This window comes from Dermacentor andersoni, chromosome 2 (assembly GCF_023375885.2).
Source record: "Dermacentor andersoni chromosome 2, qqDerAnde1_hic_scaffold, whole genome shotgun sequence".
Classification (NCBI taxonomy): Eukaryota; Metazoa; Arthropoda; class Arachnida; order Ixodida; family Ixodidae; genus Dermacentor; species Dermacentor andersoni.
Window position 1 is genome coordinate 116,863,988 of NC_092815.1, and position 60,402 is coordinate 116,924,389.

The following is a 60,402-nucleotide window of genomic DNA, read 5'->3' on the forward strand; positions in this document are numbered from 1 at the left end:
ATAGCCCGCTCTCTTGGCAGCTGAAAAGTCTAAATAAATTTTACATTTCGCAAGCTGAAGAAACACAATCAGTGCTCTCGTATCATCAAGAGATCGATTTAGCAACCAAAGACCGCCTTTTGTAACATTTTTTTTCACTTTCTATTCAATTGGCTATTCGACATTAGTTTGCATACAGCCGTGTAACCTCTATCGCCGAAATTAGACACCCGGCACAAACAGCGACGAGAAATGAGCTCAAAGCAAACGAATCCTCGCAAAATATGGTCCTAGCACATGTGAAGCAATTGCCAGACAGCATACTACGCATAAGTCACGTAATAAGCTGTTCCAGCATATATACTACTCCACGAATAACTATTATTGCTAAACACTAACGAAACATTAGCCACGTGCAACAAAATCTTTACTACAAAATAATTACATATACAACGCAAGTGAATCACGTATTACACTCCAATGGAAGCTGCAGAAAGAATAATCAGGCGCAGTCTTATCAAGGAGATATGTGAACAGTCACGTTAAAGTAAACATTTTAGAAACTCGAAATGTCGATTTTTATCCTCCGCAAATCGGATAAATATGTCGTTGTTCTACTTTGGTCATATTTCAGCGTAACATTGTGGTATTTGCACCTGGACTGGAATAATATTCCTACAGGACAGAACTGGACGCAGGCAGCCCAAAGCGCATCGATTGGCGATTCATAGATGCTCCCGAAATAAACCAATCGACAGCGCAGGTTCCACTCACCAGCGTTAGGGCAAAGCTGCCGTAACAGCAGGTTTTGCACTACATTTGGGTTTATTATGGAGACAGGAATTAATTAGTGCCAATAGCGAGTAGTCGGTACTTAATGTAATCTGGAATTGTGTCATTAGTAGTATATATTTTTGCACGCGCTTTTCGGATGCGCAAAAAAAAAAAAAGATTAGCGGACTTCAGTAATTTATTGATATATTCATAGGCTTTGACATCCCAAAGCATACTTGCAATCTTGAAGCTGCGCATAAGTGGTGAGAGACCGCACGCAGAAAGACATTTCAACATTTCCCGTCATTTTCAGCTGTTTTGAAATCCTTCAGTTCGAACAAGGTACCACTTTAATCCCGAAAGCAACACTGTGGCTCTGAGAGACTTCGTAGTAAAGGGATCCCAGAATAATTCTGACCACGTGAGTTTCATTGGCGTGAACCTAAATCTATTTGATAGATTGATTGAAAACATCTTTATTTGCAGAATGTTCGCAGAACTCGTGGGTGGGCCGCCTAATCCGGTAGTCCAGTGGTGATTGCTGCGGCGCTGGCCCTCCCCACCAGCCAGTGCTGACGGTCAGGATGATCGCTGAACAGAATAGCCTCCCACTGCTCTTCTGAGGGATTTGGAATAGGGGCAACTATGACATTAAATTGGCATGCCCACACCATGTCGTAGAGGTTAGTTACCTCTCCACAGTGTGCGCATTGCGGGGAGTATAATGTAGGGTACCACTGGTGTAACTTAGCTGGCGTTGGGTATGTATTGATTTGTAGTCTCCTAAGGGTGTTCTCTTCTAACTTATTGAGGGATTTAGGTGGTGTTGGATACTCCTTCCTGGCTGTTCTGTATGGTGTGAGATTGTCAGCATACACTGCTAAAGCAGTTAGGTCGCAGCACCCTTCAAGGTCATCAGGGGAGACGCCCGGTATAGAAGAGCTCGGGCATGCCTGTGAGTGGCTTCGTTTCCTCCTGGTAGTTCCAGGGGACCGGGAAACCAGATGACTGAGGCTTGCCTGGGTGGATGCTTAATCAGCAATGACAACCCTGACCTGTGAATTAATTCATTATTGAAGTTGCGACAGGCGTTCTGAGAATCAGTGAGCACATCGAGGTTGTGGTTAGATGCTATAGCTAATGCAATAGCTGCTTCCTCTGCGTGAGTGGGGTTGGATGTTTTCATCGAAGCGCAGTTCACCATTGATCCTGAAAGCGTTGAGACCACAATAGTTATCACTCCATTCACCATCGATCCTGAAGGCGCTGAGACCACAATAGTCATCACTCCATTCTTTGGTCCTGCGGTGTCCACGTAAAGGGTGTTAGGTTGCTCGTCCCATTCCTTCTGCAGGGCTTCCCCTCTTGCTTTTCTCCTTTCGATGTTATATGCGGGATGCATGTTCCGCGGAATGGGGTACACGTTGATGCGTCTTCTCACATCACGTGGTACCTGTTCCCTTTGGTCTATCGTATAGGGCAGATTAATATGGATCCTTTCCAGCAGATCTCTACCTGGCTTTGTGAGTGCGAGCCTATTGAGTTGTGAGAGGCATTGTGCTTCCCACATCTCTTTGAGGGTATTATGTACTCCTAGAGCCATGAGCTTTGCCGGGACAGCATTCTTTAACCTCTCCAGGTCGGAAATTGAAAAGTTGGAGACATTGATCAGGAAAGCCTACAAGACGGCACTGGGGCTACCAAACTCCACGCCAACCTAAATCTAAGTCAACGAGCGCTCTTGCATTTCACGCCCTCCGAAGTGTGGCCACAGAAGCCGGGAATCATGGTGGCGACATCGTGCACAAATGATTCTAACAGTCAGGCACGTGATAATCCAGAGACGTTCTCATATATCCTCTGCGACAGCCCTGATTGCTGCGCAGAACGTCAGAGACTCGACGCCAATTGTCCAGCTTGTACGACATACTTTTTAGGGTGTGACCACCCGTTCTGGGGTCACCGAAGAACACTCAAACTGCACTGCGAGGAAGAAGAGTGCTCGTGACATTTTTAACGCAGAATGGCTTCACCTCCAAGCTCTAGAACTACTCGACGGGCGCTTTAACATTCTGACGAGCTGTGCACAGAACATGTACGCACATGGAACGCGTACGTAGTTCGCTGCACACTGTCTTCACTGGACATTGCCCACTATATACATGTCTTCCAACACGAAGTAGCCAGTGACAAAGCTACTCCGGCGGATTTAAAAATGTTTCTCTCTCTGTATCTCTCTCTCTCATAGTCAACAACATAGTGCTTGAGGCACCGCAATGGGTCAGACTTCAGCTATTATTACAGCTGTCAACTTTTTTAATGCAAAAGCAGTAAGTTCTCCCAGCGCACATCGCCATCTTTTCTCAATATCATCTTCTTTGTAATAGGCACAACGTCGTCCTCATCCACTATAGTATTGCATTTTGAGGCCTCCGAAGGGTATGCATAGGTCCCACGAAATCCGGCGCAAATTACCACGATAGAATGTTGCATAGTAGCTCAGTTGCTAGTGTAGCGTACGCTCAACTGCTTGTAGACATGGGGATTTTATACGCACTGACGGGCGAAGTTTTTATGTTATTTGCCCCATGATGATGGTGGCCTGACGAAGACGGTATGATCGAAAACACGGGCGGACGGACACAGCAAACCAAGTTTGGCCCTTTGACTGCGGTTACAGTAGGATGTTTAGCAGACGATCACCCATTGTGTCAGGAGAAAAGAATATATGGACGCGGTAGTGTTCGTTGCCATGGAAGAGGCGTACGGGTTACTTCGTGCAGTTCGGTTATTAGCCATTGCACGAAAAATGGCTGCGAAAAGCGATGGCATTCCCGCTGCTACTTCACCATGAAAGAGCAGTTTGATTCCACGGGATGGAGGATAAAAAACTAATGGCCTTATGATTATTGCGATAGCACTTGCGTCCCCACCATCGTGCTGTCAGGGCGCCCGTGCGAGGAGGATTCGAAGGTATGATGGGAAGCTATCCAGATACTTGAGATAGGCGCAATGCGTTTGGTTCCAAATATTGCAAAGACAAGATAACGCACCTCCTTCTTGCTCCGCTACAAGTCAATTCTGCTACGTGAGTTCTGCAGCAGGGCCCGTTATTCTAGCCACCCCTGCAACAGTTCTGCCTTCCGCTGCTGGCATGAGTGTTGTTCCTTAGCGTTCCTGCTGAGCAGCTGTGGGCCTACCCCACCATGACCGCGCCGAAGCGCTAGAGATAGCCTTTGAGCGAGGCCGTCACATGGCTTTGACCTAACCGTGGTTCCTACAATAGTCCTAGCGGTACGGACAGTCGATTTCAAGCTACAAACGCCTTAGTGGAACATTTTCTTGGGCTAGCTGGTTGATAATTGAGAAGGAAAACAGGAGCGCGAAAGAAACACGGACGAGACGAGCATAAGCGCGAGTCCTGTGTGCACTCGTCTCATCCTTGTTTCTTTAGGGCTTCTATTATCCTTCTCAAACGCCAGCGATTTTCTTTCGGTTTCACCTCGTTCATTATCGAGGTATGGTGCAAAGCCTAAGCAAAGTGCGATGTCTGCAACACTGACGGCGACATTCCTCATCACGCTAGTGTTGTGAGAAGCCTTAACTACTGGTGCGCTGTTTCTACTGCGTAACTGCGGCTCCCTCTCTTGTTCCATCGCACCAACACGTTAGACCAGCGTTTTCTTAAAACTGGCCGCGCTAGCCAGTTACACTGTGTCCACAACAGTGTTAGAGGAGCCCGGGAACAATGGTAAACATTGCTATCGTTTTAAATGATTCTCCATTTGGGCAGAAACTGCCCAATTTTTTCCAACCGCACACCATTCGCTGCACCAGCTTTAGCGACGAGGATCTAGGGAAAAGGTATAATCCTTGGGTTCTTTTAGTTGTAAAGCAACAAAGGTCCTAGCACTAGGCGCACATGGCAGAAGTTTTTTATGGAGGGGTAACATGCATGAGGTAGCATGAGGTACGAGGGCTTCAGCTGTCAGACTCGGCACTGAAGATAGGAGAAAAGATATCTGCTGATATAAAAGCGCGTTTTCAAGAAAAGGAAAACGTGTAAGTGGGCGGCAAAAGTGACTATGGGAATTATAGTCAGCGTACTCACGAATAAGTATATCGACCTATGCTCCTATGTGAGCTATAACGCACTGCGAGCATAAGTTGCTCCATGTGCCCTCTACAGGGCAACGATTCTCGTTTCGTCTTGAGCGAGCGACATCATCTACTTCAGCGGAGCTATATGGCATTAAGTAGGCCCTTGTGTATGTACTTCGACAGCAGCCGCCAAAGACATGGGTGATTTTCACAGATTCAAAAGCAGCCCTACAAAGTATGTGGAACAGGCACAAGCATTGCAATAATCAACCTGCAGCATTTGACATTGCTTATCTGACATGCATTGCAGCATGTTTACAGGAGGTATTCAGAGACCTGGATTGGGAAGAATTGGGGATAAGAGTAAATGGAGAATACCTTAGTAACTTGCGCTTCGCTGATGATATTGCCTTGCTTAGTAACTCAGGGGACCAACTGCAATGCATGCTCACTGACCTGGAGAGGCAGAGCAGAAGGGTGGGGCTAAAAATTAATCTGCAAAAAACTAAAGTAATGTTTAACAGTCTCGGAAGGGAACAGCAGTTTACGATAGGTAGCGAGGCACTGGAAGTGGTAAGGGAATACATCTACTTAGGACAGGTAGTGACTGCTGGTCTGGATCATGAGAGTGAAATAATCAGAAGAATAAGAATGGGCTGGGGTGCGTTTGGCAGGCATTCTGAGATCATGAACAGCAGGTTGCCATTATCCCTCAAGAGAAAAGTTTATAACAGCTGTGTCTTACCAGTACTCACGTACGGGGCAGAAACCTGGAGGCTTACGAAAAGGGTTCTACTTAAATTGAGGACGACGCAACGAGCTATGGAAAGAAGAATGATAGGTGTAACATTAAGGGATAAGAAAAGAGCAGATTGGGTGAGGGAACAAACGCGCGTTAATGACATCTTAGTTGAAATCAAGAAAAAGAAATGGGCATGGGCAGGACATGTATTGAGGAGGGAAGATAACCGATGGTCATTAAGGGTTACGGATTGGATTCCGAGGGAAGGGAAGCGTAGCAGGGGGCGACAGAAAGTTAGGTGGGCAGATGAGATTAGGAAGTTTGGAGGGTCAACATGGCCACAATTAGTACATGACCGGAGCAGTTGGAGAAGTATGGGAGAGGCCTTTGCCCTGCAGTGGGCGTAACCAGGCTGATGATGATGGTGATGATGATCTTCACCACAGGGCTAAGATTGCTGGGCATTGCATAAGGTTTCAGTGGATACCTGGCCATGCCAGCATTTCGGGAAGTGAAAGAGCGGATGAAGCTGCCAAAAATGGACTCCAATACCACAAGTTCAAAAGAACATTTTTTACAAAAGCCGACGCTGCAAACATGGAAAAAAAATATGCCTGTCAAGAAAAAGACTGCATCAGGAATATGCCGCTTCACAAAGATAACTTCCTGCGTTACATTGACCCAGAAATGAGACCGAAAATTCCACGATCACTTCCTCGACACTTAGAGACGTTGTACCATCGTCTTCGATTGAACGTGGCATACACGAACAATTATCTGTACCGCATAGTGCTTACCACTAACCCATACTGTGATAACTGTCGCAACTTAGAGACAATTGAGCACATATTTCTAGAATGCCCCGCGTACCGCGACGAGAGACAATTTTTTGAGCAACAAATGGACATGATTTGCCACGAACCGTTAAGGTTACCGAGCATCTTAGGTCCAATGCCAGGCCCTTCAAAACAGCGACGGCTTTTGGATTTATTCTTCAAATACCTGTCCGAAATTGGTCTAATAGGAAAGGTTTAAAAATTGCACCCTTCATATACAAAAGCCTAAATTTTCCCGCCATGTCACCTGTAAATATTAGTATCGGGTCCACTCGGACATTTCATATTTTTTACCCTCTTTTTCTTCCACTCTCTTCTGGAATCTTTTAATCCCATTCCCCACCCCTATACAGACTAGCATGCCAGCGGTTATATACGCGCCGGCAAAATTCTCTGTTTTTCTAATAAAGAGCCCTCTCTCTCTCTCTCTGTCTCTCTCTCTCTCTCTCTCCCTCTCCATCAGCCACGAATTACTCTACCTGCCGCCGCGGTTCTCATCGCTTTCTTCCCTCCCGCTTCCTAAACTAATGTACGAGAAAGAGATAGATTTGATAAGAAAGGGCATTATTTCAGCCTCCCACGAGCGAGCACGTCTCCGCCTCAATCCTTGTCGATCCGTTTGAGTCGAGGAGGAGGCTAAAATGCACACGTTGCTGCCATCTGCCGCAAGAGACAGAAGGCTGCACGTTCATCAACGCGTGCATTTTCTTCGAGGTGGCGCTCGCTGTCGTCGTTCTTTCAAGCTTCCGTGCACAAATTCGCAAGGCCTTTAGTTCGTAAGTTCCTTTTTCCACTGACCAATCGGTTCCGCTAGCATGCCCCGTATCTGGACTGGCTGGAATTCTCACTTAGGAACAATTCCAACGTAAAAGCATCTTGTAAATACAGGACCATTATTCCCCGTTTCTTCACAAGAGTCATTGGCATCATTTTATACATTATGAGTTTACTAGCTTACATCTGACAGGACGGAAAAAGAAAAAAGAATGGCAATGTTCTGTCACTGATATATTGATATAGCTCGTATCTTCGCTTAAATATTACTTTATATGGGTAGGGACGGAAGTACTCCCTTTGAAGATCTTGAGTGCTGATCGTTAATCAATCCATGCGTTCTAATAAAACTTCCTTCCTTTCGCTGAGCCTACTTGAGCGCGTAATTTGTGTCCGACGCGAAGTTCAAAAGAGAGGAAAGCCGTTTTCTTTTGTTTTTTCGCACGGAAATCAGCTCATAGTATGAGCAATTTACAAAATCCTACAATGTGTAACTCTATAGAAGACATGTCAGATTGCACACTTATCCTAGAAGCGGCTGTATTTTTTTCTTTGTGCAACATTTTGCCATAGCAACGTATACCTTTAAACTGGATGAACATAAAATCGTCTGCTATTTTTTTTTTACTTTGAATATCACAGCCAGTAAAAACTATTCGCACTGTTAGCATTCTGTCATACTTGCTGGGGTAAATTAATTTTTTTTAATGTTGAAGGAAACCACGCTTGTCAGTGAAATATAAAATAATATGTCACAAGATGAGCGGCATGAAGTCGCCAAAACGATTTGACTCAACGCAGAATAAGTTCTAAATTCTACTCTAAATAGAAACCAAGCGCTTGTGATCAATTTAAAATTCCTTTCTGAATAGATAATCAACAAAAATGTTAGTTTTCTTTGAATTTTGGGCATATAGTAATTCATGTCCTTCTTTGCGAAAACCGTGATACAGGCGCCCGATGAAGGGGAGTAGGAGAGGTGGTATTATTTAACAACGAAGCTTGAGTAAACATGATCATTGATCATTGCAATTTGTCAAATTTATATCCTCATAACAGGGTTACCTCTTGCAGTGAGCCCGATTTCACTATGAGCCACAGGTGACTATGAAGTAAAGAAAGTTCTAAATAAAAGAACAACGTGCAATTACAAATGCTGTGAAGTTAGCTTGAACACATTTTTTGTGGCGTGACCATTTTGACAGCCGAATCAAGGTGGTGGGAAAGCTCATGATCTGGTCATCTTTATCTGAAACCTTACTTTGTAACAGTCCTTTTCATTTTGCAGTATTTGTTTCTAATCATCCATTGCATTGAATGGCTAATTTTGGTATGAACACATAAGCGCGGGGCATCGCAGCAAAAGACAGAGAGCCCGTAGGATCCAAAATTTTATTGATCCATATAAAATGCACCCCTCTTTATTCCCGAGCTGAAATATCCCATTATAATTTAACCTGACCTCCCGCACCCTCCCCTCCCGCACCCACCCTCCCCTCCACACAAACACACACTTTAGCTGGGTCACCACCTTATATGTATATTCTCACCTTGCATTATCACCACATTAGTCCTTTGTGGAAGCGGCTGCTTCGCACGGGAGCCACCTGATGTTTCTGTTTATATCTTGAAATCCAGCTCGTAAGCTAGATTACAAAATAGAGGCGCCTTTTTAAAACGAATAAATGTCACGAAACTGCCAGTATATCAACAACGTTTACCGATAGTTTCCCTCTTTGCACAAACAGTTTAGAATGGCTTTTGCAAAATTAAGCGGCGAGACTGATCTATGGGAAGTGTTTGGGTCCGTTAATGATCCAAGGCAAGTGAGACAATTCCCGTGAAAAGTCGAAATGATTAACTGTCTTGGTAGCGTTCTCGCAGTTCATTCGTAAACTGCATAGAAGAGAGCGCGCGATTACAACATTTCTCTTAGGGGTAATAGCCCTTCTTCAGTGGTCAGCGTTCAGGAAACCATCATTTGTAATACAGAAGTTTTTGTAGACCTAGGTTACATACGTATGTAGATTTCTCAAATTTAATTCTTAAGCCGAAATAAATTTTTCCCAAAGTAATTATTTCAGAATACGACATTTACCTCCACTCATTCGTTCAACCATTATTTTTAGGCGCCAAAGAGAGCCAAGCCTCAGGTTCTTATTGAAATGGAAATCAAAGAAACAGCTGAAGTCATCCATTAATGATAACAGCCAGTCTATACCAGTCAGTTTACACGTACTGCTAAAGCATGTTAATATCTCCAAGTGTACCACGTATTACTGCAAGCAAAAGCTTCTGTCACAAAAGCGCGCACAACCTGCATGGCGGCGACATTAGTCTCAGAATTGTGGCAACCAATTAAAAAAAAAAGAAAACAAGCAGGATAATGCGTTACGCACACTCCGACAGGTACACAAAATATGAACATCACGCACTACCATTGTCATTAAATGACAAGCATTTAAAGGAAAACAAAGTAATATTAGCAAGTTAGGTTTGTTGTATTTTTTATAACGAGTGCGTTTCCGTTGCGCAAAAAATCAATTGCTGATTACACATAGTGCGCCTTGTATTCATTCGGCGAACACGACCGTATTCAATAAGGTCACCGCAAAGGCACATAACGAGTAACTAGGGGTGCTCTCGTTTGCCTACTGAAAAGCACCTCCGCCCCCCTCCTCCTCCCATTAATGCTCAGTAAAAGAAATATTTCCCTTTTCAGGAGCGGTGTTCATCTTCTTGAGGCTTGCTATGTTTCATAATAGATGCAATTTAAATATTAACTTCCCCCCTTGTATTCCGTTCAATTCGTGGCCCCGAAGGCGATGTACCATTTCACTCCATCAAGAAGAGACGTTGTTCATTTGGCACAACATGAAGTGAGGTTTATTGAAACAACATCGCTGCCTCATTTGAGCAAACTTTTCACGCCGATTGTTACCGATGAGACCAATCACAACACAATGGCACACAGACTCAGACAAGCTTTGTTGTACCAGCACAAAGCGTGCCATAAAAAAATATCCCACGCATGCAAAGTATAACGATCGAGAAACAACCCGCAGACAAGACCACGCACCAGGGCATGAATATTTACAAGCGACGTCGCCGGCGACCACGCTCGACAGACACTCAGTCGCGGAGCTTGCCCTGCCGGTTCCAGTCGAGGTACTTCTTGTACCTAGCCGCCACGCCGGTCGGGGCGATGTCATACGACTGTGGTCGCTCGAAGGGGCGGTGCACGTCCTGCGGGTTAACGTACGTGACGCCCACAGGAATCCCATACTTCTCGGTGATTTGGTCCGACTCGTCGGTCCTCTTCTCCGAAGACGAGGTCAGCGTAGGAAACCGGCGAACGGACTTGTAAACAGGGACAGCGTTAGGGATAGCCTGCTTTGAATATGAGGACTGCGGATCGTACACGTAGCCCTGCGTTCCATCTGCGCCGGCGTAATGTTGAACCCCCTGCGGCTCTGGGTAGTACTCGAAGTCGGCAACGCCTACCTCCGGAACCCTCTGATAATCCTGAACGGGAAGCCCACTATGGGTGCCGTAGTCCGTGGGAACATAACCAGCTCCAGACAACCTTTTCGAGTCGTAGGTAGGATAGGCGCCAGTGGCTATGTCGATGGCTGGTATCGGAGCCACGGGCCTGGAAAGTTCGTACCCGCCAGCCGATACGTGGAAAGCTGGTGCGGCAGATACGGCAGGTGCAGGCACTACACCCGCCGTGTGGACTGGGTGGACGGGAACCGTTTCCGGGTGAGTAAACGCAGGGACGGCTGAGACCGCTGGTCGAGCAGAGATCACGTCTGCGGGATCTACGTCGACTTTCGGTTTGGCCGGAGGGGTGGCGGCTTGGTCGACGACCTTCGGAGGTGGCTTCTCGGCAGTAATCCGGACGTCAGCGGGTGACTGGTTGCTGGTGCCGGGTTCGTTGGTCTTGATCCACGCCCTGAAGCCTTTCCTGTCGGCCACGTATGTCACGTGCCGGTAGACACCATTCGCGTCCCTGTAGCCGTAGGAGCCCCGGCGGTTGTTCCTTACGTCGCTCTGCTCGCTATGATGTTGCGTGTTGCCCTTCGCGTCCCTGATCTGGTACGAGAAATGGTACGACTGCTGCCGCGTGAGTGGTGTTTTTTCCTGCGGGAGAAGTTTGAAAATTATTGGGAGCAGCTCGTTTATTGCTTGTTTTTTTCACTGCATTATAAACATAACTGTACTCCCTATGGCCTTCAACGGGGAACCAAGAGAAGCTTTCGACAGGCGGACTTTTCGTCATCATGTCGAAGACACAGTCCCTTGTCGAAATGTTGGTTCCATTCTGTGGCTACCCTTGTTTCACCAGTGTAAATCACTTCAAGTATCCATCTTTTTGTGACCACTTTGCCTTGTTTGGCTCTCTATAGTCTAGCAACAACTAGGTAATAACATCACGACATGTTTACTGTGTCTTTATGACAGCTGCAATCGCAAAAACCTATCAAAGTACAAATGACACAACAAGGATAACAATTGTAACAGAAGATACGTCTACAGAATGACTCGAGGCCGTGTCTTGCATTGGTTTCAAGTACATGCTTGCGTCTCTAACCAAGCGAGTATATTGTTTAAAACAGCGGAGCCTCTTTTCTAAATAAGCTCAAATTTTGACTAAGTAACTCTGCGAATCGCAGTAAGGCATTGCTGGCGTCATGAGATAATCTAGTTAAAGATATCTACTAGAAGTATCTAATGTGGCTTTCTTGTGTAAGGAACGAGAAGAAGAGGAACCGACGCGCCAGATTTTTGTTAGTCACAATTATACGCAGTCAAAAGAGAATATAAACAAAGAAAGCTTTTTTTTTTAAATTGGAATGTAGAAATGCTAAAGTATAGGGAAATAAAACGGAACGAAAAAATCAACTTGCCACGGGTCGATCCGAACCCAAGTAAGAAAATCGCACGCGTAATGCTATTGCGTAATGCAAGAAGAATGCGTAATGCGTAATGCGTAATGCAAGAAGTGAGTTAGGTTTTTGTCACTTGGGGCCTGTTGCCGCTTGCTAACATTAACGAGGAGCTGTCCCATAAGCATTTTAGCGACACGCATTACTTGTCTTGAGATGAGCGACTCTTGCTTCTTTCGTGATTTTCATTTCCCAGCAATTATAATCCCATTTCTTTCGTCTCATGGCATTATTTTGGAGATGGCGCACTGTATGTACACTGTTGGCCGACAGACGGTGCGATTCGTAACTGAAATATCTAATTGGCTCTGAAGCCTTTCCACACGTAGCGCAACGCTTCTGAGGAGGCTAAAGTATATTAAAAATGAAGAAAAACGCAAGAATCTTTAGGAGATTTTTGCGAGGGCCTGTTTCAAAATTACTTAGAATATATAGATGGCTTGTGTGTCAAAGAACACAATTACACGTCACTCCTTTGCTCGGTTATGTTACATTCAGCCGCAAATTTCATTTTATAAAATTTCGGCTGCAACGTTACTGGGAACATTCACTAAAGCATATACAGATAAGATGACAATATGAAGCGCACTGCAGTCGCTGAGCGCCATTTCTAATATGAATATTTCAGTCTCGTCTTGCACACGTTAGCGTTAAGTTATCGCCTTTGTGTCACGCAAAAAAAAAAGAAGCATTTCTTCTGCTCTTCCATTGTCTGAAGATTGAGTGCCGCTGAATGCTAGGTGCCAGCGATTCTTCAGTTTGAACATCCCAAAGGGAATTCCAGTTTCCTTTTGCTTGCACAAAATGTCCACACCCGTACAAAGTACGACCTACACTGTACAGATATTTTCACGCCAGTACAAATGTCCTGGGGACGGCCATATTTCTTTGCATCAATGAAACGACGTAGCGCAGAACGCGGGACTCGCAAGGGAACTACAATTTAAACGGCGATCAATCTCGCTGGCGCGAAGTCGCCCTTGACGCCACGGTTCAAGGCACCCTGTCAAAAAGTGTGATGGGTGCGCGGCGTACAAAGATCCTCGTCTCCGGCTTTTCACGCTGTCTTTCACGGGTACCGCGAGTAAGGCAGTATGCCTTCACTTTTTTTGCGTCTGGGAGCAAGGTCTTGAATACTTGACCCACATAGCCTCACTGAAACCTTTTGCTGACCCGAATTTACATTAGACATCCCAAGCACTTTCTCCGGGGCTAGTACAAAGTGTAGAGTGAACAATAAGAAGCCTATTAAATGATTTTTGTTTATGGGTATATTTGTATGTCTTCACTCTCTATATTTACGCGAGTCGCACGCGTTGCGCCAGGTCTTCATCACCTGCGGCAAGGCAGCATGTCAGATTGCGGCATGATGGTCACAGCGTTAGACAATTTGCAGCACGGAGGCTAGCTCACTAGTACATATGATTCTTAAAGCGCACGCTGTATTACACGGAACGAAATAGTGACGTGCCAGCTGTCTTGAATTGTATCAGCAAGGGGGTGACGCTTAACTGAACAACTTAATCTCGTGGCCTGAACAATAATATATATATATTTTAATTGCTGTAGTCTTATATGCAGCAACCAATGAAAAGAAAATGCTCTCAATAGCGTGAGTGACACGAGAAGGTAAGCAGCAACAACTAACTGGCATGTGCGGATAAGCAAAGTTAGTTAGGACTTGTTTGAAGAGATGTACTCCGAAAGCTGTGTTCGCATTCAGGCGTGAGCGTCTCTCAACTTTCAAAAGAGACCATTTCACGCTGCGAAGAAATGACATATTGGTGCAGAACTTCTCCTTACTGCATCAGAGCACCTAAAAAGAAAGTCCCTGTCAGGTACAGTTTTAGCAGAGGCAACATATACATCCATTTACTGAAGGCATCGACGCGATGAACTTTGAGTATGGCCGGCGTTTCTTTTATCTATGCTGCGAGTGGCAACATATAGTCATCACTGCATGCTTAGTATTGTTGCCTTTCCGTGCAACCGATGAAGCTCGAAAATTTAAGCCATTATAAAAACTACGCAGCTGATGTCTGCGAACGGAGCTGTCACCTGGAAGCTCGTCGGGGATGCTGCGCTGTTTCTCGAGCTCAAAAGATTCGTGCAACATGCAGAAGTTGGGAACAGCGCACGAAGGTATATCTGTGCGGTTTTCCTGCCGGTATAGATGTAGCACGTATGTATTCAAGTGATCGCTGACTGTTTAAAGGCTTCAAACTCGAATAAAGGAAACAGAAAGAAAATGGCGTGACGATATTGCGATACTCATATGCGACGAGCTCTATAACAATTTTGTGACGTGCACATTATTCCGTATGTGAAATCTGCGTCGATCGTAAGTTTTTTCTGCTTTGCTCCGGTTACTGTGCAGTCCACATGAGATGGCATGGCAATGGGCAGCATCAACGAGCCACAAAGGTTGCTCATTAAGCATGCCGGTGCTTCGCTCAGCTCGAAATGATGCCGCTTAGGCTACAGGCACCGAGGATCGCATCGCTACAAAAAGAGTCTCCGCGATGGTGTGCGGCTAACAACGCCTTGTGGGGTTTACGCCAAAGCCACAAAAATGTACCGCAGACGCCGTACATTTTCCATCACGTCGTCTTCCTGCGTGGGCACATCGTCCTGCGGTGTATCGCCGTCACCGAAGGCCGGAGCGGCGTGTACTGCTGGGATGCCCGAATTAGAGTCCTCGTCAAGCGGCTCGTATGGCCTCAGTGCCCGTGTCCCATGGGCGCACAGCAACAAGGTGACCAGCAACATCTGTAAGCAGCAAGGAAACACCAGGCAAAAACATGGGCAAATAAAGCTTTTTAAGAGGCGCTACACATGCGGCATTTCTTGGCCAAGTTATGGAAGCAAGAAATAGTTGCTTCCTGCTGGAGTAAAGCAGGTTTGACGAGCACAAAACGATTCTATTAAGCACAATTTTTGTCTACAAGTATATCGTTATATTAAAACAAAGAATTACGCATTTCCAAAAGCATGATGCAAACACTATATAAACCTTATCAGCAACATTTTAAAAACGTAGCAAAACAGAAATGTCGGTGAATAAAACGTATTTCTCTTACTCAATTATCTGTAATCATTGTGCTGTTAAGGCCTACTAAAACAATGCCATAGGTATCAAAACAGGCCTCCATGGCATATGTATTTTTTTTAATTGTAAATGCTTTCCTGATTTCAATTAATAGTGACAACGCATTTACACTGTCCACTTGTGGAGCGCGAACGTTTCAGTTTTCGTTATAACTCATCAAATACGATAATTCGCACTTCTGCAAAATGTTTTTGCCAGAGGTAAAAATTTCTGAAGCAGCAGTGACAAAGTTATGTTGCCTTACAACATTTCCCAATATGTGTCACATTTGTGCAGATTGATGCACCGTGACAAATTACTTGCACCGAAGAAATCAAAACACGCGTTACACTACGACACGTACGTGGCCACATTTACCATTGAATTTCTCTGCTTAGTTAGAGGTGAAGTTCGGGACTACACGCGAGACTATTGAGAGATAACTGTAATACGATATTATTCTATCTACGTATCCCTTCATCTTTTGCTCATCATCAACCTTGCCACTATTTTTGACCCATTTCCTCTGTTTCCTGAGCCGTACAGCAGGCCAGACCATACTAGATCTGGTAGACTTCTATGCCTTTACTATAATTTTTTTTTTTCTATCTCAGGGTGGGCTGCTGCTTATCCCAGATTTTCTCGCCTTCATTTCTGTTCAAGTCGCCGTAATGACTAGCAAAGAAGCACCCTATAGGAGACGCTTTCGGCACGTATAAGTAAAGTTAGGGGTATTTTGCGTTTGTAGCCATGACTTTTCCCCTTACATATGTTGTTCCTTGACATTAAACAATATACCCGCGTAGAACAAAGCCATTTCTTTAGTTTAGGGCACATCTACAACAGACACTCAAGCAATATCGTCTCAATTAACTGGCGTGTGAAATACGGGTTGGATTATATAGGAGAAGACGTACATAAGAATAATCCTAGATGGCAATAATCTGCCGATGTATAAGCACAGCATGCCGGTGATTTCGGAAAGATTGTAATCAAACGCACTCTCTTCAGCGAACCGCGCTCCGTTTCTTCACCTTCTTTTTTGAACACAGCACGTGCATGGAAACAGAAAGCACGTGTTACGGAAAACTAAAAATGTCGCGTCTCCTTCCTCATGCTCTTTCTCGGTGAAACATAGCGACTTCCAGTGGCCAGCTCAAGAACACCCACAAAGTATTTTCGGTATGACGTCATCATGTACGTTTCAAGTCACCCGATACACGTGCCGTAATTAGCGGCTAAAACGTGTCACATTATTTCCACTTTCAGTTGCAATCGTAAGGAACGTCATTTGGCAATGATCACGGCTTAGACGAGACGCGTGGAATAGAAAAAGTGACGCTGCGCCCCCCCCCCCCCCCCCCCGAGAGCCCGAAAGAACTAACTTCCTGGTCACTGATAATTTAGAAAATCTAAATTATCAAGGGCCGAGTTCGGACATTTATCTAAATTAAACAAGGTTCCAAATTTGTGAGCACACCTGTTGTGTCATACACTAAGGCTTGCTATCCGACATACTTCATGGGCCACCAACTAACATATCCAGCGAAAGGCCAGAGAAATCCACAATTACAAAGCCTGAAGATTCCTGAGAGAAAAGAGAGGGAGAGTGTGCGCTTGCGTGTGCGTGGGACTTGTTGATACTAACAAATTGTACAAAGCGTCTTGCGCATACGCATCCTGGTGCTGTATATATATATATATATCTATATATATATATATATATATATATATATATATATATATATATATATATATATATATATATATATATATATATTGTGTGTGTGTGTGTGTGTCCATGGAGCCTCAGCGGATGTACTAAAAATAACTAGAGAAAAAGAGCGCGACAGTACGGTCATTTCTGCTGGTATTGCTCAAGTGGAAAGAGGACAGCTTGAAAACAGTCATACAGGAATGATTAGGCAGTTGTACGTGACTGCTGCGGAAAGACTGGCCGTCGCGGTGGGCAAATCACCTTACGTCCGGGCCACGCGCCGTCGTCAAACGTGCTCTAGGAATTGCATCAGGCACTTGTCGAAGCGGAGTACGCATATCAGTAGCGTTCTTCATAGTGCCTGTCGATGTCTACACGCTCCGGCAACGTAGAGATGATATGAACGGGAACCGAGGTTTAGCGAGAACACAGGTAGAATGTCAAATATTTAACCGTTTATAAAAGTAACTCTTTTGGGTTGGAGGTGTCTTGTCTTCAGAGTTTTGTAAACATGCCGCGTCAAACTTATGTAGATTGTGCCATCAGGCGTCTTGTCAGGTGTGATCACACGCCTCGCCGCACGTGTGTCGAACTGCATAACAATTCCTTACTATTTAGCCGCCTTAGAGGGTCTGCGTTATTTCTGTGATTAGAACACTCGATTCACTACCGAGAAGCCGTGAATTCGAACGAGACCAATGAAAATTATTTTATTTTTTATGAACCATTTTTTCCTACAACTGCTGACAAGCCTACTTGACCTGCCGTGAGAGAGAGAGAGAGTAATATAGGAAGGCAGGGATGTTAACCAGTCAATAGTCTGGATGGCTACCCTACGCTGGGGGAAGGGAGAAGGGGAAGCGAGAGGAGGGAGAGAGAAGGTGTAGATACGTGTACCGACAGCACTTGAGTTAAAGCCGCTCGCTCAAACCAGAGTTATTCATATAACCACTATCTTCAGTAAAACCCGCATGTTCGCTTTTACAATAAAACAACTCTTCAAGCTTGATGCCTACAGCCTCCTATGCGCTTTATTACAGTCATCCTTTGATGAATGCGAACAATGTATGCCCGTGTTCCCAGGCAGGGCACCTTTGTTCTCTCACCATCGCTACCCGTTTTTCACATGCTCGCCTAAAAGAGCACAAGTATTGGTCATTCAGCTCTAATGAATCCTTAGATTGAGCCACCGTTGTGGCTAAGGCTAGGGCATTCTGATCATAGAGAGGAAGTTGACGGTTTGATTCCCACATGCAATGGCCACATTCGTATGGCAGTGGAATGCGAAAAGGCTCGTGTGGCACGCTTTGGGTGCACGTCAAAAGAATTCTAGGTGTGCCAACTAATGGGAAGACCTCCTCAATACGTCGTTCCTCATGACCCGCTGTGCAGTTTCTATACGTTAATGGTCATAATATTAATGTTTGTCTTTTCAAAGAGCTTTGCGTTAGTAGGTTCTTTATTAAGTCGGTAAACAGCGGAAATATGGAGCCGAATTCAAATTTTGCCGATAGGCATTGTAAAGCGTAAACGACAGACTTCAGAGTAGGAGAGACAAATTTAAGCAAGGAAAGGCAGAAGTTAACCACTCTAAAAATCTCATTTGCTACCTTAGACGGGCTCTGCAAAAATGGAGGAAGGAGAAAGCTGGTCACCTTATTGTTCTGAGCCCTTCTGTAAGCGCTCATTGAGGGACAGACAAATGATTGTTAAACTCGAGCACAGCAGGAAGCCCAATTTTTCTTTTCACGAGGTATCAGCGTAGCCAGAAAATTGAATGTGTTTCCTTGATGGAGAGAGAAGGAAGAAAAGGGGAGGGGTTAACTAGACCTTGTCCAGTTTGCCACACACGTTTATAGAGAGGGGCTGGCAGAAAAAGATGGCAATGTGACAGCAGCAAAAGTTCCGGCACTGGAACTTGAGAACGATATGGCTGATTCTCTTTGCAGCGTGCGCGGCCCAAAAAAAATGCCATCGGCTGCACATCTGCACTCAGGATAAGTGTTCTACTAGACAATATGGCCATGTGCGGAGGACAAGTTCGGTAATCCTGTGACCAGACTTGATGGTGAGATCACGTCGGACCATTTGCGCGGGTCTTTGAACATTATAAAGGATACGCCCATCTTACTGAAGTAATACCAAAATGTGAATACCTCAAGCGCTTTGGCCTGACTTCCCCAGATGTTGGCCGATGACGAAATTTGCCCTACACACATTGTGACGCAACGGTCAACAATCGGTGCCCATTTGTTCCGGTCGCAGCGGCGCCTCGCACGAACCTGTCAGTCAAAGTGACGCCAACATTGATTATTCTCTTCAGTTCGCCCCGCTGCAGTTCAAGGGCGCAAACTGATATATTCAAATTGAAAATTAAGCTGCCTGAATGCAGAGCGAGGCAGGAGCGTTCCGTCACGCCCGAGACCAGACCACCCGCACTTTCTATATTCCCCGAATAAACGTTTCAATCTTCGCCAGTTCGGTAGGGTTGCACAAAACAAGCTTCGAACATTTGTAGTTTAAGCGACATTTCTGGACTGGCGTTAGATATCCCAATGACCTTGCGAGGGAGGAGGGAAAGAGATAAGTAGAAGGCAGGGAGGTTAACCAGAATAACGTCCGGTTGGCTACCCTACACCGGGGGAATAGGAAAGGGGGAAAACAAAGATAACAGGGAGAGAGAGGAGGGAAGGAAAGAAGAAAATTGCGGTGAGTTCGCTGACGTGTGTGGCCTTACAGAAATTGCATTAACAGTCACAGATGGTCGCACAAGCCCGTCGTCCTTAAGAAGCACAATAGTGCCTTCACCGCTTTACGGGCCGACGGGCGATGGGGGCGATGTTCCAGAAGCACCTGCACAGAAAGCGGCCGATTGTCGAGTTTTTGAAATGCTTTGGCAAGTTCTTGTCTCTCAGGGGTGTATCGTGGACAATGGCTTTGGGACATGTTTAAACTAGTGTACTATCTCACATGTCCGAGCTTCTCTCTGGTAAATATGTCTGTGTCATCCTAATAGCATATACCATTTGGCGCTACCCTTCTGAAAACCTTACACATGTCTTCGCCACACGTCGCTCCTGATTTGATACTAGTCACTCAAAAAAATCCCAACAGCTTCCGTGGCTGGTGACGGTCAAGGTATATCCCCGTTTGTTAGTTTGACAAGAACATTGTTCTGGGGTTCTTCGCTGATTGACAAGGTCGTACGGGCGGCTGAGGCCAGTGGAGCTCTCGACTAGGGCTCCCCCATGAGAATAATCTATTTTTATCATTGAATAAAGGTTTCTTCTCTCTCTCTCTCTCTTTCTCTCTCTCTCATTCTCTCTCTCTCACTCTCGGGCGTTCGTTAATTTGCTCAGGATTACACTGCTTCTGTTGCCATGCCTGCGGGCTACATCATGCTACATTTGGTCTTTCGTGGCTGGGTGTGTGCGTAGTGTGCGCGCTTCGTGTGTCTGCTTCTGCATTTGTGCGAATTCCTGTGCTTTTCAAGAGGGCGAAATCGCTCTCCGGAAGACCACGGAATCGTAGGCTCTAAGGAAAGCCTTCGCGCTTGATATTGCGTGAACACTAAATGCAGGAACCCTAAATTAAGGACTTTCAGTGAGATATTTATTGCCGGCACTGGGCAAGCTTGCTTACGAGCCACACTTCCGCAAACAGCACCCATTCTATTAATCTTATTCCGCAATCGCAGCATGGTACTAACACTTCACGTTGCGCTCTCGGACAAGTGCTCAGAAGTGCCGCTAAGCCTGCGAATTCTGCTGCAATAGCCGGGCCAGGGGCGCTACAGCCCGCCGGCATGCACCCACCAATCTCTGACGGAGCGTTGGTTGGTTGCGCAGGGCCATCGTGAAAAGCAGAGTGGGCGTCCGGCGTGGGAACAGGTATCGGTGCTCCATCGGCTCCTATCGAGGCCGGAAGACGTGTGTGCAGAAAAGGCGGGAGTGGCGGCCAGTCGATCCGAGACGCGGCGAACAAGAAACGGGTTCGCTGCTCACCGTCGTCCGTCGAGAGCTGATAACGCGGTTTTCACTTTGTTCCGTTGCCCAATAGTCTGTCTTTCCTTGGTTAAAACTCGTCGGCGGGCTAGTTGGTTAGAATTCATTACAGAGTGTATAAGTGCGACTCAACGAGGACGTAGAACGAAACGGATACACAGAGAAGCGCTGTCTCTGTGTATCAGTTTCTTTCTACGTCCTCGTTCAGTCGAGCTTATACACTCTATCATGGCTCTCTTTCCGACGGTATTTTAGCCCCGCTATAGGAGGATAATGGCATAACATCCCCCAAAATCAATAATGTTGGCGTGTTGCGAGCATCGTATATAAAGATGGAATCCCGACATTATTGGCAAATTATCGGAGCCCGACTAACCTTAGTACACCGAGCTATTCCGTCTTTAATAATAATAATAATAATAATAATAATAATAATAATAATAATAATAATAATAATAATAATAATAATAATAATAATAATAATAATAATAATAAAATGTGCTTGTTACAGCGGCAGTAGATTTCATTCGAAATGTTAGTATTAAGTACGACTTGGTGTATGTTAAAGGTGTCTGTCGACATTACCAGCGGGACGTTCTATTAATGAAAAGCATTAAGGAAACGGAAATGTCAGTGCTTCCGTAGGCCGGCGATGTAGTTTTACGTCGTCCCTTTGAAAGGATCTGACGATACATCCCCCTTTCAGAGGCCAATGTGCTAAAAACAATCAATCAAAATACCCTATCGCAACGTCATCGAACCAAAAATAGTTCCCACTATGCAAAATAATGGCTAACGTTCATTTAATTATTGTTTTAAGCCAACTTAAATGCATTTCTTTTCAGAAAAGTATTTTCGCTGGCAGAGATTATTTATCCTGGGGCGTTCCAAAAGCTTTCTGTCTATTTCGTCTTACTCATCATTCTGAAGCGTAGCTAAGAAGCAGTGTAAATTTACGCAGCGTCACGCCCGTTTCCAAAAAAAAAAGAAGATATAGAATAAGTCATTCCTGCAAAGTGCGGCTATATATGAAATACGCTACCTGCTTCATGAAAACACATATCAAAAGACCCACGCGATACATAAGACCGTCGCAATCGCACATTCTGATTGTCGGACGACCGACGCGACCGCAGTCAGTGAACCTGAACGCGATTTCCCAGGCAAAATTCACGGACGCCACTCGACCGGTTCACGCACCTGTTCCGGTAGCGAGCCTCGCAACCGATAACCGTGAACCCGGGAACGCACTTTTGTGTCGCCGCCCTTTGTGACGCCGATACCGTGGAGCTACTTGCGTATTCACGGTTGAATACGCTAGATTACTTTCTCAACGGCGACACCCTCCATCAGGAACGAGGCTTACTGCGAAGAGCACAACAGCTGAGATGAGTCGCGGTTGAACGACCGGGTGAAGGTCCGCTGATAAACTCATGTTTATTCATGCCGTATGCATTACGTCTCGTTTCGAAGGCGCCCGATCCTTCAGCTGGACGAACGACACCTAAAGAAACCTGCCGGGACACTTTGCCGGCTCGGCCGCAAAACACAGGCAAAGACGACGAGACTCGTTCTGGCGTACGAGATACCACGAGGATTTGTAATCGTTAAGGCAAGTAAAAAGTAAAATAATGAATGGATCGTGGGAGCAGCAACAATTTTTCATGGAGAGCTAGTGGGCAGTCAGACGAGGTTCCCGAGCCGATGTCCATTTCCACGAGTTATAACACCCACTCTGGTCTGGTGATTACGATTCGCTAGGTCGGGTGCGAATGACACTGCGTAGCACTGAAGGAAAGAAAGTTTAGCGGTAAGTGGTGTCTATGTTTCAGGTAAAGATTTCAGTTCCCAAGAGAAATTGCTACGGTGTTAGATTCGCCATTGCAGATTTGACAGATGCAAGGATATATTCAACAAACAATTTCAGCTAGTTTCAGCCAACCCTTTCAGTGATCATCCGGAAATTTTTTTCCGAAAAATAAAAACAAGAAGGCAGTAATACGGCGTCGAAAGCTCAGGCATTAGAATTTTATTAGGTGTTGACGAAATAATAATCTCGCCCATACGAAGTCTTTTTAAATCTACGAGCACAATTTCGCCTAAACGATGATTCTTTTCTATTGCACGACTTGTGAAGAAATAACATTTGAGAGAAATAACATTTTTTTTTTGCGACCAACCTGAAATTTAGTTATACGGAAATGAGGCTTCCAGAGAAGAAATCAATGGGATCTTCGACCAAGACCGTTTGTCGGAATACTTAAGTTATAAAGTGCCTAGTATTTGAGTCCTAAAGAGAAACTTTGTCCTGAGAATGCTATGAATTTTCAACTTGCGACGTCTAGTAAAACAGCGAAATGTGAACGCCGAGTAGGATGCAATAATGATTTGGGAGTTGCCAGACCTTGCGTGGTGATAGCACCCAATAATAACAGGATACGTACTTGACTTGTCATTCCCAAAGCTCTTAAGCATGTTCTACAATGTCATTCACATATTCCTTATGAAAAAAAAGTGGAGGTGCGTCGTACAAAATGCATCAATAGAAATATTTTTAGATTATTTCTAATTCAAAAGAAACACTCGTAAGAGAGCTTCCAAATAATTTCCTTGTGTTTATTAGTCATGTAATTACACTTAACGCAGTAGCAGAAAAAGAAAGCGCACAAAACTATCTTTTACCTTTTTTGAGGCTGACATTTCGCCAGGTGCCGAGGATAGCTTTTTCTAATCTCTAAAATAAACAATAGTTAGTACTTATACTGAGACCTCAAATATGATGATCAATAGACTACGTCCAAACTCCTCTCAGGAAAACAGTGTACTGAACATTCCAGTCGCAACTTCTGAAAAAATCCTGGTATTCAACATTAAACCTGTACTGCGTGCTTCGCGTTAACTAAGTGTTGTGATTGCCTTTCAGAAGTCATGCAATCTTATTGTTTAGTCTCATAATTTAACGCTATACTTCCCCGATAAAGTGGTGTGAATGTTCCCTTTTAGCGACGACTGCACAGCACAGCACTCATCTGCTGGTTGGAAACGTATATAGGACAAACTGCTATAACTAAGTTGTTAGAGAGTCATGAGAAGTTTCAAACACTTTGCGCATTTCCACAGTGCAGCACTTCAAAGCCGATAATACAAAATAAGCGTTTCGCAGGATGTGTATTTCAGGTTCATTTCAAGGCCGGCCCGTTTCAAGAAAGGATCATTCTGAATTTTTCGGATACTGCCTCGGCGACCCCGCGATGAACCCTTAATGAGCACTGATGTATTCTCATGAACATATAAGTTTTTTTTTTTCTGTCGGTGATTGTTCGTCACCAGATTATTACAGTTATTAGGTATCGTTCAGCTCAGGAAGCGCCGCTCAATCTGCGAATTCTTGCATGTTGTCGTGGGTTGGCTGACGAAAGAGTGTTGTCTAATCATGTAGAACGACTGGCGCGTATGCTCTTGCACATTCTTGAATGTAACCGGGCATGAGCAATCATTCCAGAATGTACCTGATACATGCATAAATAGCGGACAGACTTGACCCGTGAGTTTAGATTTTTCGAAGACCGACGATTGTGCTCGCCGCTGTCGTTGTGCTTTGAGCGTTACTGGTTGTTCGTGGAACGAGTTCTCCCAATGGAGCGTTCGATTCGCGACTCGCAGTTTTGGCGCTGTTTACGTGTTCAGTGCCCCTACAACGAGATATCGGGTGGAGGTGCTTCTTTGTTGTGTACTTGACGCCCCCTCCCAAACGTGAACAAAGTCTAAGCCTTGAAGCAACACCAACGTCGCCTTGGACCAGCAAGCTAGCCTCATGCAGCAAGGGTTGCAGCCGCAGTACGAACCCCTTCCAGAAGAGCAGGAAGGAAGGAAGAGGAAGACGACGCTGTTCGATCTGTTGTCACCTCAGCTCTGTAATTTTTGCATAGGTTTTGCTATTCATTAAGTGAGTTATTTATATCCTTGGAAGACGGCCGCATCTTTAAGGCGGTACTGTCCCTATGGGAAGGGTACGGCTGCTCCGGCGCCGTCATCTTTAAAGGGACAGCGCCATCCGAAGGAAGCCAGCGTGGCGGAGGTGGCCATGGCGTCGCAAGGTGTGGAGCTGCCAGACATCAGGGACGATAAGCAGGCCAGTGCGTCATCATCGCTCAGTGGGGACGACACAACTATCGTCGGCACTGACGAGGAAGTGGCTTATATGGCGGAAGTGCATAACGACGGCTTCAAGGTGGTGAGTCATCGCAAGCAAAGAACGGTCGGAGTCCCAGTGGTAGTTTTGCCAACAGAGAAAGGTGTTGATTTGAGAGAGCGGAACCCTATCAGGCTCTTCGAAGCCATTAAAGTACTGCTGGGATCTGCCCCGATTCGCAGCCGCTTCACAACGCAAGGTGCTCTTTATTTAGATATCGCAACGGAAGAGCAAGTTGACATTCTTCTCCGGTGCTCTCAAAGTGGTGATATAAGAGTTAAAGCCCGGCTGCCCCACTCCTACGTGACTAACACATGTGTTATTAGGGGAGTACCAGTGTGGTATTCGGAAAGCGACCTTCTGGACTACTTGAAACCGCAAGGTGTTCTGCACGTGAAACGTCTGATGCGCCGGGTGGAGACTCAAGAAAAAGAATGGGCAGCGAAACCTACTACTTCTGTTGTGATAATGTTTGCTCCCAACACCGAGCGCCCCGAAAAAATTGACCTCGGTTTTACCAAGCATGCAGTCAAAGAATTCGTTGAACCTCCTCCCCGATGCTTTAGGTGCCAACGCTTTGGGCATGTAGCCAAAGTTTGCATCAAAGATCAACGTTGCAAACGATGCGGTGGCGCCCACGATTACAAAGCCTGCAAGGCAGATTTTGCTTGCGCTAATTGTGGTGGTGACCATCCAGCGAGTTTCGGTGGCTGCCCCTTCCGTGTAAGCGCCTTACACCGCCGAGTGTCCTTCATTAGTGGTCCCAAACCACAACCTACTGAGAAGCGGATACCTGGAAGTGACGAGTTCCCGGCGTTAGATTCGGAAGTTGAGTTCCCTGCGTTAGAGTCGGAAGTTCGTTGCATGGTAACAAGCAACGTCAGTGAGCGACATGAGCCTAGCAAGACGGCAAAATCATCTGTGGGTGAGTCGGTTGTTCGATCTGCTGCAGCAAAAAGTGTCCAAGTTCCTCAGCGACCAGATCACAGCCAGACTCGACAACATGGAGGACATTCCCTCGCCTCAAAAGGGATGAAGAAACCAGAGGCAATGGCCAAGAGTGGGTCCCAGTCCACAACTTTTGTTGAAGTTGTGAGGCAATGCGTACAGCAAAATAAGGAGCTCAAAAATCAGGACCTGTCCAACCTTCTGCGAGTTTTGTTTGAAGTCCTGCGTTCATATGTTCAGGCAATGCAGACTGGCACCTTAAAGAACTTTCTACTGCTCGTTCTTTCCTTTGAGTCAATGATTACCACCTTCGCAGCGACCTTTACCTTATAATATGGCTAGTCTTCTTCAACCTCGTGCAACTAAAAATCACCGAAAAGTGCCGTTTATTATGCAATGGAACTGCGCTGGGATTATAAGTCGATTAGCAGAACTTAAATTATTTCTGAAAGATACGTGTGTTCCAGTATTGGCCCTCTCGGAGGCTGGCCTACCAAGCGGGAGATCTCTGACTGGATATGTCGCCCATAAGAATTGCAGCATAAAGTCATTTCCCGCGGGAAGTGCCGCCCTTTACATACGAAGAGAGATTCCTCATGTGGCTTTAAACGTCACCGATCTTTGCACCGATAGTATTGAGGTAGTGGCTGTGAGGATACGTCTTGGCTTCCGAACTCTTTCTGTTGCATCCGTATACGTGTTTCCGCGGAAGAAGGTAGCAATGGACTTGTTTCTGCAGCAGCTTTGTGACCGTTGTCCAGCGCCCCGAATTATCTGCGGGGACTTCAACGCCCATCACTCTCTCTGGGGTGACAGGAACACAGATTCCCGCGGACGCAAACTTGTAGAAGTTATCGATAGTTTTGACTTGTGCGTGGCCAATGACGGAAGTCCCACTTTCTTCCGGCCTCCAGCCTCAGCCACATCTATAGACCTAACCTTGCATTCATCTGACGTCCGCGTGAAGTGGTCAACTGCAGCTGACCGCATGGGAAGTGATCACTATCCAATTTTTGTGTTTACTGCCGACTTCCACATGCGCGACTCTAAAATTAGCCATGTTGTTAATTGGGACAAATACAGGGAGAAACTTGCATATGTTTCTGGTGATGTGATTGACAAAATGATTTCTGGTAAGATGGCTGCTACCACAGCGGTCAAGTTGCCTAATCATTTTCCGACTCCGGATTTAAAACTCAGGTACCTTTGCGCAGCGCGCAGAAGGGCGGAGCGACAACTGATGCGGAAGAAGGACGACAGATCCTTGAAGACGACCTTCAATAGGCTTAACTCTGCCATTCGACGCCATACGAACAAGCTCTGTAGGTCGCAGTGGGCGTCCTTCTGCGCTAGCTTGACGGTTTTCTCACCGATGACGAGAATTTGGCGAGTCATTGGCAGTCTTGCTGGTGATTCTCGTCCTAGTAAACCTTTCTAAGCGCTTTCACTGCGCAAGCAGAAACCTCTCGTGTGCTTGGCAGAGGAATTTGCAGATGCATTCGTAAGTGCAAGTTCAGGAATTCATCCCTGCGCTCCGCCTGCAACATCTACGTCTGTGATGGACGCCCCGTTTACACTTCGAGAGCTACAGACAGCACTCAGCAGCCTGCGGCGTCGATGTGCACCAGGTCCTGACGGCATCACCAATCAGATGATGCAGAACCTACCTCTGGAACACCGGAACATGCTCCTAAGCTATCTCAATCGAGTGTGGGAGACTGGCGACGTTCCTCCTTCATGGAAGGTGGCTTGTGTTGTCCCAGTGCTGAAGCCCGGCAAAGAAATGACAGACTTGGCCTCGTATCGTTCTGTATCACTGACGTCGTGCGTGGCTAAGCTCATGGAGAAGCTGGCAAGTAAGCGTTTATCTTGGTGGCTCGAAGATAGAAGGGCTCTACCAATATGCATGACTGAATTCCGAACAGGTTTAGGCGCGCAAGATAGCGTCTTGGACTTGATAAGCCATATTGAACATCATAGAGCTTTCGGTCTTTCAACACTAGTTATTTTCCTAGACGTATCAAAGGCTTATGATAGCGTCCTTCAGAGCTCAATACTAAATAGTTTGCAGGCCATGGGCGTACAGGGCTATCTTCTGCGATTCATTCACTCATTTATCAGTGATCGTAAAATTCAAGTGCGGTTAGGAAGTACCACAAGCACCGAAAGGGCGGTATCACGAGGTGTGCCTCAGGGAAGTGTTCTTTCCCCAACGCTCTTTAACGTTGTAATGGCTGGTCTTCCCGCTGAAGTGCAAAAACATTGCAGGCATGTCCATATGTCGATATACGCGGACGACATTTGCCTTTGGTTAACCGGATATCAACACAAGCGTTTAGCTCTGATAGCTCGACAGGCATTACTTTTAGTTCAATATTACCTTCAAGGTGTTGGGTTGACTCTCTCGGTGGAAAAATCTGGCTTCGTCATGTTTCCAGGTAGAGGAAGAAGGTATGCGCGGCTGAAGATAGACCTTGATCAATCTTGCCTTCGACAATTGAAACACAAGCGCTTTTTGGGTGTCATTATTGACTACCGTCTACAGTGGCGACGAGCTGTGGACTCGGTTGTGACATCGATATCTTCGCGTCTCAATGTGATCCGTAGAGTTGCAAGTGAGCAATGGGGAAATCACCCTTCCTCAATGATCAGGTTGCACGATGCACTAGTGACGAGTCGGATAATGTATCAGCTCCCTTTAATTTCCCCCTCGATATCACAGCTGGAACGACTTGAGGTTCTGCACAGAAAGGGCCTGAGAAGGGCTCTTGGCGTTCCGCAGACTGCTCCTAAGAAAGCAGTACTTTGTGAATCTCTATCGAGACCTCTTAGCCTAATCGCTTCACAAAGGTTATTGATGCAAATTGGCCGCCTCAAACAGACGGCAGCCGGCCGAGCCCTTCTACAGCGCCTTCGAAAGAGATCTGAGTCCCGAGCGTACTTGGCACTAAATACTCTTGGTTACCTGGGTCTTGACGCTAGAGGTCGAAGTAAGAGGTTGAAACCACCTTGGTCATTCGCGAGCCTCGATTGTTCGTTGACAATTCCTCACGTACGCGCTAAGCGGAATTCTCCTCTGGCGGCAACGCGTTCGCTGGTACTGGAACATCTTGAGTCTGAACATGCACGTCATCTTCAAATCTTTACTGATGGCTCTGTGGACAAGGTCAAAGGATCTAGTGCAGCTGCTTTTCACATTCCCTCTTTGAAGTATGATTGGTCTGTTCGCTTCACTGCAGTCGTGTCCTCCACAACGGCCGAAAGCGTTGCCATTGAGGCAGCTCTAAAGAAACTACGGTTTTGTACGCCTCAACCTGTTGTTATTCTTACAGATTCAAAATCTGCCCTTCAAAGGTTAGAGCACGGGTTCCCTACTGATGCCTTATGTCTTAGCTCCCTACGCTCGGTGCACAATCTCCATAGCAAAGGCTTCTCCATACGTTTCCAATGGGTGCCCTCGCACACAGGTATCATAGGCAACGAGATGGCGGACAGCCTCGCCCATAGAGCGCTGTCTGGGAATCCATCGAGAAGAGTGCCTCAAGACGACAACAGACTCTTCAGAGAAGCAGTGTTGTGCCACCTCAGTTCTTTGTGGAGCTCACCTCACAAGCCATGTGTGATCAAGTGCCTCAAAAGAAACCAAGCCACCTTACTGCTCCGCATTCGCACGGGCTCTGCTCGAACCCCTGCGTGGATGTATAAGACTGGCCTGGCGTTATCACCATTATGTTCAACGTGTGGTGTGTGCGGTGACATAGAACATTACCTAATGTGCTGTACTGTGTATAACGCGGAAAGGAGGGTGTTATTCGGGTCCCTCAAGAAGACAGGAGTTCCTCACAGCTCTTTTCAAGACATTGTTTTCCCGCGCGGGAACCGGTTGTGTAGGAAGGAGGTCTCTCGCCTTCTTTTAAATTATCTACAGGACACAGATTTGGCCTCCACATGGTGAACTGAGGAGTGACCATTTGTATTTTGTGAGGTCTGTGTCTGATTATGTGATTTACTTATTTTAAGTGTCGCTACGGTGGAGCAATTGCCGGCAGCAACTGCAAGGCCAATCCCAACAGTAGCCTACAACAACTCAACTCAACTCAACTCCCCCTTCCAGAAAAGACAAAGTCATGACCAAGTCAATAGCCACGACGATGACAACTCTACTTTCACGTGCAGCGATCGTGCTGCAACAAACTGGGGAGCCACTCGTTCCAATCGTTTGGAATACTAGGCAGCTGGCTGGAGACGTACAAAAGTGTCGCTATGTAGGACAACTGGAACTACGACAAAAAGTTTCGCAACCCGTACTTATTTGGAGGGCTCCTCTCGGACGTGTTTTGAGGATGTGCAGCAGCATTCCGGTAGCATGCCCAATCTGATTAGACAAGTCCCTTTCGCTATATTATCCACGACAACATTGAAGAATTTTCGGATACATTCAGCTGGTGCATCTTGTGGCGAGGGATACTTTATAACAGTGACAATCTGACGAAATACGGCCGCCACCAAAAGGAAAACAATACATGCCTGTCAAGATATTTCTGCATTTCGCCTAAAGAACATTCAAAGATGGTTTTGATGACGCTGAACGAGACACATACTATATATTTGTAAACAGGCTGCCGAGACCAATTAAAAAAGGGAGTTGGTTACGGAAGGCAACCGCTTAACGAGCAGATTCCAATGCCACAGCCTCACCTCTGCGAGTGTTCTGCAAGAATGGCCCCAAAAATTAATAAACTAGCACGGTGGATGGTTCAGGCTCACCATTATCTGGTGTTTTAATGCTTCATTTCACCGGTGTGAACACCACTACCAACACTGTCAACCGCCACATGGTCACGTTCGTTTTAGCTGCTGAGGAACCAATGCGTTCAGATGTTGTATTTCTCTCGCGTCTCATTTCCTGCTTTCCGGAATCGAACACATTAAGACCGTAAATGCCCCTCAATGCACCGTGCACGAAGAGCGCGAGAAGCAGGCGTTACCCAGCCTTCTGACATTAACCCACTTCCTTGGATAGAAAAGAAAAAGTAAAGTAAATCGTGATACGAGACTCCCGCTTCGTGCGAAAAAAAAAATAGAAGACCGGGCACGTGGAACTGTTTGGCGGCGCCGAAGGGTGAACTAGCGCACAGCCGGCGGCGGAGGCACCGCAGTTTCCCAGCGCGGCGTGCACCATTGAGGAGGAAGAGGGGCCAACGCCGATCCCGTGCGAGCGCGCCGTGGATCGTTATTATCACCGGCACGTTCCCCTGACACTTCCATCGCCGAACAGGCATCGCTAGCGGGGCTCGCGTCTTCGCAACCGCAGGAGTCCAGGAAGCGTGGTGCGAGACTCGAGGGAAGCAAAGCGCGGTTTTGCCTTCCCGCACGACGTGGTTCAATAGCGAGCGGCAGATACACCAGAAACAGGAACAATATAGCTGCCGCGCTTTTCCGCCGAAGGAAACGCCAAGGATCGTCGAAAAAGGCCGGAGGAACTTCATTTCCATTCTTCTGCTTTCCTCCGTTTCGGTAATGGTCGGCTTTCTGTAGAAGGCCAGGTCTACGTAGATGGAGACGTGGATCGGCGGTGGACAAATTGTGATGCTGGGTCCATTGGTCGCCTAACCGGGAAGGCCGCGTGGCTGTGCCCTCCGAGAACTCGAGCAAAAAAAAAAAAGAAAGAGCTCGCGAAGATTGTTTTTGTTATGTGGCTGCGTCGCTCTTGACTTTGGCATTGAAGGACGTCTCTTCAATTGGAGGAAACTAATGCGGAAGAGTCTGAATTTTAGGCCGGTAATGTTTGTTGCTATTCCGCGGAAGCTGTGGGAGCACCGACCTCATGGCACATCTACATGAGCATTTTTCTCGGTTTAACCACCTAATTCTATATGATGAATTTCCGATGCATATTCGAGGGGCAACAGTCCCAGCTACATATTCCATACAAAGCCGACAAGAAAGGGCAGATATCATACATAAGAGAACAAACTACGAAAAAATTGTCCGTTCCGTCCTACTCATGTGAGTACCCTAAATCGGTCTACCTTAGCCCGTGCAATGATACGGACCTTGACCAATCTTGTTGACTGGATCAGAAATTTGGCAAGTTTTACCACGGGCCAGAAACAGTGGCATGCTTGTCACCTGTTTAATACATTTGGCAGCTGGTAACCACAATCAGAATGATCCCTTTGGCCGGAACACTTGAAACATTGTGACTAGTCCTTTCTGCGGGTACTTTGTTCACGAGAATCTACAAAATTGCGTCTTATTTAGCAAACGGCAAAGATTTGAGAAACTGTTCCCCGCAACTCGGAGTTGTGCAGAGGAGTCAACAGTAAAGCAGCAGAAGTACCTACGCCATTCGCATGTGACAAATACTTTCATACTTTGCATCGTTATGTTTTCTGTGGCAAAGAAAAAGCATAAAATATGAGAACAGTAAAAGACAGCCCAACTTCACGCTACACCTCGCTAACGCAGTTACCTGATTTTTTAACTGTTTGGTTTTAAATCATTGAAAATCTACCAGACGCTACACATGTAGAAAACATGTTTCATTAAAGCGTTTAAGTGGCAGCATTTAATTGAGGTCCTCAGTACAGTTTCTTGTCCTATCTTGCAAAATGAAAGCATTTTACTCCTAACTCATACATTGTGGTGCCGGTGCCGAGCGTGTGGCCTAAACGTCGGGGCTGTCATGGAAACTTCAAATGCCATTAAGGAGATGGTTATCAGCGATGCACATACATGAGTACGAATTACAAATCAGGTATGAGTGGCTGACGGCAAGGGGATCTGGGTTGGTCATGACACAGAGTGGAACTGGCGGTATATTACAATGGCTAAACGTCTCCTCTCCTCCTCCCTCCTGAAAAAAAAGGGACAATTGGGAATGTGAGACAATTAGACGACTTGACAAGGCTATAAAATCGGCGAGTACAGCTTGTGTTTGATTAACGTAGTATCACTGTAATAAGATGTCGCTAGTAGAGGTATTGTAGTGAACTAAATTGTGGTAAATATAACGATCACTGTCCAACTAGAGCACAGTGGTGAACCCGCTGCCCCCATATTGCGTCGGCCGCATGATAAAAAGTGCTAACGAAAAAAATAAGCAATTTTTATTTGCTTTTCCAACCTTCACTGCAAGCTGGAATGTCAATTCTTGTGAAGCCTGCACACCGGGTCAAGTGCTTTCCCAAAGTGTACTCGCAAAAGAAGAAGAAAAGAAGGAAAGAATGGGTGTGCTTGGCGTTTCCGGTTAGCATGGGTTTAATCATTTTCTTAAATTGTGGGTGAAGACTAGTGATGATTTGAGAGCTATCATTAGCCTTCCGATTCCTTAAACTATAGCTTAAGTATAGTCTGCTTCTCGGTCTGATGTCTATAAAATTGCTCATCTTTTTTCTTCTTTTCGCATAAGGTTGATTGCTTTCATCTGAACGCACAAACCCTGGAAGATTAAGCGGTTCACATTTATTGCGTTACCGTTCGCCTCTCTATATACAATCAATTATATGGCACAATGTCGGACTATGTGACAACACGAGAATCAACATGCAGCAACTTACACTGTACTTTTATAGCTCAAACGCAGTACTCGTATATAAGCGACCACGTAAAACTCGATAGTCTTCACTCGTCGTCCTCCACAAAGACGAACCTAAGTGGTCAAACGAGCCGCGCTTACGTCAACAATAATTCTCATTACTTTCCTTCAAGGGCTCGTTTGGTTTGTTTCTTATTCTTGTTTATAGCCCGCAGTTCACAGCCAGAGAACCGTGGTGATTATGCACCGCTCAGACCCCAGACGATGCGGGAAAGGATTAGCATTGAAATAGAACCGCTACATCATATCAGTCATAAACAACATACATCCAGTAGCCCTACTGAAACAGTGCATTTTAACAATGGGTGCCGTGATTGTTAAATGCGAAATATATCAATGCGAGAGGATCGAACGTGCGAAGTCTCCACACCACACGCCCACCATTCGATTCTCCGGTATCTCGGACGAAAGGGTTGAATCATCTGCTGCACTCACCTGAACAATCATGATGATTTCGCTTCAGCGAAAGAGCAACGAGGGCCTATTATCTCCACGACGGAAAACGCCGTCTCCAGGTGCCAAAGGGCAGGCAGGCAGGCAGGAAGGTCCCGCACAGGTGCCGACTCCGAAGAAGGTCGGGTCGAGCCCGTCGGATGCGCCAGGCGTGCCGAAGTCGAGGCTTGCGCTGTGCGAAGAAGCTGCAGAGGATGCGATTTGCTCTCTTCCCGGTTACCCCACTGATATTTCTTTCACTTTCTCGCCGGCCGGCGCAGCAGTTTTTATACGGAGAGGGGCTGGGTGCCCTAGTTTACGTCCCTTGCCAGCTTCAGCCGCTGCCGCCGGACGAAGCTCCCTTCTGGGGGGGAAAGAGCGCGCCGGTTGTCCGCGTACTCAAGCACAGGCTACGCTACAGCCGAAAAGCGAGAGAACGAAAGAAGAAAGCACTGGAGAGGAAGAACCAACAACACAAGTCGCCATCGACAGGTCTAGACGACTCACCTATGCACGTTGCACAGCGCATCATCATCCTCCCTCGTGGAAAGCACAGAGACGGGCCTAGCACAAAACAAGAAGGACCAAAGTTCGGAGGCGACCTTGCGACCGTTCCTTCACCTTGTCAGCGAGATCGACCTCGTGAACTTGAGGTGGCTTCCTTCCTTCTCGTTCACCCTTTCTTCACCCGCGAAGAGAACGAGCGAAAACGAGACGCGTGTGCACGTGGCAGTTAGACAACAAGGCAGGAAGCAAGAAAGAAAAGGAAAGAAAACATGCGTGGAGAAGGGACGGTGATGCCGTATAGTCGTAAACATTATGCGAGCAGCCCTGCCCACGTTCGGCGGGGGGTTAGTTGCGCCGCGACTGCTCGCGCAGCGGCAGTGTATGCCTCACAAGGGGCTTTACCTTATCATGAATCGGTAGGGACTTTCTGTCCTCTCGCCATTTTTTTTTTCCTGTTTAATGATACGGCTAATCTCAAGTTCGATGTCTGCATCTCGCGGTCATTCGGAAGGGGGAAACCAACCATGGCCCGCGCCACTTCTGTAGTTAAAACAAGTAAAAGTCGTTATTTGCCACTGTCTCGCAACGCGTTCCTTGGCTGAAGTGAGAAGACTTATGGACAGCTCCACCCGACACGTCCTTGGCGGCGCTGCTGTTTGTTATAGTTCTGCGCGTGAACAAGTTCACATGTCACAAGAAGCGCTTCTCCATATTGTAGCCCTCTGCGTTGAATAATAAAATAGGAGAATAAATCAAGCTGATATCGACCTTTCAGGAGGGCTTTCTCTTGAAGTTTGTGTTTACGCTTCGGTATCTACGAACGGACGATGCATATTTTGGCGGTAAATGCTTCTTGTTGTGTAATGCCACGTGATTTTTTGGATGTTTGTGGATCTCAGACGTTGCACTCTTTCGGTGCGTTTCATTTAAATGCTCGGTCTGCGCTATCTAAGACAAGCGATCTTGAGTTGCTTTTTACGTAACTAGGTTTTGCTTTTGATGTGGTCATGGTGACTGAAACCTGCTATGGTTAACATAGCAGTATACTCAAGCTTCTTTTATATGACACAGTTGTTTAAATCGCACGAATAGTCGCGGTGGTGGCGTACTATTGATGGTAAAAATGCGCTTTCAGTGGGATGTCTGAATTTTCTGTCATCAACGCTGATTATAAAGTTCTTTTCCTTGTTATCGAAAACAAGGTTGTGGCGGTCATATATCGCCCCCCAAACAGAAATTTTAAATCTTTGTTCGCATTTCTTGACATTTTCTTGTCCTTCATAAGTGAAAACAAAGACGTTGTCACTTTATGTGGTGATTTCAATATTAACCTCCTTGCAGATAACCCCACAAAAAATGAATTAGAAAATCTGTTGAATTATTCTGCCCTCTTAAACGTGATGTGCAATCCTACACGTGTTGCACTGCAGACTGAATCACTACTTGATCTACATATAACCAACATGCACATGCCTATTCTGAAGCAGGCGTAATAAATACTTATATCAGTGACCACCGTGGCGTTTTTATGTGCGTTCCGAAAAGCAAATTCCCTAATACAAAAAAGATACCAAAGTTATTTCAAGATATGTCGAATAAAAATTTGAAGAATTTCCAAGAGAAAGTTGTTAAACATGGCTGGAGCAATTTTCTTAAGGAAACAAGTGCCGAAAGGGCATATGCTTTGTTTTTAACGGCTTTTTTGTGTATATACGAGTGCTTCCCTTATAAACATGCACAGGAACGAAGGAACATTAGGACGCCATGAATTAAACCTGAATTTCTGAAGAAAATTTATAAGGATAGGCTATATAAAAAGTTCGAAAAACTCAAGACCCTGAGATGCTTAAAGTTTTTAAAGTCTTTAGAAATAAACTGACGGACGGCGGAAATCCGCAGTGCACGTGATCAATATTTCTGTAACCAGTTTTTCTGCTCGATGAATAAGTCGAATGAATTATGGAGGAAACTGAATGGACTTCTCAACAGATCTACAGGCCCAAGCCCAGTAACAAAAATTCAGACTCAAGATAAGGAACTCACAGGCACTGATTTAGCTAACGCATTAAACAGCTACTTTACAGAGATAACTAGTAATTTCGTTGATTCTAATACTCTTCATATAAGAAAGGAGAAATCAATGTTCTTAACGCCAATATCAGTTTTAGAGGTCATGTCGGTTTTCATGGGGCTAAATAATAGCAAATTTGGTGACGCAGACGGCATTGTAATGAAACCAGGGAAGTTTGTGATAGGAGACATAGCAGAGCGCTTAGCTCACATATATAACCTTTGCTTATCTCAAGGAACATTTCCGGGGCAAATGCAACTCGCCAAAGTGAGCGTATTGCACAAAAAAGGTAGTTAGAATGATTTTACAAATTTTAGACCCTTACCCATACAAACCCGATTTCTCAAAAGGATTTGAAAAAATGGTTCTTACCAGAACAACAAACTTTAGCGAACAATGCAATATCATGCACGGCGCGCAGTATGGCTTCCGGAAATATCAAGAAAAGAACTTATACTGCAATCGCTCGAAGATAAAGAAGTAGCCCTTGTAATATACGTGGATTTTACAAAAGCTTTCTATTATTTAAATCACTCCATCCTGCTAAAAAAAGTTGAAATGTACGGATTCCGCGGAACGGTTCTATCGCTTCGGGCGTCCTACCTTAGTGAGCGCAAGCAGTACGTGTATTTAAAGGGCTACTCTCCTAATATATTCGCCATTTCTGCCGGCGTGCCTCAAGGTAGTATTCTGGGCCCATTTCTGTTTAACTTATATTTGAATGACATTGTTAACGTCGATCCGATGGTGAAATTGGTCATTTATGCTGATTGTGTGACACTGTTATTCTTTGCGGGAAGCACGGATGAGCTAAATATTAGAGTGAACAGAACGCTTGTGGAATTAGATACATGGGTGCGACTTAACAAATTGAAAATAAACGTTAGTAAAACGAAGGCTGTCATATACCATGCGAAAGCAAGAAGATTAACATTACCTCAGTCATTATGCTGCACAACTCAATGATAGAAACAGTAAGCGCATTTAAAATACTTGAAGTCTATATTAGTGAAAATATGACCTGGGAAATTCACATCAACCACAACAAATGGTAAACAGAACGATACCGCATTTGTTAAATTTCTGCCATAACAACGGATTCACTCCCGAAACAGCGTCGAAGCAGGAACTGAAATTGTTTTTCTGTGGCAAAACTCTTCTCATGACAGAATTTCACGTGGTTTTTCATCGCTGCGCATGTACGCAACACGCACTGCAAAGTAACAATATGCTGTTCGTACTACACAACGTGTACAATTTTTTTTCGTCATTTCCTTCATTATTTCATTTATTTTATTTCATTTTCATTTTTATTTCCTGAAAGACCCCCGAGGGAGTATTACATAAGGGGTGGGGTTTCTTTTGTTTTTTTTACGCCGAATATTGTTGACACAACGAGCAGTGCGATGTTACATTTGATATGCTATGCATGAAGCTTGATGGACAGGTGATGGGGGCGATGTTGCGAGAAAGGCCGTTCCAGTCTTTTGCTGCGCTGGGAAAAAAATGAAGCAGAAAATGTTTTAGTGCGGGCACGTGGGTAAGAAACTTGTAACACACGACCAGTGCGATGACATATGTCGCCTGCAGGAATAATATAAGGAGCGCTATTAAGTGACCAGTGAAAGAACTTGTGAAATAGAGAGAGGGTTGCAATGCGTCGGCGACAAGACAAAGGTAATAAGTTACACTCGGCTTTGAGGGATGAAGCATTGATTTCATATGAGTACGAAGCATGAATGAATTTAGCAGCACAGTTTTGAACGGATTCTAGCGTATCAGTGAGACCTACTTCGGGTGGGTTCCAGATGGGAGAGTTTGAGTACGGAAAGCACTCATACTTAGCTCTCACTAATGATTTGTAAGCAAGTAGTTTTACGTGTCTGGGAGCGTTACGTAAATGACGTTTTAAGAAACCCAAAGTTCTGTTAGCTGATGACGGGACTTTAGCATGTGCGTGTTCTAAGACATATTCTTAGATAAGGTAACTTAAAGGTATTGATAAGTGGTTACTGATTCAACGGGGACGTTAGCTATGTCATAAGTGAAGTGAAGGGGAATTGGACGATGAGTAAAGGAAATGAGCTTGCATTTAGTAATGTTTATAGGGACATTAGGCAGTCATCACACCATTGTACTATGTGGTCGAGGTCTTGTAGAATCATACGGTCAAATGTGCTAGTAACAGTTCGCTAAATAACACAGTCGGCAGCACATATGCCGTTATTAGAAGATACATGCAAAGGTAGATCGTTAATGTATATTAGGAAGAGAAGAGGACCGAGGACATAGCCTTGAGGCACCCCCGATAATTCTGGAAGTGGGCTGGATAATTTGTTATTTGTAAACACTACTTGTTAACGGTTAGCTAAGAATTCTTTTATTCAATTTAGTACATTCGGGTGCAAGTTTAAGAATAATAATTTTTAAATTAGGCGTTTGTGGGGTATTTTATCAAAGGCTTTCGCGAAGTCAAGAAATAAGGAGTCGGTTTATACGTTAACATCAAAGTCAGCATGAAGGTCATGAACAAAGATGGCAACCTGGGTTTCGCAAGAGAGACCCCAACGAGACACATGCTGAGAATGGCGAAAGAAGTTATGAGAGTCGAGGAAATTCATGGTGTAAGAGTAAATGACGTATTCCGTGAGTTTGGAAGGTACGCTGGTCAAGGAAATTGGCCGGTAGAGTTCAGAGGTGAGTTTTGGTTACCGGATTTGAAGATGGGAACAACTTTCCCACTTTCCATTCATCTGAAATGACACCTGTTGAAAGAGATTGCGAAAATACTAAAAGAAAATAAGCCGAAACAGTGTGACTGATATTTTTCAACAGTTCCGCGTTAATGTCATCCAGTCCAGTTGCCAATGAAAACTTGGTCTTTTCGATGAGGGATGAGATACCATCAACAGAAAAACTGATTTCAGGCATGGAAGACGTGATACGACATGAAAACATAGGTAAGGAAATGTCTACTTCTTTAGTGAAGACAGATGAAAAGGCCTTGTTAAAAGCATCAGCACATTCAGCGTCTGAAAGAACCTCTCCAGAGTCGTTAGTAGGAGTGGTGGAAGCTACTGCTTGGGGGCTAATTATCTGCCAAAACGTGCGGGGATTATTAGTTAACATATTAGGCAGATCGTTGTAAAAGAAAGTATATTTGGCGTTACGGATTCCTGTGAGACAAGCTTTTTCAGCTGCATAATACTTGCCCCAGCTTTGGACGCCTCCTTTAAGTTTGACATTCCGGAATAAAAGTTTTTTTTTTTGTTATCTAGGTGGGGCAAAATTTTGTTAAACCATGGTTTTGGGCGGTTTACATGTATAGTAGTTTTAGGGATGAACATGTGTATTAGCTCGGTTAATTTCTGCTTAAAAGTGAGCTAGTTCTCCTGAATAGAACAATGGTAAAAATTGCTCTTATATGTCGGTAAAAAGGTGCAAAGTTCGTTATTCATGGTATCATAGTTACCGTTATTGTATAAGGTTTTTGTTTTCTTGTGTGAAGGATTGGAAGGCGAAAACTGTAGCATTTTTTACTTGCACTTTTTTCATGTATGGATGTGTCCCTTTCACATTGGTGTTTCACGCAGTTTAAAAACTCGTTCAGTTATTCAGTTATTCAGTTCAGAGTCAGTTATTCTCACTGTTATGGACTACTTATTGGTGTTTCTGGTTCTTATGTTGCTATGCCAAAAATGTACTGTTTCTTGTATTTTGTACTCCAGGGAGCTGGGAACTAGTCAAGCTGACTTGTCAGCTTTTTTTCCCGCACTCCCACACTTCATGAGTGAAATAAAGGAGATTATTATTATTATTATTATTATTATTATTATTATTATTATTATTATTATTATTATTATTATTATTATTATTATTATTATTATGTACAAGGCTATATCGCTAGACACTAGATGCGTATTTCTCAATTAAATCGGGCGATAACACTGCCGCTGGCACACCGCGCACGTAAGTGCCAAGCGAAAAGGTGAATGCTGTTAGTGATGACGACAGCGCTGCATCGTCCATTGTGATATTTTGTGTCTGATAGTCTAGGAAACTCTCTGAGACATGGAAAGGAAGCAGGTAAATTAAGGTCAATTTGCTGGTATGACTTAGTGATGTAGATAAAGTTATTCACATTCATTTTAGTCACAAAATACAAGCCGGAGGTTCCTAATGCGCTTCTCACTTATCTTAGCCTTCAGTCTAATTGTAGGCCCGAAATCCCCCGGTGCGACTAACTGAAGCTTCAGGAGCAGATGACATACAATATGGATTAAATGGCAAGCTTGCTCTCTTTTTTCGCAATGCATCATGCAACATTTTAGTATTTATGTTGAAATCCAAGTTTAAGGTCTCGATTTAAGGATGGTTTTAAAGATCGCTTTTAAACTTAAAGATCGGCTTAACAAAAAGATGGTGTGCGCCGCACCGACGGTAATACAATGCAGAAAATTTCCCTGTACAGAAATGAAGAAACTTGCTGCCACTCATCCAAAATCATTTAGTACGTCCTTGATTAAAAAAGGGCATTGTTTTTCTTCCTTATATTCATGACGAGGACTCTTCTTAGATTTGCTACACAGTGCATTAGTTCAGATTGCAAAGTAAAGCAGCAAACACTGTCCAACTTTAGTAAGTCCTTCGAGCTAGACCTTCGTAATTTGGGCCGCTCTGCCTGTCCCACAAGCTTGAGTACCAATTAAGTTGTACAGTGTATCTCTATGGAGTCTGACCCATGCTAAAGGCGTTACCTCACCGTATAGAGTGGATGAGCGTTAACATGTCACGATTTCCTGGTCAGAAGACATTTGAACTTCATCGCAGCATGAATATACCGTCGCGATATATTCAGCCGAATATATGTAAACGAAGAAATTAATGCGCTGACTCGATCGCTGTAAATCTTTGCAGGCGTAATGCTCCGCCAATACATTTAAAACGAAGGGAAGCGCGAACAAGACAGGTAGCGACGAATAAAGATGAAACACTCGCCAAGCCTTTGTCTTAAACCACACTGTAATGGGTCAAGCATTTTATTCAACTCGAGGAAATGTGATAGACAGCGACTGATATTTTTTTTTCAAAAGGCTTACAGAAGCAGCTCGTAAGTGCTAAAGGCCGATAAGTTTTCACCGACGAAAAATCTCTATCGTGCTTCAACACCGGGACAACATCTGCACGACATCTGCTATCCTTCCGTTTTGATGGCAAACGCCCAGCAGCCCAGATGGTATTGAAAAGTGTGAGTAGCGTAATTTCTGTGTCTCGGTGGAGGAGGAGACTTAAAGGTGGAGGTGGAGACTTAAAGGAACCTCTCCCAGCTTGTCCTCCTAGCTTGCCGTCGCGTCAGCGTTCCTTGTGATCTAATGGGCTTGAATTCGATCAGATTTTTAGCTATTGCGAATTGAAGGAGTTTGCCCCATGCTTTACTTTATTTCTTGCGGGCCTGCTTGCAGTCTTGATTCCACCAAGGGACTCGTCCTTTGCACGCGCTACCACTGTTTCTGGAATGCATTTATCTCGAGCGTCAATAATAAAAGCGGTAAAAAGTGCTACTGCATCGTCTATAGTAAATTCATTGATATCTCATGATAAAAAAGTGGATTGTTTAAGAAGTTTCCAATGGGCGGAGCGTAGTTTCCACCTAGGGACATGCGAAGGGGAGTCATACAGTTACTGGAAAGTGATCACTCCCGAATGAATGTTTTATTATGTTCCGTTCTAAGTCGGCAAAAAGGGAAGAAGAGTCAATCGACAGGTCTACTGACGAATACGAATTCTGATGAAGATTATAAGAGGTTGGCTCCATCTTATTGAGGCGGTACGCACCGTAGTTTACAAGAAAGTTTTCAATGAATGGACCTCCCGCGTCGTACCGCAGGTCTCTCCACATCGTGTTGTAGGCAATAAAATCACCCACGAGTGTGTAGGAGTCCGGAAGCTGATCAATGAGGTCATATAAATCGGTTTTTGTGAGATGATAGTTGGGGGTATGTATATAGAACATACAGTGTCCACTTTATTAAGAAGGATTGCCCGAACTGAGACTGCCTCAAGGGGAGGGGAGTCTGGAGGGCGACATGTTGGCAAGGTACATACTTGTCTGCGACTATTGCTACAACACCGGAGGTATTAACCTCGTCACGGTCTTTTCGGGAGGTGCTGCATTGACGAAGAAAGTTCGTGTTTATATGTTTCAGATGTGCCTCTTGAACACACAGAAACTTTGGTTTATGTTTGTGTGGCAGTTTTGTAATATCTTCGAGGTTATGAAGAAGTCCCCTAACAGTCCATTGTTGTATTTGTTCTCCTTAATAAGAAAGGAGTTTGTGTTGTGCGTTTATGAGACGGAGATCAGCTCACGGGGCCCTTTCCAGGCACCGTGACGCAAATTTTGTCTTTTTTGGAGCGGTCCAAAAAAATCCCGCCGCTCCTTAGGCGCTGGCTGCGGTGTCTGTATAGGTGTTATGTCCATCACCTCTTGCGGGGCGCTGGACACGGGCTCTTGTCAGTGTTGTGCTTGACGTGAGGGCCTCGATACGTCGGATGAAACCTTTGAGGCCACCAACCTGGAGGTCGACGGGCCCTCCTTAACGGACGAGTAAACAGCGCTGGCTGATTAAACAGCACAGCCACAGTCACACTCTGTGGGCCGGACCAATGCCGGATTCTGCTGCGACGTTGCTCCCTTGAGGTATGGAAAACAGAAACGCGTTTTTGTGCTTCTTGAAATGATGTTTCCTTTGATTTTTAATGTACTTATACTTTCTCCTTTTTCAGGTTTCACAGGATCGGGAATATCCGAGGGGGTCGCTTTCGAAATTCACAGAGTGAGGTGTGCCAGAAGAGTTATCGGAAGTGTGGTCTTTGTCATATTTTGCGCAGGTGAGTGCGAGCTTTGGCCGTACTTCTGACACTTGAAACACCGACGAAAGCTGAGACTGTAAGGTCTTCCACGTATTTTAGCATAACCTACCTCAAGGGTCTCTGGTAGCACACTAGAGGCAAATGTAATGGCCAGATGTATTGTTGGAATTTCGTTGTTGTCTGGCGTGATTTTGACTTTTACTTCAATGACATTCTGGCCCTGCTAGCATTCCGAAAGTTCTGCTTCGGTTAGTTCTAACAAGTCGGAATCTGATACCACGACTCCGACTGTGTTCAGGGAACGATGTGGGGCCACTGTTATTGGGATGTCAGCGAAGTCTGTCAGATTTGCAACCTTTTCATACTGCAGCTTGTTACGAATCTCGCGGAGGAGGCCACCGCTTGCCGTCTTGCTAGCTTTATAGCCTAGTCCAATGGTTTTTATTATTGATTTAGAAACAAAGAGTGATAATACAACTCTTACTGGTTTTTCAAGTTTATTGCTTTGGATAACGTGGTATAGGGGAAGCGATAGTTTGTGTGGCACAAAAAAGTTCAGGGAGACTTCAGTGCATACGCGCTTTGCAGCGGTATGATCAGGTAGCAAAGAAAATGTCGCTCTATGCATGTTGGATGCATGGAGCGACATGCAGTAATGGCAGTAATGCAGTAATGGCAGCTACCCTATGCAGTAATGGCAGTAATGCCGTAATGGTGCAGTAATGGCAGCGACCCACCACGGAGCCCAACAAGGGGACGCTGCAAGTTTGACAGAGCAATTACTTGCAGACGCCAGCTGTGCATCGGTGTTATAATGCAATGCGTCATACTCAAGGTTGGATATACCTGTCGCGAACTTTGGTCGCGTGTCACTGATCTCGAGGTCGCACGGATTTTGGAAGAGATGTGCTGCTCCGCGTCTGGAGACGCGGAGCAGCACAGAGAACAAATTTTAATTTACCCACACTCAAAAACTCTAAACAAAACTCATGTAACTAAAACACCATGAAGAGACGCCAGCACCTAAGCCACCTACTTAACAGTGACTAAACATGTGCTTATTGCCGGCCATGTCAGTCCTTAGCGCTTTCTACGCGAAAGTCCGGCAACCCTACTCTAACCTATGGCAAAAAAGAGCTTCCTTACAGCCTTTTGTCGGCGCCTGTATCCTCCGAGTCCGTTGCCTGTCGGATCTTCCTCATAGCCGACGCCGTAGACGTTGCTGCCTTGATGTGGGTCAGTCCACCTGTCCGTCTTTTGATGCCGGTGTCCGGAACTCCGTCGGTGACGTTTCACTCCGGCCTCACTGGCTAGGCCTAACTCCCGGTTCCGCCGCTACTTCTTCGAGTGCCGACGAGATGCCCCGGGGACTATAGTACGTGCCGGTCCGCCTCTGATGGGGGATCCTTCCTGGAGTGCCCGGCACCGCCGCGAGAGGCTGCAGCAGGTCCAAGGAGCCTCGCTCGAACGTCGCCGAGGTCGATAGTTACACCCTGGATTGCCAGCGCCACAGGCTTTACCGAACCTGCATGGCTCCCGGCGCCAGTGCGATGCTTACGCTCCAACCTTCTTGACCCAGAGCTACGTCGATAATGCCAGATCAGCGCCACTTCTCTCCCGATCATAGCTCGGGTCACGCGCCTTGAGGGCTCGTGCCATTCGGACCGATCCGTGGACATCGTCCTCTTCCTTTCTTTTTGTGCCGCATGCTTCTTAGATATGACGGCTAACCCAAGCCGCCTGGGAGAGACAAAAGAATTAGGAAGAGAGGAGATGACAGTACAGAAAACGTAAGTTGATAGGAAAGCAAAAGATTAAGGAGAGGGACAGGAAAAGGCGACCACTGATTTCCTCAGAAAGGGCCACTCTGCGGGTACCATCTACGTGAAGGCGACGCCAAAGGGGTGTGTTGCCTCCGACAAGGGGTCGTAAAGGTATAACACCCGGAATTGACTCAACCCCCAAGGATCACCTTTTCTCTGGGCACGGTGAAGCCACGTACGTTTAAGCGTGGGAGGGCCCAAGCCTCATGTCACGTCTCTTTCTGCGCATGTAAATGTTACAGTATCTAAGAGCCTACTGTCTAAACTTTCACGGTTAACTTCCTTTGAGGCTTCAATAGCGTTGTCTCAATGATCCCTGAAAAACAGGAAGGAACGCACACAGGAAATTGTATGATGAAAAATATGAGTTCCGGTGGCATATTGCTGCCAATGTGTGCACTTCCGCAAAGATCTTCTAATGTAGACGCAGGTAGAGATGGATTATAGAAATGAAATTGAAGGGAGGGCATTTGGGTGGTATGACGCAACTTAACAGCCATACTGACAAAAGGCTACATAAGTTTTTTTTGTCTATTTCCCCCACTGTTATTTCCATTTCCGGATTATCTTAGACTTCTTATATATTATGATTTTTGAAGGCAATTTACTATGATTTTCCTTCTCTACTTTCCCCAAGTTTACTGTTCACACGTGTCTTTTAGGCAGTGCTCAATTCCACCAGCAGATTTATTCACTCTGTTTGTCAGTTTCACAATCGCCTCTAACATAACAGCGCATGAACGACCCCTGTGCGGTCTGCCACTGAAGTGAAGAACTCTGTGTGGAAGGAGACCAAATTAACGTTAACATAACTGGCTAGACTTATTTTTGTGGTTTTAATAGACAAGAACAGCAAAATTGATATTAATATTATTAAGCACAAAATATATTCTCATTTCTGTACGGCAGATATCTTGTAAACAGGTCAATCGCCGACAGACGGGCATGTGTAATGTGGACACATTCAAACTCCCTGAAACATTTCATACCAGACGCCCACTTTCTGGCAGCAGACGACTGTGTGATTCCACTTCCGTAGTTCCAGATACCTAGTTACCCAAGTTGGCGTCAAAGGCGTTCACTGAAGAGCTGCACACACCTACTGGCATATGGCCAGTGGACCAAATTGGCATCAAATAGGTTCGTTGAAGACCCGCACAAACCTAGTGACACATACCCAGAGCTCCAAGTCTGCGTCAAAGAGTTTCTTCGAACAGCGGTACCTACCCAGCCCCGCATCTAAGTGACACATGTCGGCGTGGAAGAGGTTCGTTGAAGAGCGGCACGTATGTACACTTTGCCACATACTCAGTGACCCAAGTAGGTCCCATAGTTGGTTTCGAGCCCTGTTACTTCAGCACAAAGGCGCGATGCGCTACCCATTCTACCACGGGCTACCCAGTGTCCCAGGTAGGTGGGAAAATGGTTATATACAAACATAAATAGATAACCCCCCCCCCCCCCCCGAACGTTCATACATAGGATAATTTGTCTCCGGAAAGTGTGTCAAACGCACTAAGAATTCTAGCGCAATAAAACATTAAGGGTTTTATGTTCGAAACCACAATATCATTACTACGCATGACGTTGTGGGGGAGCTCCGGAATACTCTTAAGCCTTTCGGGCTCTTTAAGATACACCCAATGCTTGGTAAAAGAGCGTATCTGCATTCTGCTCCTATCGAAAGGTGGTCACGGCAGCCGGGATACAAACCACGACTTCGAGCTCGACAGTGCAATGCCACAGACACTGGGTTACCGCTGCGCGTTGAGAAAAGGCTATTATCTACCCGTTATGCAACCTTTCTTCAGCAGCTCTTGCACACGCCACCCTTCTGTCTTATAAAAGCTTAATTGGTTGGCTTTACATAGAAATCCATCCACGGAGTCTATCAAGGCTCTACTCCTGCTAAATGAAATTGATGATGGAATGTCTAATCTGTTTTTATCTGTTCTATTATTAGCACCCGCTTTCGCGAGAACGTTCCAACGTTCTATAATACTCTGTAGTAAAGATGCCTTGTTTTACAGGAGTTGTGCCATGCGATATTGGCCGCGGTGGAAATCAGTAACTGCGTGATAATAACTATGAATTTCACTGATATTCAGTAGCAAGACTATAAATTAATTACTTTATGTCACATGTTTCCAATGTTGTTTTCATTGAAACTGTCACCAGTGTTGTTACCTTTGTATCGAAAATTTGTCATCAAATGCAAGTTCATTTCACTTCTTGAAAATGTGCAGCAGGTGAACCTGCGTTATTTTATTGCTTCATTATGGGACGACACTTAAATTGTTTGCCACTTTGTTAGATTGCATTAACACTCAGTACGACAAAGCAGCCATGGTGTAATTTTGCTTCGATACACACCATTTCAGACCACGACACCAGAATGGCTATAAAACTTCGCATCTCAATGGCTGCTGTTTCAAAGCAATAAACAGACGAAAGAAGCTTTCGAGGTTCAATATGCGTAAGAAATATTACCAGAAACACTCTACCTTGACATCTAGCGTTTTTTTTTTTTTTTTTGCGTGTGTGTGTGTGTATGTGTGTGAAACTTTTCAAACCCGCACACATGTCTTCTACAGAAACATCGCCTATAGGGCACAAAAGTGTGAGTAAAGTTGTTGGCTTGTATTTCAGTGCGGAGTGTGCCATCGAAAGCGCCCCCACATTCGACACTTGCTGTGTTCAGCAATCAGAGTATGCGACTGCACACACTGGCGTACCGCACACCTAGGCCCGCGCAAAAGACGTGACCTGGTTATGAGCCCGCACAAGGGGACACGCCTCGAAGTGCACTTCCTATTTGATCTTCGCCTTCCCTCGATCCTGTATACGCACTTGGAGAGCACCTGTGTACACAGCGTCAAGCGTTTCCTGCATTTCGTATTCGACAAGACGACTTCTGGTGAACAATAGGCGTTTCCTTGGTTCGCAATGCGCGTCGCACACACAGGACGCTTTATGTTGCACTGGCCGAATGTAAAAAGGGTAACTGGCCGCATTGCCAAACGATTTGCGGGTGTGTACGTACTGTTAAAGAATGCCTAAATATATATATGCGCAATGATGTATATGCGCTACCCCATACACTTTAGGTAGGCATCGTAACCTTAGGTACCTATACTCAACTGGTCAAAAAAATTTAATTCAGCACAACATTTCTGGTACCTTGGAACAACACAAATCCCTGCAAAGCCATTTGTTAGGTCGTGCCATTTTCTACAAGCATTCTCGTAATTTTTCCTCTGGAGTGTATGCTTGCGTTGCAACATCTTCTTGTTCTTTCTTGTGTTGAGATAATTCAAGCATTTTGAACTTGTATGCCAAAGACATAAATCTTGTACAGTTTTCGTGCTTGAACTTTTGGATGTCTTCGCATGAAAACGCATTGACCGCAACGAGAAGGCCACAGTGCTACACTCCCAATTAACATCTTCATTTCGACAGCACATGCACTTGTAATGGCGGTACTCGTAGGCGTTAGCTCCTGGATTACGCACGCGAGTAGTATCAGCACGAAATACTAATAAACAGCGGAAGACGTTGCGATTGCGCTTGCGCTTACCGACCCCCTCTGCGAGGTACTTCTTAGCGACTCACAATCTGCAGTTCGCAGCTACGCGCGGAGGCAGTCGTCTGGCGACAACTGCCGACACACACCTTCTCCAGTGCGGCGCGATTGTGGCCCATTTTCCCTGCGCGATAACCGAGTGCTTTTTGCAAGTTATGTCAGGCAACTAAAGCGACGCTCTCGCACATGTGGGAGTGTCCTGTTATGGCAGCTAAAATGGCAGTAGCTACGGAGGTTCTTGCATCGAAGTGGGCCGCCGCTCTGCGCAGCTCCAACCTCAATATACAAAAGTGGGCAGTCCAGCGGGCACGAGATGGGGCGACGAGGCAAGGCCTCGAAGTCCCCTCATGGGAGACCTGATCTCGGGCCGTTAAACTTTGCAGGATTTTCTATAAAGTTGTTTCCATCTATTCATGGCGAAATGCCCTTGCCAATTTGGATCCCGTGTAAAAAGAGCAGGTTTAAAGATCACGGCATAAAATTGCCTATCCATTCTAATACAGGGTTAGTGAGATGATACACTGTTCACCTTATCTATTTGTGAAAAATGGTTGTAATAATTCTCCCGCAATCATGCTCCGAGTCATTTTCAAAATATTATGTTCTGGTGATGGCTGGTTGCTACCCAGTAAAAAAAAAAAAAAAAACGCGAGTAAGCCGTGACGATTGCTATTGTAGACGTCTCTAGCGAAGGCACTACTGCTGCTCATTGTGATCACCAGCATCTACTACTAGCCTGGCGCTCTTTAGCAATACTTGAAAATTGCTCACACAGTAGCTAATCTTCTAATTAATTAAATAATTAATAAATTTTTTAACCAGCATCCGCTGGAGAGATTGCGCTATTTTCGAATATAATCAAGAGTGATTAGGGCTTCGTAATATTTATTCACACTTTTTTGAGCTTCTTGTGCACAACAATAACGAAAATTATATATATAAAGGCACAAAAGTTGGACGATAATCCAACAGATACATTTGAACTTTGAAGGGTCTGATAACACCCCAACCTCGTGACATGATTGCTTAGCGCATTTCTAAAATGTTTCGTAAGAATCTCTAGCACTCATCATCAAGAACATTTCAACCTTATCATCAAAGGCTGAGTTTCACACATGAAACTCCGATAAACAAGTCCCAGTCCTTTTTGTATTGAATTAGCTGCCCAATTTGCACACAGTTGAATTGTCGTATTGTCTGTATTACTTCAAAACGATCTAGTACCGCAGTTCTGGTTGCACGTCAATATTCGATGACGAAATTTTATACCACCTTATTACCCGCACACGGTGCAGCTAATAACAGTAAGAGGAAACTAGATTTAATGTAGAAGTCAAAAATAGACACCAGTTATCTGGAACAAAAGAAACGTTATGAAGTTTCACCATCTATGTCCCAAAATATGTTAGTCTTTGTCAAAGTACATAAATTACAGCATTATCGAGTTGTAACGAAACAGATGAAAAAAAAAACATGTTTTTTACCAGTTCATGCTCATGCTTGTCAAACAATGTTTTAATTGGCACACCGTTGGCAACATGATGCATAGGAAGAGTGAACGATGGCACCTATCTGCCGAACAAGAACACCTACACTGATTCATATGCAGTATAGATTTCATGAAGCATTTATTTACCTTAATTCTATCACGCACCTGCATGCTGATTTCATTCCATTGGGTGTTTGTAAATTTTCTATCCATGTTGTGAGTTTTATAGAATTGTTCTCAACCCTAAGTTTCCGTTGCCGTTCAGTGAAATGATGGACTTAATTTTAGACAATTTTGGGGAAAACAGAAGAGAACTTCATTTATTGATGACGTTCTGACCAATCATTCATGGCAGCTTTAGATCTGAGCTTTGAGTTTTCAGATGGTAATGTTTGATATGCCCACTCTCCCCTTAAAAAAATCTAGATTTCACCTGATCACTCGGCATAATAGAACACTGGTAAGCACATCACACTGTCCTTGCTTTGCCTACAATTAATGCTGCGCAAGTCAGGCACACACTTACACGGGCAAGATTTACCAATCATGACAGCAAAATTCTAAGTGCTCGCTTCCCTCTGTCAGTCTTCAAAGCAGTGCTTGACTGTGTGTTACAGAAGCCAAAAACCAGATGGGAAACCAGGAGGCTGGTAAACAACAGGCAGTGCCCTATGTACACCCAGTGAGGCGTAGAAGAACGCGGCTCTGTCATGTAAGGGGTCCCAGTTTTTTCTATTATCCAAACATGTTGGTTACGTTGTGCCTTACGATCGCTTGCACAAAACAGCGAAAGTCCTTGAAAGAAACACTCAAACCACTAAGGCTTCATATATTATCTACAGTGATAGAAATAGTATATACAACTTCTGTAAACTGTGGCAAGTCTTATCGATGCACCAATAGGACACGCTGATAGAAAAGGAAAATGATGGGGAGCACTTTACTGTTTAAAACAGAGATGCTTCGCGCAACATCCTCAGCAAAACCTGAGACCGAAATGCGAGGCAACTGATTCAAGAACATTAATCAGAAATTTATTTAATTGACTTCGCGATGCATTACATTTGCGGTATTCTTCAAGAAGTAGTTTGAAAACACTAACTTGAAAAGACTAACAGTAATTCAGGATTTCGTCGAGGTATGTAACGTGCAGGCATGGCAGGCGTCTGTGCTTGATATCGGGAACGGTCTCATCAAAAGTTGGCAGTTCGGTCCTGTCTGTCTCTAACCTACGTGTCTGTCTCTAATATGTATCCGATCACGATGCTCACGCTGCATCAACACCGACACTCGCTGCCCATGCTGTTCGGCTACAGTTCCTTCTCGGCATTGCCTTTATAACAGAGGGAGGGGCGACACCAAAAGAAGTCGGTGACCTAAATCGTGGCTTGTGAAGGGGCGTGCTAAGACGCCCCTTGGTGTGATTGCGGCATAGCAGTTTTCGTTGACAGCAAGAACGCATCTTCCGCTGCCCTGTCCATCGAATTTACTCTGTCAATACGTCGCGACTTGTCGGCCCGTCGCTCGAGGCCGAAGGTTTCCTAAACAAGCAGGCGAGACGGAGAATACGGATGGACACTCTGCTTCCGCAAGAGTACCCTGGCTGGCGCCGTCCCTAAAGGGCTGCCAATTAAAATTCAGTGCGCGGCGCATTCGGTATCGGCTTGCTCGTTGAGTGCCGAAGAGATTAAGCAAGTGAAACAGTGCGCGGTCGACTAAGAGACCACGCAAGGTGATTCGAGAAGATGCGTGGTCAGCGGGCGGGGTCGCTCTGACGTCTTATCGCTAGCCTAATGTTTCGAGCTGCGACGAGGTGCCTCTCTGATGACACGTTTGCGTACGCGATCTGTGGTCGTCGCCCGTTTCTTGCCCTCGAGTCCGGACTATCCTCTTTCTGCGAAAAAGAGCCGTTCAGTGTCCTCAGGGTTACGCAACACGAAAAGAATTGGCTACAGTGCCTCTCGTAAACCTGATAAACACGTTCTCGTGAAATAACGAGCAGGCGACACTCCCCTTCCTGCTTTGCTCTTAGATATGACAGCTTGCTTGGCTTTTCCTTCATTCGGTCGTTTCACTTGGTTTGACCATTCTGATTCCTGCGAGCCACTAAAAACTCATTCGGTTCAATACACCGTGGCTGTGAAAGTCTCCTTGATCGCAGTGCAATTCTCAACGACGTCCGCCTTTTCACCTTCTCCTCTCCGAAACAGCAGAGAAGCAAGGAATCGTTAAACTGGCACTAATGGTACGCACTTCTCTCTTAAATCAACTTTTACGACTGCGCTGAGGCAGTTTTCATTATAATTTCGATATTCACCCAGTTGAGGTGAATTTATTGCGTAAACGAAAGCAATCTCAAAATTCCAAAAAGATATCATGACAAGGCACTCTGACTCGGTCCTACAAAAGGTTGGAGCGGAGCCACACTTCTGCCAGAGCGGTCCGTGAATTTCTCTGGGAGCAGTGACGCAGTAACGTGAGCTATGGCTCGCTCGTTGGAGGCACGATAACCACGCGGCCCTTCTCAAAGTGATCTGCTTCACAGGCCGCTTTTTTATTCATACGTGAGCTGTTTATGATGGCTAACCCAAATCTTAAAACACAGTTTTTAAGAAAACAATAAAGAATATCGACTATGACGTATGCAGTGGGCATCAATTTAGGTTCTCCATTTTGTATACGTACGAATGACTGGTTACGATAAACCTCAGTTGCCAGTAAGCCTTATGTCGTGTGTATCTTTGTCATGCTCTTATGGCGTACTCTCGTCTTTACCCAGTCTCCAACTTGTTTTATCTTACATGAAGTACACATTCTTGAAATTTTCATTTATTTATTATAATCGGAAAAGCTACTTTTTTTCCGCTATTACTAGCAGTGAGCTGTACACTTAGCATTTTTAGGCGAGAATATTTGGGAATAAATAACCCGAAATTTAATATGAGCCTAGATACCAAACAGACAGCGGATTGCAGAACACAAGCAAGCTTCATAATAAACAACCGACAACGCTGTCTCTTAAAGAAGCTACGGCTGAATCTTGGGCCTACTACGTATGCATCATAGTTAACTAATTGTGTTTTTGATGACAGTTGTTCTGTTTCTTCGTATAGAAACGAAGGCGTAAAGTATAGAGTATTCGAAAGTTTTTACCAGTCAGTATAATTTGGTTGTGGATGCCAAATTTAAACAATAACCATATTGCGAGTATTTTTAAAGCATCCAAGTCGATCGGGAGCCCTAAACGAAAGCAGTTTTCGGCATTTATTATAAAGTTAGGAGTGAGAGCTAATCATGAAGCGATTACGCTAGTGTGTGCCCTGCATTCATTTTCGTTTTCTTTGCGCGGTGTAAGACAAACAAATCATAACGTTCATTCCAAAACATTGTTGGCTGACGGAATAGCAGCGGCTAAGTGACCATTGATTTCTCAGAAACAATCTACGATGACGTCGTAGATTCCTTGCATTAATGGTCACGCGCCAAGCGGCACCTGCCTCAAGGCCAAAGATCAACGACAGCCTTCCAGAACACCACTGGCTGCCTCATCGACAAATCTATGCCTTTATTTTCAGCTGTTCAAAAGGAAAGCAAAACACAGAGTTTATAGTTCGCATTAAATTGTTTTTTTACACGCACCCACGGCTAAAAAAGCAGTGTTTCCATTGTCAAAGCCGCAGCTACAGGATGAGCTATACTCCAGAAGGCTCTTTGCATTTGCCTTGGCAAAGGAAGTTAAGACAAAAGGACCCCAAAATAGCTGGAAGAATCTGTTTATAACTACACACATGTGTTCAAGTGGGAAATGTTCGTCTGGCTCGAGGCACATGCGTGCAATTCCTCCAGTGCCCTAAGGCAAAAACAGATGTTCGCCGACGAAAGTGATCGAACACTGCTCCAGTGACGGCGGGAAAAGATTGACTCCGGCATGACATAAGGGTGCACGCCGGCCCCGAAATTGCGACCAGTCCTATTCGTGCCGACGCCCCATCCCTGTAGGCACTCACGAGAGAAATTCATCGTCGCCTCAGCGGGGTTACGGAGTGCGCCGCGCGATATATTCAGGAAACGCTCGCCTTCCTAAGCACGACTCCCGGAGGCGCCCCCGCGGCTTGTCTATGCAGCCGGAACAAGATTAAGACTTCACCGCACCGCCGCGGGCGGAAACTGACACTTAAAATATTCCCTCGCTCGGCCCACTCTCGTACGTCGGTTCAGGAGCCACTCTTTTTGGGACTGCGCATAACTCAGTCACGAATTCGCACTGCCGGAGTAAGAATGTAGCGCTGTAACTTAAAATGCGAGAAACAAACAAAACACAACACTAGAAAGAACCAGTTAAGCAGCATATCGCTGTCGGCTCGGTGCTTTGACCGAATTGTTCGGAATGTGAAGCACACTTATTTAGCAGTCGCTTTTCGCGGCAAGGGGCTGCACTACAAACAAAAGGGCTTCCGACTACCGCACTATTTCGAGCATAACACCATCTCCAGATTGCATTAAATATTCTCTCTCTCTCTCTCTCTCTCTCTCTCTAACCGCTCAACATATAGAAAAGAAAGAAACGTTACAAGGGAAATAAGTTTGTATGTTTGTAAACAAATTTTTATATCAGGGGAAACTGTCATCTCGTTACCAATTTCCATCTATTCTGATTTACCCTGCAATCTTGCGTGCTCCAAGCAACGAAATGTTGATATTCAGGCGGCCCAGCTTTTATGCGTGCACTTTAATAAACGAGCGATAATTACATGCAAATGAGACCACGTGTATGTTGCTCGGAGTCCAGTTGAGGAATTGCAAGTAATTTTAGCCCTTGACTTCTCTTTAGTAAATGAAAATATTCAATTGGATATTTCATTCTTATTCTAATTGCCATGAGGTCAATAAGAAATATTCAAAATACACGGAAGTGTCCTGTGTGGAACGCTGCCTTTTTGTCTCTGAGAATTTTAAGCTACTTTGTGGGAGACGCCGCTCCCTTAACTACGGCGATGGACGTGGAGTCACCTGGAGGGGTTCCTGGTCCTTCTACGTCAACAGCGGCCGAACCGGGAAAGCGGTCTAGTCGCCCGAGTGACACCGACAGCGAGGACACTGTGATCTACTCAGGGACCAGTGATGAAACCTCGGATGACAGCGACTTCGTGCCCGTAGCGAAGCACAAAGCAAAGAGAAGACTCGTCAGGACATCTCTTTCCACAAGTAAGGCAACTGGGATCCCGACGCGAAAGCCATCAGACCTCACAATTTTATTTGTGACTGAGGCTGCTAGCGACAATCTAAACCGGATCAACCGCCAAGCCACATATGTGTCGCTCGAGGCACTTGTTCCAGGTCACATCAAAGATGTAAGGATCAACACCTGTAAGAACATCCTCGCTATAGATGTCACAAACCGCAGCGCGCTAGACATTCTGAGCGACGTTAAGGTGCTGGATAGCATCAACGTGCGCTGCTATAAACAAGGTGATCATGACTCTACGGCCGCCGTTGTGTATGACGCAGATAATTCCATAAGCGATGCTAACCTGCATATACTCATCAAGCCGGCGACAGAGGGAATTGCCATATTGCAAGCCCGTCGCCTGGGAAACTCGCAGTGTGTCAAGTTAACTTTCAAAGGAGACAGCCTACCGTCACACGTCAAGGTCGGTCACTTCCGACACATTGTACGGCCTTATGTGCCAAAGCCACTTCAGTGCAGGAAATGTCAAAGGATAGGGCACGTTAGTGCGGTTTGCACAAATGCTGCCGTGTGCTCACGATGTTCTGGGTCGCACAGCTCCGACTCCTGTCGTGCAGAAAACCAAAACTGCGCCATTTGTCAAGGCTCTCATGATGCAACTTCAAAGAATTGCCCACATGTGAAAAATGAGGCGAAAGTCTTGAGGCAAATGGTCAGGTATGGTTCCTTGCACAGGGAGGCTGCCGCTAAAGTGCGACGTCGACGTTCACGTCGCCGGAGATCTAGGGAACCCACTGCTATTGCTAAGGATGCACCGCGTCCACTGACAGTCCACAAATTTCCGCATACAACTAGCAATAGTAGCAATGAGGTTCCTCAGCAGAAATTCTCCAGTATCATTGCCTCATGCGAGGAGTGGCCGCCATTGCCACGGCTAGATCCACCAGCGGAGCGACAAGATGTAGCACACTCGCCGAATCATGCTTCACTTTCTGGCAGCAATCAAGACGACGACAAACAAGTTGTCACCATAATAAGGGCCCTTATGAACACGCTGCGAGTACTACTGACCACCATACACACTCCGGCGGCCCGAGGCGCACTTCAAATACCGGATGCTCTGAATACGGTATTGTCCGGTCTTGAGAAGCACCATAGCTGCTCCTCTACATTCGTTCCTTAAAGAGGCCAAGGAAGCGTGTATCTTCCAATGGAATGTCAGAGGCATTAAATCCCGCATTTCGGACTTTCGTCCGTTTGTTTTTAAGAACAAATTTCCAATAATCGTCATTTGTGAACCAAACGTTGAGAGCGCCATCCGCCTATCAGGATATGAAGCTTTCATGTCTGCCACCTGTAGCGACCGCAGCAAAGTCATCGTTTATATCAGATGCGATTTCACGTATGTTTTACATCCAGTGGCACCTGATCACGACAATCAGTACGTATGTTTGACTATAAAATGCAAGAACGTCGCACTCACGCTCGTAGGTGCCTACATTTCACCTTCGAGTCGATTTGACAACGCAAGACTAAGTGCAATTTTAAAAGCGATACCTGGACCATGGATTATTACCGGCGAATTCAATGCGCGTTATCCGCTATGGGGAAGCTTAAAAATGGACTGTCAAGGAAGACGTGTACTATCCTTCGCATCGGATCATGAACTCTACTGCCTAAACGATGGCAGTCCCACTTTTCTGCCTGGACTTAATTTTTTTTTCAAGATGCCTCAGTGTCAATGTGAAATGGTTCACGGACAACGAAACGCATGGTAGTGACCACGTTCCAACATAGGTTAAAATTGACGGCATACGCAAGTCACACTCTACTACAGTTCTTCATCACATCGACTGGCCTAAATACACGTTGCTCATGGAGAAGAATTGCCAAGAGATCCAGGACTGTCTACCTGGCAACATCGAGAAGCTAATTAATGCCGCTGCTCAAGAAGGCACAAGATCTTTTAGGCCTATTCCTAAATTTTCTGAATTCGAAGCAGAATTGGAGCGGCTTCGAGCAATCCGCCGTCGCGCGGAAAGAAGGTGCAGGCGCACCAAGTCCATCTACGACCTAAGGGAGGCGAGGCACATACAGAAGAAGATCCAGCGTCGGATCAACTCCCTGCAGTCTCTAAGATGGAAAACCTTCTCTGATACCCTTGATCCGCATAAACCCCTGTCACATATATGGAGAACAGTGCGTGGTCTTCGAACATCACCGCAACAATGCCACCCCTTCAAATGCCTGGCTCTCTCCAAGGTCACAGAGAGATCGACGTAGCGGAGGACTTCTGTTTCAAGGTTGCTGGTCTACCGCCATCGCTCACTACACGTGATCCCCGTGATGTTCCGATCTCGCGGGATTCTCGTATGGACAATCTGTTTTCCATCGAGGAGTTGCAGGCGGCGTTGGCAGCGTGCAGACGTTCCTCATCGCCTGGGCCTGACGGGGTGACATACGCAGCTCTTGGAAACCTCGCTCAAAAAACCCGGCATGCACTTCTAGACGTGTACAATAATTCATGGCGTGAAGGAGTAGTTCCTGCTGCATGGAAGTCCAGCCGCCTTGTGCCTCTGCTCAAACCAGGTATATCACCCCTAGACGTGGCGTCTTATCGTCCCGTTGCTCTGGCCAGTTGTCTAGGAAAGGTGATGGAGAGGATGGTGCTGACACGTGGTAGAGTTATACCCCGACGCTATGGCAGGCTTTCGACGCGCACGCTCTTCTATAGACAACGTCATATATCTTGTCTCGACTGTTCAGCACGAAAAAAGCCTCAGGAAGCTGTCAGCGGCAATGTTCCTGGATGATAAAGGCGCTTATGACAACGTAACCCATCAAGCCATCCTGGACGCCTTGGGCGATGTCGGCCTAGACGGCCTTGTTTTTCGGTGGATATCCAGCTTCTTGAAGGACAGGTCATTCTTTGTGTAAACAGAGCATGGTGCATCATCACAACACAACACCTACCGTGGCGTACCGCAAGGCGTAGTCTTGAGCCCCACTCTATTTAACCTCGTGCTTATCGACCTGGTTCATACCTTTCCGCAATCCGTCCATATGTCGATCTATGCAGACGATATATGTATTTGGTCATCAGGAGCGATGCGTCCCCTGGTGCGCGCCAGACTTCGAAGAGCGGCCACACTAACATCAGGTTATCTTCGAGCGCGAGGTCTGGAGGTCTCCTTCGAGAAGTGCTCTATAGTCGCTTTCACGCGAAAGCAATGAAACCGTACGTTATCAGAATTAATGGACAGCCAATTGCCTACGAGAAGACGCAGCGCTTTCTAGGAGTCATAGTAGATCGATACCTTTCCTGGAGTCCTCATATCTCATACCTAAAAAGGAAATTAGTCATGTTAACCTACGGGCTCAGATTTCTTGCGGGAACGTCATGGGGTGCATCTGTGAGAGCGATGCTCCAACTCTATAACGCACTGTTCCTCGGTCTCCTGCGCTATAGCTTACCTGTACTGGGTGGGAGCGGTAAGACCAACCTCCGTGCCTTCCAGTCTTTACAAGCTCAAGCTCTGCGAATTTGCCTTGGTCTTACCAGATGTGCATCCACGGCAGCAACAATAGCCATCGCGCATGACCACCCCATCAATACGTATCTTCAAGTCGACTTCGCCCGACTTCCATGCATCGCATCATCTCGCCTCCCTTCCTGGCGCTCGACCTCGTTCAGCGTTTAGCAAGATTATTGCCGCCAACCATGGAACTTTACCGTCAAATTTCACGCCTGCATCAAGACCATCTCTACCGCTGTGGTGTCTCCATCCACTGCAGGCTCTTCTTTTTATTCCCGGTATCAAAAAGAAAACGGAGATCTCAACTTTCGCCCTCAAACTGTGCTTTCATTGCTTCATGACAAACACAAAGGACGCATCTACGTTTTCACGGACGGTTCTGTCCCCTCTAAAAGTTCAACTAGAGCAGTGGTGATTCCTGCCGAGTCTGTCACCCTCAAGTTCAAGACATCTAACATTACATCATCGACGGCTGCAGAACGCTCAGCTATCCGTGCTGCTCTGGAGTTTATTGCTCACAAATCATCACATTCATGGTCCATATTTTGTGACTCAAAAGCAGCTCTCCAATGTCTGATGTCCCCTTTCAACCACGGACCAAATGTGCAATTAGTCGCAGACATCCGACAACTCCACCATCACACGATCAACAAGGGGCACAACATCATCTACCAGTGGATACCGGGTCACTGCGGAGTTTCGGGAAATCACAGTGCGGATGACGCCGTCCGATCGGCGTACGATGGTGCCCATGTTATACCAATACCACCGTCACGAACAGATGTAGCCACAAGTCTTCGCTCCCTCGCCCGCGAACTTACGCAGAATCTGTGGAACACCAGTGAATTCACGAACGCACGCCTCCACAGATTGGATCCATGTCTGCAACTCCGCCTACCACCAGGGTTACCAAGAGCGGAAGCGACACTCTGTGCCATCTGTGGCTCGGCGTGGCATTGACGAACTCCTATTCATTCCGCATTGGAATGGCCGACCGCCCTACTTGTGACACCTGCGGCTGCGAGGAGACGATTGAGCACCTCCTTTGTGACTGTCCCCGTTACAAAGTGCCAAGAAAAGTGCTCGTGACCGCGCTCGAAAAACTGGACAATCACCCCTTTACAGAGGAAAAAGCTCTAGGACACTGGTCCAGACGGGCTTCAGAACTCAAGTCCTTAAGGGCTTTGTTGAAGTTT

The 60,402-nt window shown here is 45.6% G+C and overlaps 1 protein-coding gene and 1 long non-coding RNA gene across 2 annotated transcripts; both read right to left on the reverse strand.

Annotated features, from left to right (window-relative positions):
• Window positions 1-10,062: 10,062 nt before the first annotated feature.
• On the reverse strand, window positions 10,063-34,749 carry LOC126541201 (uncharacterized). Its single transcript, XM_055076561.2, has 3 exons — window positions 34,140-34,749; window positions 14,748-14,924; window positions 10,063-11,349 (listed from the first exon to the last, which is right to left on the reverse strand). The coding sequence occupies exons 1-3, from the start codon at window positions 34,149-34,151 to the stop codon at window positions 10,339-10,341; spliced, it is 1,200 nt and encodes a 399-aa protein (XP_054932536.1). The 5' UTR covers window positions 34,152-34,749; the 3' UTR covers window positions 10,063-10,338.
• Window positions 34,750-37,984: 3,235 nt separating this feature from the next.
• On the reverse strand, window positions 37,985-45,312 carry LOC129387576 (uncharacterized). The gene is made up of 2 exons (XR_008614719.1): window positions 44,734-45,312; window positions 37,985-38,209 (listed from the first exon to the last, which is right to left on the reverse strand). It is a non-coding gene; the product is annotated as an uncharacterized lncRNA (long non-coding RNA).
• Window positions 45,313-60,402: the final 15,090 nt, after the last annotated feature.

What these genes read in the sequence shown, in the direction of transcription:
- LOC126541201 (XM_055076561.2), bottom strand. An exon ending in AAGACGACGTGATGGAAAAT is followed by an intron (nt 11,350 to 14,747) that starts GTACGGCGTCTG and finishes CTTCTCCCGCAG; the next exon opens with GAAAAAACACCACTCACGCG.